This window comes from Beta vulgaris, chromosome 8 (assembly GCF_026745355.1).
Source record: "Beta vulgaris subsp. vulgaris cultivar EL10 chromosome 8, EL10.2, whole genome shotgun sequence".
Lineage (NCBI taxonomy): Eukaryota > Viridiplantae > Streptophyta > Magnoliopsida > Caryophyllales > Amaranthaceae > Beta > Beta vulgaris.
In genome coordinates, this window is record NC_079209.1 from 22270178 (window position 1) to 22342266 (window position 72089).

Sequence of the window (72089 nt, forward strand, 5' to 3'; positions counted from 1 at the left end):
TAAAATAGGGTCATCACAGGGACAAAGCCATAAAACAAAATAAATAAAAGCATGTTAGTAAAAATACTGAGTACATGTATATGTAGAATATTAAACACTTTATTTAATTGAATTTTGAAATATTTAATTTCGAGAAACCTTTCTGGATACTTGATAATACTTGTATAATATAAAGTATATAACGATGATAAAAAAATCTTTTTTTCTTGCCTAGGTACATTTCCTAAAGTGTGCACACCCCTCAAGTTTAGTATTCCTTACTCAGTCTATTACGAGGGGTTACTACCTTATCCACATGACTTATATAAAAAGTACATGGGTAAATAATATAATGGCTACCGTTCTTGCTAATAAACAACAAGCCGTTGCCTGGTTAAATAATATTAATAGCTACCGTTCTTGCTAATAATAAATAACAAGTCGTTGCTTCTTATAATTATGATCGTGAAAGATCATATATCTAATAAAAATAATTCGGAAGTAATCCTCCTTTAAAGAGAATAATAATTCTTATAAAATTAGCCAGTTAAAGGCATAAATAAAATAACTCGCTCAAGGGGTAACTTTTGAAAAATAATAATAGTTCAAAAACACTCATTTTTAAATATTTAAACGTGCATTTACATATCAAACTCCTTGTAAGTTATATGAATATAGATTCAAAGATCAAACTTTATAAATTTTTTGAACTAAAGGCGTGATTCAAGTGCATATAAAATTAAAAAACATTCAAACATGTTCATACAGAACATAACACATGTATATCATAATTAAACTTATAAAAACATAGGCTTTAATCCAAAATATTTTCCTAAAAACATGATACTAAGGTTGCAAAAATAATTATTAAAGATCTACATATATACTCAGCTTAAAAATTAATAACTATTAGGAGATAAGAGAGATGAGAAAAGAGATGTATTTCTCAAATTTGGTGTGTAGAATATGAAGGGTGGAAACCCCTATTTATACTTGTAATAGCCTGAATTATTAAGCTAATATTAGAATCAATAATCCGCAATCAATTAAGTTAATGATGATTAAATTAAATTGTGATCGATACGCTTCGAATTCTAAAAGTGTAAATGAATGTTATGTGAATTTGTTGCTAACGTGTATATTTTGTGTTATTAGCTAACTAATAACATAAGCTATGTGATAACTAAGTAATTTATATATGGGTTATGCATTGAATATCGTCTCAGAATTATGGGATTTATGTTAGTATGTGATATCGATTTATTATTCGAGGAAGTGAGATTAAGGAGTTGAGTAGGTTAAAATACCTTTATTAAGGTATGTGGCATACTTTCGAGAGATTTAGCTAAGAATAATTAAGGATTAGGAAGAAATTAAGAAAGGAAATCCAAGTTGAAGCTTTGGAAAAATCTGGTTAGTACATAAGTATGTGAAAGGACAATTCTAACCCTAATACTAAACCGAAAATTACAATTTTACCCTTACCCATTCTGCATATATGAGAGGGGAAGGTCCTCATTCAGTATCATCAAAATCATCTCACAAAGAAACACAAGAAACCATCTTCTTCACTCTCTCTCTTCACTCGCCACATCTGGCGTCCAACAGGAGGAAATTTGGCAGCTTATTTCTCTTGGTTCTTTGCTCCGATTTTTCGCATGCAAACAATTTTCAAGATTCTTCAAGGTGTTCTTAACACTGGGCAGGCGTTAGTTTTAAGGTTTCATCACTGTAAACCTAAGAAAAGCTAAGGAAGGTGAGACATGGCTTAATTTCAGCATGCATGAGGTATATTGGCTTTAAATTTGATTTCTTTGGGTTTATTACTAACTTTAAGGTAATGAATGTTTCTATTAAGGGCTTAGGAAGGTGCTGGAGGAATAGTAAAGGTTTCTAAGCGAGGTTTAATTTCCTAAACACCAAAATTAAGGTACACAAGAACCACCGTTAAAGCTTATTTTCTCAATTTTTTTCATAATACTTTTTTATGGAGATTATTGAGCTACGAATATGTTTTGTGTTGAGAAACTTACGGTTTTAATAATGAGTTATAAGTATGTGACTTCAATATGTTAATTATACTTTGTGATTGATGAGTTCGAATCAAAAACCGTTGCATGTCAAGTTCCTCTTAAAAACCGATTTGACCGTGTTTCTACCCCGATTGTGTTTTGATATTAAGTGCTTCTATTGTTGTTACCCTTGAATGATAAGCTACTGTAAATACACTTATATTTCTGCTTAATGACCTTGTAACACATCTTTTTCGTAGATTGAATATAACCCCATTTGAGAAGAAAACTACACCTAAAAACTCGACTTTTCGCTTAACCACTTTTGGACTTGCAAACCTTTGTGCCTTCGACCCTTTGAACGTGTTTCTCTTGATGAATACCTACTGTATTTACATATATATGAAGTTAGAATCCTAAACTTTGGCTAACCTCAAGAAGTCCTATTAATTCATCGCATAGAACCATTGTTAATAACACCAAACTGAGAACCATCTAAATGGACCTATGTTCTATTTGTGTGAAGTAATCTTCCATAGGTTAAGTTCACTGTATGAACCTTTTATCTACTTCCATATCTTGTTAAATCATCCTTTGTTCACTCTTACGCCCTTTCGAACCATGGTTGTTAAGTCACCTTTCGAAACATAGCGGAACTTGACATAGCAAGTGTGTTTTCGAAACTTGTTTTGATAATTAAGCTAAGTGGATTATTAAGTTGGTTAATCAAGTATTGGAAAAGAAAGTTTTGGATATAATTAAGTATAAACTAAGGCTATTTTTAAAAAGGGAAGTAGCTGCCTTAGCAGTGATGAATAACAATTGTAGAGCGGGTTTGCTCTTTGAGTCATTAGAACGGGTATTGCTCCGGAGCGGGTATTGCTTTGTTATATAGGGTCATGACCTAAGAATTCTTGCAAGCAGAAGTTAAGAAAAGTAGGGAGACGTCCCTCGAAAGGTTTCCATTTGTGTTCCTTCCCAAATTAAAAGTATTTTGAGTTTTGTATCTATGTATTTAAGTGAGTATTGGAAGAGTATAAGTATTATTCTTGGGAAGTTATTTGTTATGTTGTATGGGTGCCATTATGCTACTTAATTACGAAAGAGGAGCATTATGATATATTTTTTTTAGCGAAGAAATATTGAGATTCATGGATTATGATACTATTTAAAACAAATGAAAATCTACTTTCCGCCACCTTAATATTGTGAACTAGTGGGACTTGTGTACCAGCGTAAGTTGACTGTTTTGTTCGTTTGAACCTGTACTGGTGGGGGCAGATTCAGTTGTTTTGCAGGAGTGAACTGAAGGTCAAGAATTAGCTTAGTCTGGAAAGTTTGTGCTACATGTTTCTGCAGCTACGTTACGTTATTGTATAAATTAATTATGTAATGTAACTTATATTTTTGAACTTAAACTTTTAGTTACTTAGACTATGATGTAATAATTAAGTATCTTAAATGGATTTCGTAAACTAAGCTCAGAGATATGCAGGTTCTTAACCTTCCAATGGCTCGGTGGTTAGGAATCTGTATTAACAGCATCTCTAATTAGTAGCTTAATCCTTTAATTAATTAGAGTTATTCTTAAATAAGCTGCTAACAAGGGAGGGCTGTTACACTTGGTATCAGAGCAAACGATTTGAAAACTTCAAAAACTAAGTATTTTGGATTTTGACATTTATAATATATATGTATGTTTCGAAAAAAAAAATTAAAAGTAATAATAAATTTATGTGATGATCTGAATATGTGATGATGTGAATATGTGATTATGTGCATAGAATATGTATGTGATGATTGTATAAACATTAGAATTTTGTGTAGATGGCTTCAAGATCATCCAGCGAGAGTGTTAATCAGGAGGTACCCTATTTAAAGGAACCTGACACCTATACCGATGTTGGGAAGTGGTGGGATGATGCTATTGATGATACAAATGAGATATTAGGATACATTCGGGAATGGAACGAGTTGATGGGGCCGACTAGCAATAACCATTATTGGCGGACTGGAATACAGGCATACGCTATAATAAAGACCTTACCGACTTGTGAACCGTGGGCTAGTTTTTGTAGAACTTATTGGAGTTTGCTAAGAATGTATGTGGCTACGGGGGATAATCCAAGGGTACGGAGTAACTATGGAAAATATAGACAAGAGCTTGATAAGATGGGAGGGCACAGTGGAGGAAGTTAGGCGAGAAATGGATATCACTCTGGAACGTCAGAGACAGGGGTAAATTTACCCAAATGACCCACATTGGAGAGAAATGTATGATCGTATTACCCATTGAGAGGAAGAGCGGATGGGTGGGATGTATGGAGGTGGGTCGAGTTCATCCAGTGGGACTAGGAGTCGCTCTACCTCAAGGACCCCAACAGTACAAGGTTCAAGTACTACTGATTCAACCCAATCCAGTACCACTTATGGGGATGGTGAAGGATGTAAGATTTGTGGGACTGACTATGTTCCGGAGACCCCGCCAATCAGGAGTGACGACAGTGGTTATTATTATGATCCTTATAAATTGGATTGAGCAAGGGAGTGTACCAAGGAGGAAAGACGAGTGGAAGGGAACTTTTAAAATATGTTATTTCTTTATGTAATGCTCAATTTGTTTAAAGATCAGTATATATGTTGCATGAGAGGTGTAATTAAATAATAAGGAAAATCAGTGTGTTTGTATCAAAACGTATATAAATAAGCAGCAAAGTTGCTATGCTATCGTGGACTATGTATATATATGAAGTAGAGTTGTGAAGTTATTATATTAAGTAAGTGTATAAAAAAATGTATGAATGTTTGACTGAGTATTGCAATTGAATATGTAGGAAATGGCAAGTCAGGAAAGGGCATCTAAATCGCTGGAGGTTGAGAATGATAAAGATAAACAGTTATAGGAACTAAAAGACATGAATGCTCGACTATTGGAGATACTGTAAAGCGGAATCAGAATAAGAATGATGATGAAGGGAAGTTTTATAAGCGGTTGGTTGCTCATAAGCCACGCACCTATGACGGTGAATCTGATCCCGTCAAATTTGAAGATTGGATTACATATATGGGCAAAATTACTTGACGTAATCAATTGTCCTGAAACTATGAAGGTGAAGATGGCTACATTTTATTTGGATGGTCCAGCTGACATATGGTGGAATACCACCAAGGGAATAGCTCAACAATCAGAATTTACTTGCACAGAGTTTGTTGAGAAAATGAAGGATAAGTTCTTTCCTCCGGCCTTACGGAGGATGAAGGAAAATGAATTCTTATTTCTGAAACAAGCAAGAATGTCCGTACTGGAGTATGCAGCAAAATTTCTAGAATTGTCCCGATTTGCACCTGACTTCGTGAGCAATGAAAGGGGTGAAAATGATGCGATTCTTTAAGGGTCTAAATCTAAAGTATCATAAACAAATTGGGGCATATACCACCTTTGAAGAGTTGTATGATCGTGCTCTGGAACAAGAGAGAATTGAGATGAAGGATAAGGAGTTCAGAAAGAAAAGAAATGGAGGAAAATTTAAAGAGGGGGGATTCAAGAAGGCAAAAACAGAAAAAATAGCCCCAACTCAGTTCAGAGGGCTAGCTGGGAATGGCAGAGGTGGTAGGACATAATGGAAGTGCAATCGTTGTGGAAAGAATCGTTATGGCAGAAATTGTTCGGGACAAATGGTATGTTTTAAATGTAAGAATGTTGGGCATCGAATTAATGAGTGTCCTTTGTGGAAGGAATCGGGAAGGTTAGGAGGAAATAATAAACCAGGGAATATGTTGATGTTGACAGCTGGAGAAGGAAGCTCAAGTCAAAGTAGGACCGGAAAAGGGATTCAGCAGGGCAATCAAGGGAAAGCAGCAGGGAAGTTATTTGCTGTTAAAACAGAAGCGAAGGAGATTCCTGAGCTGCAGGAGTTGCCAGGTAATGTAATTTCAGGGAGGTTTCTTGTATGTAATTCGATGGCCAAGGTGTTATTTGATTCTGGAGCTTCACATTCATTTGTTTCAAATATGTTTGTTAGCAATCTGCCGTGTAGACCATGTGTGCAACCTTTAAATATGCATATTTGTATGCCAAATGGGGAGCCGATATGTTGTAAATGGATATTTAGGAATTGTGAAATTAGGATAGCAGGTTCCGAATTGCGGGTAGATCTGATACCCTTTAATTTAGATTATTATGATGTGATTTTAGGAATGAATTGGTTAAGTAAAAATAGGGCGGTGATAGAATGTTACGCTAGAGCCGTCAGATTGAGGTCTCTAGGTGGAGACAACATTGTGTATAAAGAAGGAATGGTGAGACCGATAGAAAAAGCCGAGGTGATAATTGAGAATGATACAGAGATGATATCTGAAGTTATCGGTTATGTGAATCAAATAGAAGGGGGTAAAAAGGAGGAAAGGAAAATTGAAGAAATTCTGGTGGTAAGAGAATTCCAGGATGTCTTTCCAGGAGATTTACTTGGACTGCCACTGTAACAGCCCGTTTTCCCGAGCTGTTAGGAAAGCACACTTAAGATTCACTAATCACAATCAATGCTTAGTAAGCCTCGAATTAAACATTTACTCGCAACGGAAACATAACCTAGAAAACGATCCTGGACTTGTGGGTTATTGGCACACAAAACAAAATCCTTTATATAAGACTTCAATTACACTGATATCTCGACTAATATTCCCAAATATTGTACACAACGAAATATATCAGAAACTATTCCTTAATTGACTATCTAAAATACAAACTCAATCCATAAGCTACGACGACATCTTTATCTTGCTTCACTTCAGAATCCTGAGCTCGCAACACCAAACCTGCAACAATGTTTGACTCTGCCACCCACCAAGTGACAGGCCACAGAAATGACAACACCATCAGCAAAGCTGAGTACACACTGTGTAATAGAAAATACAAGTTTAGGTGTATTTTGAAAACTAACACATAGTTATAGTAACAGATAATCACACTCAACTTAGTTGATATATTTTCACAAAATCAGATCATTTGGCATGAACGCGAGTGGAGAGGGGTACCACGCAGTACCAGCTATCTCCAAACTATTGAGGGTCGTCACCCAGCCTTTTATTGTTATGCTTGCAAGACTTACCCGGACATGTCCTATAACGCCAGGAATTCCCCCCTCCTGGAAGGCAACAACTAGGGACTCTACCCGCCCTAACTCGGGGTGCCTATTCATGCCTCACTTTCATATTTATAAAATAAGATATTTAATTTTACATACTTGAATCCTCAATACTCATAACATAACACCATATTCGACCTTATCTGGTCTTAACTCATATCTGAATCATTACCTCATTATTATCAAATCATATTTTGAGAAATATAGTATTTTCGAACGATTTCGATAATTGAACAAAATGATACTTTATAACAATCCAATAGCAATTCACAACTAACTCACAGAGATGTATCTATAATCATGGCCATTACCACAAACGATATATGATATCCAAAATTCAATATAACGCCCACGGAGCATTTAAATATATTTTGCTGAACCCAAAGGTTACCTCAACTCTATAACAATTATACGAAACCTCCAAGCATCATAACTTGATTTCCCATATAATCTTGAATTATATACGTCTACATAGCCATTCTCCAACAACCATCTCACGATAACATCAATAATCAAAAACCAAACTTAAACTAATTCCCAATTCACAAATTATCAACCTTTAACATTCTAATTTCCTTACTCCTTAATTAATATCTTTAACTTCGATGATATTAGCTACATCGACTTGCATCCCAATTCATAATCATAATTCCAAATTATATAACTAAACAAACTAAACATAACTCACAACTGTACCTAAATCAAGCACCTAATTGTGCTACCAACAATTATATTGAGAATATAAAGCTAGCTCACTCGTAAATAAACTCAATAAACTGATTTCTATTTGCACTCAAATCCTTAACCAATATATCAATTCCAACATTATAATCTCCTTCATAATTCCGAATGATACTCCATTCCAAAATCATCCTCCAATAATCAACAACCAATATTAACTATTCTAATTATCTTCTTCTAACGCAACCATTATGCTAATAAAACTGAATCCGCAAAATAGAAATTAATGAAGTCATTCCCATAACTCATAACTCGACTTCATACATATCAACTCCAACTACAATAATTATAACAGTTTCCCAATTCTAGGATTAGGACTTCCCTCTCATCATCAACAACGACTATCCAATAAGAACGATACAATAACAACAATAGGCAACAGCTTCACAACAACCACAATGATAGAACAACAATAACCCAACAACACTACTACAACAGAGCAACAATAACAATAGCAACTCCACAACAACTTCACCACAACCACCACAACAACTCCACAACAATAACAACATAACAACTCCACCTTAATCATCATAATTACTCCACAAGTCCATGTACTAAACACATTCCATTAAGAATCATAATCGTAATGACTTAGTGTATAAGTGTTGTTTAGGTCAAATGAAACATCTCTAATGAACCTTAGCATGTTATACTATGTAATATACTCAATATACACATAATAAACACATATCATAATAAATTCATTTCATAAACATGCTTTACACAGAAAGAAACAATCACCTAACTATAGAGTGGAAATCTCTAGGTTAAAACCAAACTAATGTGTACCTTAACTAAGGATGCTTAAAGCCGAAATTCCTTAATCCACTTGGTTAACACTCCTACAACTTCCCCTGAATGTATAAAATGCTAAATATTAGTTTCAACAAGCTTATAGATATGAAAAACTAAGCTTAAATACAAGAGGTGTAAACTGTTGAACTTACAGCAACTTATGTGATCTTTCAGCAAGGTTTTCTATATGGTTTAAGGTCTAAAGATTGGAACCAAAGCTTGAACTACTTTTGGATGTCTAGAAGAGTTCTATGTAAAGAAAAGTGGGTGTCCAAGAGGAAGAAATAAGAGAAAAGAGACGAAAATCCAGAACAGGCTTTTATAGTCTGTTCTGGCGGTACCCCCAGGGGAGGGAAACCTCTTCTGGGCAAGGTCGGTTTCTTGGAGTTTTTGGGTGATTTTGCTTGAGGTGTTAGCCTAAGGTGTTGGCTTTCATGCATAAAAAGTTCTTTGAGAGATCGACACTTAAGAAGCCGCTAAGCAGCTTTCTTTGAGGATAGGTCTGAGCTGTAATTTCAGCTGGCCAGGTTTTACTATGTAAGCAATTTACCTTTGAGCCACGTAATTCTTGGGGATAAATGACCATTTTGACCTTAAGACATCCTAAGCATGTCATATATCAAGTTTGGTTAGGTTCTGAGCTCGGATTCAACCCGAAAGGCTCTTTAACTAGAAGTTCATCGCTACCCGATAAAACAATCTCCAAACGATTTTCATAATCTTAATGTTTAAGGCTCTCAAGGACTTTCTAACTTATCTATTGGTTTCCAAAGCCTTATTAGCCAATAAGAATGATGGTTCTTATCCTCTTTGACCTTTCTTAACCATTAAGAAAGATAGTTCTTATCCACAAGCTTTCTTAACCACTAAGAATGATAGTGCTTATCCACAACCTTTCTTAACCACTAAGAATGATAGTACTTATCCACAACCTTGATTTCTTAGCCATTAAGAATGATGATGCTTATCCACAAGCTTTCTTAACCATTAAGAATAATGATATTTATCCACAAGCTTTCTTAACCATTAAGAATGATGATGCTTATCCACAAGCTTTTAAATAAAGGTTCTTAAAAACAGGGCTATTACAGCCACCGCATCGGGTGGTTTATTTTCATATTGATCTAGTGCCGGGGGTAACACCGATATCTAGAGCTCCTTATAGGATGGCTCCTACAGAAATGCCTGAATTGAAAAAGCAATTAGAAGAATTGTTGCAGAAAGGTTATATCCGACCTAGTGTGTCTCCATGGGGCGCACCAGTGTTATTTGTGAAGAAAAAGGATGGTACAATGAGATTGTGTATAGATTATCGAGAAATTAATAAAATCACAATCCGAAATAGATATCCATTGCCCCGAATTGATGATCTGTTCGACCAGTTGAAGGGGGCCGGAATATTCTCAAAGATAGGTTTAAGGTCGGGGTATCATCAATTGCGCATCGTGGAGGAGGATATACCGAAGACAGCATTCAGAACTAGATATGGGCATTATGAGGTCGTGGTGATGCTGTTTGGACTCACTAATGCACTAGCAGCCTTTATGGATTTAATGTAGAGATACTTTAAGCCATTGCTCGATCGGTTTGTGGTAATCTTTATTTAAGATATATTGGTGTACTCTAAAGATCGCAAAGCGCATGGAGAACATTTGAGAGAGGTGTTAGAAATATTGCAAAGAGAGAAACTCTATGCAAAGTTGAGTAAGTGTGACTTTTGGTTGGATCAAGTAATGTTCTTAGGACATGTTGTAACCAAAGAAGGCATAGCAGTGGATCCTGAAAAGATAAAAGCGGTAAAAGAATGGCCTTCACCTACCAATGTTGGGGAAGTTAGAAGTTTTCTTGGGCTTGCTGGATATTATAGAAGATTCGTGGAGAATTTTTCGCGAATAGCTTTGCCGATTATGAATTTAATCAAGAAGAATACAAGATTTTAGTGGACAGAGAAATGTGAGAAGGCCTTTCGGGAGTTAAAAGAAAAATTGACTAGCGCTCCAGTAGTCTTAGCTCTACCTTCTAGGACAGAAGGATTTAAGGTTTATAGTGATGCCTCTCAGGAAGGATTAGGATGTGTGCTAATGCAGAACCAGCGGGTTATAGCTTACGCTTCCAAGCAATTGAAGATTCATGAGAAAAATTATCTAGTGCATGACTTGGAGTTGGCAGCAGTCGTCTTTGCACTGAAATTGTGGAGACATTATTTATATGGAGTTTCTTGCAGGGTTTATACTGATCATAAGAGTTTAAAATATATTTTCACCCAGAAGGAAATGAATATGAGGCAACAGAGATGGTTGGAATTACTTAAAGATTATGATATAGATATTCAATATCATCCGGGAAAGCAAATAAAGTTGCAGATGCTCTGAGTAAGAAGACCTCATTGGGAAGTGAATGCATTGATATCAGTGCCAGAGGAGTTATATAACGAACTGGTACAATTGGATTTGCGAGTGGTTGCAAGAGGTCAATTACAGGGAGAATTAAATGCAATTACGATGAAACCGTCTCTCTTTGAAGAAATTCGGGAAAAGCAGGATAAAGATGATTTCATCAAGGAGTTGAAGTCAAAGATAGAAAAGAATGAGATGACGGACTTCCAAGAATATGCTGATGGAGTATCGTTTAAATGGAAGATGGTGTATTCCTAATGACAGGAACTAAAGAATAAAATTTGAAGGAAGCGCATAGCAGTGCTTATTCAGTTCATCCAGGCAGAGATAAAATGATTCAGGATGTGAAGAAATATTTCTGGTGGAAAGGGTTAAAGAGAGATATCTCACAGTTTGTGGCAAGGTGTTTAATTTGTCAGAAGGTAAAATTTGAGCGGAAGAAAATGTCTGGATTGCTGCAGCCATTGCCAGTACCGGAATGGAAATGGGATTCGATTTCCATGGATTTTGTATCAGGCTTACCTAAATCAAGAAGGGGAAATGACTCTATATGGGTTGTAGTGGACAGCTCGATTTATTTCCATGGGAGTAACTTGGAGCAAGAAACACTGGCGGATGCATATATCAAGGAGATTGTTCGATTGCATGGCGTACCAACCACCATTATTTCTGACCGAGATACCCGGTTTCTGTCACATTTCTGGGAGAAGTTGCAAGAAGCCTTGGGGTCGACTCAGAAATTTAGCACAGCATTCCATCCAGCAACAGATGGGCAAACCGAGCGGATAATCCAAATATTAGAAGACATGTTACGAGCCTGCGTATTGGAATTTAAAGGCTCCTGGGAGGATAAGTTGGCATTAATAGAATTTTCCTATAATAACAGTTCAATCTTAGCATTGGTATGGCTCCATATGAAGCTTTGTATGGGCGTAAATGTCGAACAGCTATTTGTTGGGATGACGTGAGTCCGGGTATACCAGTTGGACCTGAGTTGATTCAAGATACAATGGAGCAGGTTCCGGTAATTCGAGATCGAGAAAATTAAAATCGCGCAAGATCGACAAAAGAAATATGCTGACTTACGAAGAACAAAGCTAGAATTTGCAGAGGGGGATAAAGTGTTTCTCTGTGTTTCACCTACTAAAGGGGTGAAAAGATTTGGGCTGCAAGGAAAATTGAGTCCTAAATTCATAGGACCATTCGAAATTTTGCGAAGAATTGGTGAAGTTTCCTATGAACTAGCCTTACCAATAGAACTGTCTAGGGTGCATAATGTTTTTCATGTCTCGCAACTACGAAAATATATACATGATCCTTCACATGTGTTATCCTACGAACCATTGCAGATAGACGAGTCGTTATGTTATGAGGAGAGACCTATAAGGATTCTGGATAAACGAGAAAAAGTGTTGCGGAACCAAACCATACCTTTAGTTAAAGTATTGTGGACCAATCATGGAACGGAAGAAGCAACTTGGGAAAAAGAAAGAGATATGCAAGAGCGATACCCCCAGTTGTTCCAAGTTGTACGTTTCGGGACGAAACTTCTTTAAGAGTGGTACAGTGTAATAGCCTGAATTATTAAGCTAATATTAGAATCAATAATCTGCAATCAATTAAGTTAATGATGATTAAATTAAATTGTGATCGATACGCTTCGAATTCTAAAAGTGTAAATGAATGTTATGTGAATTTGTTGCTAACGTGTATATTTTGTGTTATTAGCTAACTAATAACATGAGCTATGTGATAACTAAGTAATTTATGGGTTATGCTAGGAACATTGAATATCGTCTCAGAATTATGGGATTTGTGTTAGTATGTGATATCAATTTGTTATTCGAGGAAGTGAGATTAAGGAGTTGATTAGGTTAAAATACCTTTATTAAGGTATGTGGTATACTTTGGAGAGATTTAGCTAAGAATAATTAAGGATTAGGAAGGAATTAAGAAAGGAAATCCAACTTGAAGCTTTGGAAAAATCTGGTTAGTACATAACTATGTGAAAGGACAATTCTAACCCTAATACTAAACCGAAAATAACAATTTTACCCTTACCCATTCTGAATATATGAGAGGGGAAGGTCCTCATTCAGTATCATCAAAATCATCTCACAAACAAACACAAGAAACCATCTTCTTCACTCTCTCTCTTAACTCGCCACATCTGGCGTCCAGCAGGAGGAAATTTGGCAGCTTTTTCTCTTGGTTCTTTGCTCCGATTTTTCGCATGCAAACACTTTTCTAGATTCTTCAAGGTGTTCTTAACACTGGGCAGGCGTTAGTTTTAAGGTTTCATCACTATAAACCTAAGAAAAGCTAAGGAAGGTGAGACATGGCTTAATTTCAGCATGCATGAGGTATATTGGCTTTAAATTTGATTTCTTTGGGTTTATTACTAACTTTAAGGTAATGAATGTTTCTATTAAGGCTTAGGAAGGTTCTGGAGGAATAGTAAAGGTTTATAAGCAAGGTTTAATTTCCTAAACACCAAAATTAAGGTACACAAGAACCACCGTTAAAGCTTATTTTCTCAATTTTTGTCATAATACTTGTTTATGGAGATTATTGAGCTACGAATATGTTTTGTGTGGAGAAACTTACGGTATTAATAATGAGTTATAAGTATGTGACTTCAATATATTAATTATACTTTGTGATTGATGATTTCGAATCAAAAACCGTTGCATGTCAAGTTCCTCTTAAAAACCGATTTGACCGTGTTTCTACCTCGATTGTGTTTTGATATTAAGTGTTTCTATTGTTGCTACCCTTGCATGATAACCTACTGTAAATACACTTATATTGCTACTTAATGACCTTGTAACACATCTTTTTCGTAGATTGAATATAACCCTTTGAGAAGAAAACTACACTAAAAACTCGACTTTTCGCTTAACCACTTTTGGACTTGCAAACCTTTGTGCCTTCGACCCTTTGAATGTGTTTCTCTTGATGAATACCTACTGTATTTACATATATATGAAGTTAGAATCCTAAACTTTGGCTAAACTCAAGAAGTCCTATTAATTCATCGCATAGAACCATTGTTAATAACACCAAACCGAGAACCATCTAAATGGACCTATGTTCTATTTGTGTGAAGTAATCTTCCATAGTTAAGTTCACTTTATGAAACTTTCATCTACTGCCATATCTTGTTAAATCATCCTTTGATCGCCTTTGTTCACTCTTACGCCCTTTCGAACCATGGTTGTTAAGTCACCTTTCCAAACATAGCGGAACTTGACATAGCAAGTGTGTTTTCGAAACTTGTTTTGATAATTAAGCTCAGTTTATTATTAAGTTGGTTAATCAAGTATTGGAAAAGAAAGTTTTGGATATAATTAAGTATAAACTAAGGCTATTTTTAAAAAGGGAAGTAGCTGCATTAGCAGTGATGAACAACAATTGTAGAGCGGGTTTGCTCTTTGAGTCATTAGAGCAGGTATTGCTCCGGAGCGGGTATTGCTTTGTTATATAGGGTCATGACCTAAGAAGTCTTGCAAGAAAAAGTTAAGAAAAGTAGGGAGACGTCCCTCGAAAGTTTCCATTTGTGTTCCTTCCCAAATTAAAAGTATTTTGAGTTTTGTATCTATGTATTTAAGTGAGTATTGGAAGAGTATAAGTATTGTTCTTGGGAAGTTATTTGTTATGCTGTATGGGTGCCATTATGCTACTTAATTACGAAAGAGGAGCATTATGATATTTTTTTTTTAGCGAAGAAATATTGAGATTTATGGATTATGACACTCTTTAAAACAAATGAAAATCTACTTTCCGCCACCTTAATATTGTGAACTAGTGGGACTTGTGTACCAGCGTAAGCTGACTGTTTTGTTCCTTTGAACCTGTCCTGGTGGGGGCAGATTCAGTTGTTTTGCAAGAGTGAACTGAAGGTCAAGAATTAGCTTAGTCTGGAAAGTCCGTGCTACATGTTTTCTGCTGCTACGTTATGTTATTGTATAAATTAATTATGTAATGTAACTTATATTTTTGAACTTAAACTTTTAGTTACTTAGATTATGATGTAATAATTAAGTATCTTAAATGGATTTCGTAAACTAAGCTCAGATATATGCAGGTTCTTAACCTTCCAATGGCTCGGTGGTTAGGAATCTGTATTAACAGCATCTCTAATTAGTAGCTTAATCCTTTAATTAATTAGAGTTAGTCTTAAATAAGCTGCTAACTAGGGTGGGCTGTTACAATACTAGTTTGATAGGTAGAATCGAAATAGGACTAGGAAACTAAAAGATGGATTTACGGAAAAAAGATAAACTAATCTAGCTAATATCTAACTAATATTTATAATTATTAAATTAAGTTTAGGAAAAACTATAAATTATCGCATAATACATAATTATAGAAGGTAAAATAACTAAAAGATAAGAAAAAAAAGAAAAAAAGTAACCTTATATGATAAATCTTGAACTTTTCTTGAAAAGGAAAGTTGGTGCATTAATTAACCAATAGACAAAGTGTCCATGAGAACATAGGATGAAACATCACGGGGACAATGATTAACCCAGCCTTGTTCAAAACTGAATGGCACTACTTTCGCGAGGTGATGGGCAACAAAATTCCCACTCCTCTTGACATGAGAAAAAGAAATAAAATGAAAGCTAGAACATATAGCCAAAATGTCTCCGAGAATAGCATCTAAATCAGCAGAAAAAATAGTAGCTCGAGAGAGGCGAGAGACAATCACTTGGGCATCCGACTCTACTATTATTTCCTTCAAACGAAGATACCAATGAGCCTTTGGTTTCGCATGTAAATCATCTAATTTATGCTCCAGACCCGCACACAGATCACAATTAGCCTGAGATATGGGAGCTTGCTACGCCTTATGAAGAATTGTCTCCATTTTATCGATCTGTTTCGATAAATTACCATAGCCCACCTTACTCCACCCCACTAATTCCCTAGCAACAGCAGCAATACGCAACTGGATAGAGTCACCAGCAGCCTCGTCTCATGCCTTCCTCACCACTCCCTCGCACGCCTCATCCAACAACCACAAAGTCTCGAAGCGGAATCCACGCCCCCACTCAGGCATGCGGTTGCGAGGCTTTTCTTCACCGTGAAGAAAGATTGGTGCATGATCAGACTTGTAACGGACCAGATGTTCAGTATAAGCTTCCGGAAAAATTCACCGCTAATACAAAGTAACTAGAAAATGATCAAGACGTTCCCTAACACGTGTTTCAGGATTGTTGCCTCGTTCCCATGTATACCACTGCCCGACACATCGCAAATCACCCAGACCAATTTCCTCCACAACATCCCGAAATCCCGCCATCTCCCTTCTTTCTCTGTTAGTACCTCCCTCTTTCTTACCATAATCCAAAATTTCATTAAAATCCCCCCCAAAAACAATAGGGAGATTCGTATTTTCACAGGGAGAACGCATAAGTGACCAAGTTTTACGCTTATTAGCTTCCTAGGGCCAACCATAAAAGCCTATAAACCTCCAACACTTGTCTGCTTTGCTTACAACATCACCACAGATGTCATTCTGAGAATAAGAAACCAAAGTGAACAAGATGTTTGTATTATTCCACATCAGACAAAGACCACCTGCTAAACCAACACTAAATACTCCAAGAGCATTCGAAAAATCGATCCTATCCTTCAACTGTTCAGCGAGATCTTTTTTTATTTTCGTTTCCGACAAAAACAGCATGTCGGGGGCGAGAGATGTAAACCATCTCCTTATTTGACGAACTGTCCATGGGTTACCCAAACCCCGAAAGTTGCAGCACATGATATTCATGACGCTGGGCGGGGTTGGTTCAAACCAACCTCCGCCTCGTCACTTACATCCTCACTGCCAGGGACATTCAATGCATCAAGCTTCTGCTTTTTCACAACCAATATATCACCCACCACATCATCATTCACCAACATGGGGTCCGGGAGCTTACGTGTATCACCAATAGGACCATTAGAAATATCCTCCAAATCCTGCACTTTAAGATCACTGATTTTCATACGAACTACTCTAGACTTTATTTTATGTTTTCGATTTTTTGCAATAGAAGCTTTTGGAGTGGAATTAAAAATAAAAGGTTGAGAGTTACAAACTGGGGGGAGCAACCTCCTTGTTTGTCGTGTCCATAACTCCATCCACCATAGCAAGGGCAATAGGCAAACGCTCGACACTCTCTAAGTTAACCACTCCCTTCTCATGACTTCAATAGGGAGAAGTTGCAACTAGCGGTTGGTGGATTGGCTCGACTACATCCACCTTCGATACACCGAAGTCTAAATTACGGGCACAACTGAGAAACACCTTTGCTTCCTTCTCCATTTTCTGTCTACCCCGCCTCGGTGAGGCTCGCAGCCAAGAGCCCCACTGTTTCCCCATCTCCTTCTCATCCTCATTACCCTTCAAACAATCACGTTCAATATGTCCTATCATACCACAAATATACAGAACGTAGGTAAGCATTCATATTTTAACTCCACCATGGCAACATCCCCGTTTTTCAGAGCTATCTTTTGAACCCTACAAAGAGGTTTTATAACGTCTAGCAACACCCGAACCCTAGCCGACGTATTCCATCGAATACCGTCGGAGTCTACCTCCTGCACGTCACCCATACATCCACCAATCAGTTTCACGTGATGCTCCATTCGATACGCAAGGGGGAGATTGTATAGTCGAACCCAAAACGGGCAAAGAGTCAAAGAGAGATTCGAGGGCTGCAAATCTCCCTCTACTTCATTAAGCAAAACCAGGTTTTGATCAAAAGTCCAAGGGCGCCTAGCCGTAACCTTGGATTTATCACGAAGACTTGCGAATTGAGCTACAAAGAAACTGTTTTCAATTGTCCTAAAAAATGCACCATTGGATATAACCCAGATTTGGTTTAGGGTTCGCTCAAAGCATCGAAATTAAAGGAACGAATCATTAACACCTTCCCAACCAACGAGAGACCGATATGATGATTGGTATGGTCCCCCCATCATCATCAAAAACTAGTAAACTATCTTCTGCTTCAGTGATTTTAAGATTCGAAACTTTATGTAGTATGTCGTCAACCATAATAAATGGTTTCAATCCCAAGAAAGGATAAAAACCTCGAACAATCGAGTAGAAATCAATGGAACACCAAGACTCGCACCCTCAAACCCTAGGTTGCCTAAGGAGAGACTTTATTATGCTATTCTAAACTAATTTTGTCTTGATAAATCTTAAACTTGAAAGTCGTGAGCTATGCGCCGACAATTGGCTTTTTTATTTTTTATTTTTTTTCTTTTTATAAATCCTTTTTTTAAAAAAAATCTTTTCTGATTTTCTTTTAAGAAATATCCTCAACTACTATACTAACTACTTGGATTATAATTTGCAAACTTAGGCCCAATATTTATTTTGGGATAGAGTCTATTTGAAAAACCCATAATATGTTATAAAACCCTATTTAAAACCTTTATAGTTAATAATAAATCTTTTTAATAAATAAAACTCTTTTAAAAATTATAATTAATAACTTACTAAAAATACGGAGTATACATATGTTTCATCACCTTGCAATCTGCCCCGTTAGGCTGACGATTTTCCTTTACAAGTTGCATTAAAGAAATTATCATAGTCAAACCCAAACTAATAGCATAATCTTCCTTGAATGTAGCTTACTGCTACCCTTATGTAACTATCTTTAATTAGTCTTCTATTAGATTGTAGATTCCTACGTTATCTTTTTTAATTATCTCTATCTTTTGTAACTATCTTATGTAGCGGTAGGTTGTACTGTATTCTATCCTAGATAGCAATTGTATTATACCACTACTAGCATTTTATTTGGCACGTGATGCGTGTGTGCATAGATTTTTAGCATTTATTTTAGGTAATTAATTGTTTTAATCTTAGCTTGTTTAATATGGAAATAGCTTCTATCTTCCTTCTCTCCTAATATTTTCTTTTTCTTAAAGGTATTTTTGTATTTTCAAAGAGGGACACTATGCCTCCCCTCTTTACTTACTCCCTCCGTTTCCTAAAGATCTTCCCTCTTTCCGTTTAAGTGCGTTTCCAAAATATCTTCCCTCTTTTACTTTATTCCTTATTTGGAATTTTCTTTCCCCTTTTTACCCTCTCATGTCCTCATTATATGGTCTACCATTACATTATTAATTTAATTTTACCCCATTTCTCTCCCCTACTTTAACCCTTTTTTATTTGTTTATTTATCTTAACCCCTTTCTCTCTCCTACTTTACCCACCCCACACCCCACACAAATTGATCCTCCTTGGTATCTATAGGAACAGTAACAAGGAAGATCTTTAGGAAACGGAGGTAGTAAATAATAGAGATATACTATGTGAGCAGCAGGTGGTAATCTAGTTGTATTGGCATCAACTCCGATCCCACAGGTCACGGGGTCGAGTCTCATCCCTTGCAAGGAGGGATCCCCAATTTTCCCCCTTCCTTACAAGGGACTTCATCTTACCTTAGAAAAAAATAGAGATATACTATATGTCAATGTAAATATAATATATCATTCTACAATTATCATTTACAGAAAATTACCCAAGCATTTCTAATGATATAGTTCGTCGTTATTTTTATAAGAATTATATAGTTCATGATTATCTTATGGGAAAAAAATAAAGTCGTTCTATTAGTATCGTAATTTGGTAATTTCATATCTATTAATATTATATAAACATTTTCGTTTTTGTTTGTTTTTGTTTTCAAGCATACAAATGATAGTCACATTACAACTATCCAAGCATACAAAATTGCTTTTTGTTTGTTTTTCTTTTCAGTTGAATTCTAGCCAGCTAACGTGCTACAAGAAAAGAAAAAAAAAAAGGACACCCACGTTTTAAATCATGTTATACTAATTGAAAAAAATCTAGGATTATTGTTCTTTTTAAGTATAATAAAATGATGATAGTCAAAGTTTTTAAAAAAAAGATCACTTCATAATATGTATTTGTTTAACCCGATTGCAACGTTAATTGCTCTTTATTATATATTGATGGGTAAATTTTAGATTGAAAAAAAGAGAATTATAAGGATCTATCATATTTTGATGCATGATCACGGACCATTTTGCAAAAAATAAAATAAAATAAATATAAGACATTTTTCATGCAGCTTGATTTCTTTGCCACATATATGCCATGTCAATTAAATAATATTATCAGGGAACTCTTTTTAAATCTCAACAAGAGAAAAAATAGGCAACTATTAAGTTAAATAAAGTTAGGAGTTAATTTGGTAATCAGTTAAATAAGTATATATTAAGAAAATAATATGAGCGAGTATTATACTTATTATTCGAAATAAGTCATAAGTCAAAATCGTATAACACATTTATTGGTGGATCCATGATTTTACAGCTGGTGAGTCACCACCGTCTACAACAAAACGTCAATCAATAATCAATGCATGAATTTAAACCTTCATAAAAATTTTCACTCTAAAAGTATACTTCGATCCAATTTTCTGAAATTTAAACCGTATTCATAATAAATATGTTTTCATTATAAATACCATAATAAAATTAAAGACGGATTAATACAAGATACTTAAAACACGAGTTTTCAAATATAAAACTAAAGATTAGTTAATTTCAAGTCAATGGGTACATTGATACCACAACTCGAAGTTCTTCACTACACCTATTTAAACTTTTCTAATTTTATCGATTAAAACTCAGTAGGATACAATGATATATTACCTCCTTGCAAATTGACAAAAATCCATCAACAAATTACAAAATCAATAGAAAAAATGTATGCAACGTCAATCGAAAAAAGGTACATGTAGATTATTGCAAATAATGGTGTTCACTGGGTGGCCTAATGCAATGGTGGTGCAAGACAGCAAGATAGGGAGGTGAAAGGGACTGTAGGTAGCGGGAACAAAAGTGGCTGAATGGCTGAGTACGAGATGTGGTCAAATTGTGTGATCTAATCTAATCCTTTAAATGAAGTAGTAGGCAAAGCGAAAAAAATTCAATCAATTTTTAGAAAAAGATTAATAACGGATATCGTAATCCACAATGATATTAACTACGTCAACTGCTAAACACACGGGTATAAGCAATTTTCAAAGTAAATAAATGCATGATTATAGCACTTTAAATCACAAGATACTATTTATAGAATGATTTAGGACAAAAACATAAAATCTTAAGTTTATGGAACAAAATTTCCCGTGCAATTTGCACGGGTCTAATAACAAATTAAAATTTACATTTATATATATACTTTTTTTTTAATCCTAACTTTTATATCATCTATTTGATATCATCTATTTGATATATCATCTATTTGATATAGATGAACGACTTAAATATTTTCACCCTGATTTTAGGGGAAATAACATAAAATCTTAAATTTAAAAAAAAAAAAAAAACTCCCCATGCAGCTGCACGGGTATAAAATTAAAATCATGACTAAGTGGGCAGCTACCAATGGGTGACCAGATATGATGCATCGGTGGTGCAAGAAGGTAGAATAAGACTTCCATAAGTGGTTGCTGAAGCCGACGTATGGTTGAGTGTTATTGTTGGTGCAAATTGTGATTTTATTTGAGACTCTATGGAAGCAACAGACAGGGCAAATACTATTTCTATCAACTTTTAAAAAAGTATAGGTGAGTCATGTGATCCACCATTGCATTAACTACATCAGCTACTGAACACACGGGGTATAAGTTAGTTTCTAAAATAATCTCAATACCTGATTATGAAATCTTAAAGCATGAGTTAATATTCACCGCCATGATTTAGGACAACCTTCTTAAAATCTTCAATTTATAAGACAAAACGTTTCTCGTGCAGTATGCACGATGCACGGGAAGTTACTGTTATTTTCGGAAGCAATGTCGGAGAAAAATATTTATCCCAAGAATGACATTAATCCCGTCTGACTTCACTAAATTTCTTATCAGATTTCAGAGACGGCAATTTCCTTTAATTAATGATTTGTTTTGCTATGACTATAGATAAAAGTCAATGACAAACTCTGTCTCATGTAGGCATGTATCTTTCGATAACTGTTTTCAGCCATGAACAATTTTATATTGTCGTTTCTAGAGTTACGAGCAAAAAAGGTCTCAAGATCCTTCTATCTGATACAGAACATTATTTGCGTGCAAATACACCAAATGTAGTTTACAAGGAAGTGTTCACTGTAGGGATTGGAAGGGGGGTCACAATGACACCCACAATGTCATACACAAGACAATCAACCAATAATTGAATCCAATCAACCCAAAATTTGTCGCGCAACCAATTCACCAAGATAATCGACAATATTGCAATATATAATTAGTAATAAAATAGTAACAAAATGCAACGATAAAAGGAAGAAATAATAACAAACAACGGACACGAATTATACGTGGAAAACCCCTTCGATGTGAAGGATAAAAACCACGGGACCGTTTAAGGAGTCCACCCTATACTTCTCTTATTGATAAATTGAGGTAAAAAGAATCCAAATCAGTCAATAAAGGTTCATACACCCACCAACAATCACCAAGAACAATAAGAGATCAAAGTATAACAATAAAGTGAAAGAATAACACCAAAATAGCAGTTCTGTGCAGAGGCAATTCCCGGTGACCCAAAGCTTGAATTGACGATCTGAACGGACAGAATGTAGCCCCGTGTGTTCCCAACAAGCTAACAAAATTTCAGCAAATTCCAACGGTGGGATCTCTACCGGCGACCAAAACACTGGGAGTGTGTTGAAGAAAAACGAGCAGAACAGCACCCTTGGAACTCTCTAATTTCCTCTTTCTTTTGTGTCTGTGTCTAATCTCAAAAATTGCTGCCCTCTTTTTACCCACTAAGTCTTTACACCAAAAGCCTCTACAAGCTTCTCTTAGAAGCCATAAAAAAAAAACCATGTCAAAATGGACCCAAAAAATAAGACATAATATGTCGATCATAAAACCCACAATACATGTGACCAAAAAAGCAATAAAGATATTACAAGATGGGCTGGACCCATAACAAATCTCCCCCTCCAGCCTAACAAGAGGAAGACGATCATGCATCAATCATCACTTGAAGCTCATTCTCGCAAGCTTACTACAAACTTCAAGCTTGCTTCCTGGAACCACCTTTGTCAACATGTCTGCACCATTCTTATTGGTGTGGACTTTCTTCAGCTTCATTTTCTTCTTCAATTACATTCCGCAACAATGATATCGAACATCATATGCTTGGTGCGAGCGTGATACATAGAGTTCTTACTTAAATCCATAGCACTTTGACTATCACAAAGCACTACATACTCTCCTTGCTTCAAACCCAACTCGTGAAGGAACCTTTTTAACCAAAGCATCTCCTTGCTTGCTTCCACAGCTCTATATACTCTGCCTCAGTAGTTGATAAAACCACACACTTTTTGCAACTTGGATTGCCAAGAAATGGCTCCCCCTGAAAATGTGAACACATAACCTGAGGTAGATTTTCTGCTATCAAGATCACCAGTCATGTCTGCATCTGTATAACCCTCACGAATAGGTTTGCCACCTCCATAACACAAACAAAGTTTAGAGGTGCCACACAAATATCTGAAGATCCACTTCACTGCATCCCAGTGAGCCTTACCCGGATTGGATAAGATATACTCACCAAACCAATAAAATGTGCAATATCTGGCCTAGTACACACCATAGTATACGTCAAAGAACCAACAGCAGAAGAATAAGGAATAGAAGACATACTTGCTTTCTCCTTCTCTGTTGTAGGACAAGTTCTCTTAATTAGCTTAAAGTGAGCTGCTAATGGTGTACTAACAGACTTGGCATGCTTCATATTGAACCTCTCAAGCACACTTTCAATATATTTTTCTTGTGATAACCACAACTTTCCAGCTTTCCTATCACGAGCAATCTCCATGCCTAAGATTTGCTTCGCAGGGCCCAAATCTTTCATGTCAAATGACCTGGACAAGTCTTTCTTCAATTGCTAATCATCCTGCATCTTGTCCAACTATCAGCATATCATCCACATATAAAAGAAGGATAATGAAGTTATCACCGGGGAATTTTCTGAAATACACACAAGGGTCTGCAGAAGTTCGTTTATAACCATGACTAGTCATAAACGAATCAAATTTCTTATACCACTGCCTTGGTGCCTGTTTAAGCCCATAAAGACTCTTCTTCAACTTGCAAACAAGTTTCTCTTTCCCCTTTTCCTCAAAGCCTTCAGGTTGCTCCATGTAGATTTCTTCATGCAAGTCACCATGTAAGAAAGCAGTTTTCACATCAAGCTGCTCCAACTCAAGATCAAGACTTGCAGCTAACCCCAAAACAGTTCTGATAGAAGTCATCTTGACAACCGGAGAGAAGAACTCGTCAAAATCAATGCCCTTTTTCTGGTTGCATCCTTTTACCACCAACCTGGCTTTCCTCTTCACTATCTTCTCACCATCTTTCTTGTTCTTGAAAACCCATCTGTTCTTCAAGACTTTCTTGCCCTTAGGAAGCTTCACCAACTCATAAGTCTGATTCTTCAGCAAAGAATCCATCTCCTCTTTCATAGCCTCGAGCCAAAGATCCTTGTCTTCACTAGACATCACTTCTTGGAAACTCTCGGGCTCCCCCTCATCAGTGATTAAGATGTACTCTGAGTTGAGATACTTAGAAGAAGGTTTTTCGAACTTGTACATCATCCATCGGTGGGGTAGGTTGCTCCCCCTGATCATGAACCTCTTCTCCATCTGGTTGATCATCATCAGGAATCATGAGTATCATTAAATTCTGGTACATCACCACCATCATCAGGTTGTAACTCCTCATTACCATCATGTGTTTCTTCAATATTTTCATGTGTTGGTTGTTTAACATAAATAGAAGTAGGAACAGAAGAATCATCAGTAATCAACAAATGAATCTGAGTTAGTGTGATACCTTGCACTCAGAAGATCTGCACCCTTTTCGTGCTCAAAGAATACCACATCTCTGCTTCTCACTACCTTCTGTTTCTCGAGATCATAGAGCCTAAACCCATACTCTTCATCACCATAACCAACAAACACACATGGAGTAGTTTTACAATCAAGCTTCGATCTCTGTTCTTTCGGCACATGCATGTATGCCTTGCATCCAAAGACTCTAAGATGTGAATATGTGGGATCACATCCCTTCCAAGCTCTCTCGGAATGTCGAGACCCAAAGGAATAGACGGAGAACGGTTGATCAGATAAACTGCAGTTTGCACTGCTTCTGCGCAAAATGACTTTGGTACATCAGACATCTTTAACATACACCTCACTTTCTCCACAATGGTTCTGTTCATCCTCTCTGCAACACCATTATGTTGAGGAGTGCCAGGAACAATCTTCACATGTCGAATACCATGCTGTGAACAATAATTCTTAAACTCATGTGAAGTATACTCACCACCATTATCAGAACGAAGACACTTCAATTTTCTTTCCGTCTCCCTCTCCACCATAGCATGAAATTTCTGGAATGTTTCAAACACTTGGCTCTTAGTCTTCAACATGTAGACCCAAGTTTTCCTAGTAGCATCATCAATGAAAGTGACAAAGTATTTGCTGCCACCATTAGACTCCACCTCAATGGGACCACAAACATCGGAGTGAACAAGCTCAAGCTTCGCTTGCCTCCGAGTAGACTTCCTTGAAAAAGAAGCTCTATGTTGCTTGCCTGGCAAACAATGATCACAAGGGTCAAGTGCAATTGTAGTATCAACAGGAATGAGAGTTTTACCTGCTAGACACTTTAAACCCTTGTCACTCATGTGTCCCAATCTGCGATGCCACAAGTTAGGAGAATTCTTCTCTTCTACTGCATTGAGCTCACCAGAACATACACTCAAATATGTTTTGTACAAAGAGCAACACAACTCGCCACGAGCAACTGTCATCGAACCCTTGGATAATTTCCACTTACCATCACCAAAGGTATGTCGGAACCCTTCTTGATCAAGGACATTTGCAAACAACAGATTAAGGCGTAAATCAGGAATTATGAGGCACATTCTTCAATGTAAGCATGCACCCAACACTTGTCTTCACAAGAATATCACCTAGCCCAAAATGCTAGCTGAGCTCTTGTTCCCATCTTCACACTACCAAAATCACCAGATTGATAGTTTGTGAAATACTCCCTTTTTGGAACACAATGGTATGAACCACCTAAATCTAAAAGCCACTCCGTATCTAAACTTTCTACATGATGACACTCACTAGTTGCACAAATCAAAGTGACCTCATCATGACTCTTAGAAGCGGTTGCTGCAGTATTTTTATCATCTCCCTCCTTTTGTGAATCATGCTTCTTCCTTTGTTCTCTTTTCAAGCGTAAACAATATTTCTTGACATGTCCGGGCTTCTTGCAGTAATCACATGTAGCCACATTTCTGTCATCACTGGATTTGGACCTACTCCTTGAGTTACCACGACCTTTAGGACCCTGACTCTTGCTTCTTCCTCTGTTCTCCATAACAAGAGCATGTGAATTGTCAACTCCCATCTCCTTCCTTCTGATCTCTTCATTAAACATGCTTTCTTTAATCACATCCAAAGATAAAACACCATCAGGAGCAGAGTTACTAATAGTCACAACCAAGGTCTCCCAACTATCTGGCAAAGAACTCAACAAGAACAAAGCCTGCAACTCATCATCAAGAACAATCTTCATAGTAGTAACTTGTTAATAATATCCTGGAAGTCATTAAGATGCTCAAAACAGACTTTCCACCTTTCAGTTTGAATTAACAAGTCTTTTAATCAATGAAGCTTTGTTATGAGCAGTTTTCCTTTCATAAATACCTTCCAACTTCTTCCACAAATCATAAGGGTCGGACTCTTGTGACACATGGTTGAATATGCTAATGTCAACCCATTGCCTAATAGTCGCAAAGTCTTTCTTTTCAACTTTAGCCAATCGTTTTCTTCCATTTTATCGGGTTTAGATGGTTTAGAAACACTACCATCAGAGTTGGTGACAATTTAATTGGGTCATACAAGTCCTTGCAATATAACAAGTCCTCCATCATAGGTTTCCAGATGGAATAATTGGTTGATGTCAATTTAACAATTGAATTACCTCCACTACCACTAGTAGACTCCATAACAATGGGCAAATTTAATATCCGGCTCTAATACCAAGTTGTAGGGATTGGAAGGGGGGTCACAACGACACCCACAATATAATGTCACACATAAGACAATCAACCAATAATGGAATCCAATCAACCCAAAATTTGTCATGCAACCAATTCACCAAGATAACCAACAATATTGCAATATATAATCAGCAATAAAACAGTAACAAAATGCAACGATAAAAGGAAGAAATAATGACAAACAACGCACACGAATTATACGTGGAAAACCCCTTCAATGTGAAGGATAAAAACCATGGGACCGTTTAAGGAGTCCACCCTATACTTCTCTTATTGATAAATTGAGGGAAAAAGAACCCAAATCAGTCTACAAAGGTTCATACACCCACCAACAATCACCAAGAACAATAAGAGATCAAAAGATACACTAGTAGAAAAAACAGCTTTTGCTACTTATTAAATGCTTTGGTTGAATAACCAACCCGAGCTTTTGTGATAATTTTAGTAAAAAAATTCACAAATGCTTGTGTTGATTAATCAACCGGAGCAATTGACGTCAAATGCTCCGGTTGACTAATCAACCTGGAGCATTTGTGATTTGTGAATAAATGGTTCGGTTAGTCAAGTGAGCACTTGGATTGTTAAAGCGCGATTGTTTTTTGTTGAATTTAGTCGACCCTATAGTTCAGTTTCACTCCCTCCCTCTCTTATCAATTTTCCCTCTCCTAAGTCGCCCGCTCTCTCACTCACTCAGCCGTCCTCCGTCGTTCCTCCCTCCTAGTCCTTTGCTTTCTCCCCCACGCAGCTGTCCTCCGTCGTCCATCGCTTCTGTTTGGTAGACATATTAGGGCTCCGTCGTCGTCCTTTGCTTCCTCCCAAGTCTGTCGTATTTGCCTATTTTGTCGACATATTAGGGCTCAAGTCGTCGACATCTCTCCGCCGCATTTGCCGGCTTCGTCGACATATTTTGGGTAAGGCCTAAGGGACACCACTTGAAGATTGTACTTTAGTTCTCCTTTTCCAAATTCTTGAAATTATACATTTTATTTTACTTTTAGTTTCTGCAATTATAAAATATGGGTTTGTCAATTTCTATCCCTAGATTCAATGCAATAATAAGTAATAGCATATGACGGTATGTTATTCTACACAGTGTACTAGCAATAAGATGAGCAAATATTATTTTCAAAATCTAGGTTGCTTGGATGAACTAGGATTTTACATTGCTAGGTTTAAGATTGATATTACTTGTTGGCCTGTTGCTTTATTATATTCATAACTTGTGAAATATGTTGCTAATTAGGTACAATCGATATATGGTAAACTAAGAATTTGATGCTAAGTTGTGATATTACTCCCTCCATCGTTCTATCTCTCTCTTTCCCTCATCAAATTGTTTCTCTGTTCCACTTCACTCTCGATCCACTCCTTGGAATGCATGTCCAGGTAATTTCGTACAAACTTTATTGTTGTGATTTATTTATTGCTGTATTTTTAGGTTCCTTTTTTTGGTTTCCTAGATTTGGGGATTTTTTTAGGGTTTTCCTTGATTTCGTTTACGGTTTTGTTTGGGTCAACAACTTTATCTCTTACCTCGATTCCCATTCCGGCGACCGCGGCAAGCCAATGTTCTAGTGCTGCTGTTCTGGAGCATGCTAAAACACGAAAGTAATTGATCTCCTGCTGACGCTATTAGAGATGCGTTCAAATTGAAATTGTCCTAGAGAAATAAAGTTGATTCATCGTATGTTTTAGTAGTTTTATTTTCTTTTTGTTTGTTTAGTTCTATTCTTCCTAAATCTTCAACTGAACTCCATGCTAGGTCAAAATGCTAGAAGCACTCCAGGACATTGAAATAGCTTCCAGATTGGTGGGTTTTGACGTGGATATTGATGATCCTCTTGATGCAAAGTATAAGAAACTACGCTGTGATATGGCACCCCTACCACATGATAGTGAAGATTATCAATTGATTGAGAAGTATCTTCTCACCACTCATGCCCCCACACATACGGTGGGTTAAGGTTTATATATTCTCAAGTTCTTTTATTCTTTTAAGAAAAGTTCTGAGGCTTTTATCATCATTTTTGCATACATTAGGAATGGAGACTTGAACTGGAAGAAGTTTTCTCACTCGAGAGAGAAGGAGAACATGATAAATTTGCTTCTCAGCGTGAGAAGCTTGGCAATAGAATGCTCCTGTGGCATTGTAATGTTGAATTAGTATTCTTGTATTCCATTATATGTTACTGCTTTAAGTTAATAAATATTCTTTATGGTAAGGAAACATTGACATATGCTTTATGCTAAAGAAAGTTCATGATGTGGTGCTAAACTATTGTCTCAGGTTCCCGATTGACAAATTTTGTGGGTATCCTTAGCCAAGGACTCAGAATTGCTCCTCCTGAGGCTCCTGCTACCGGATACATGGTTTGTCCCACCACTCGTTCACTCCCTTTCTTCATCTGTGGAATATGATGTGTGCACAATTTATGTCGTTAAAAGTTCGAGTTCCTGAACTATGTTCCCTGACCGACTTGAATTGAATATCTCATGCAGTTTGGCAAAGGGGTTTACTTTGCTGATCTTGTCAGCAAGAGTGCACAATATTGCTACACTGACCGTAAAAATCCTGTGGGCTTGATGCTATTGAGTGAAGTTGCTCTTGGGCAAGTCCATGAGCTCAAAAAGGCACAGGTGAGGCTATTATTAGCAAATTTCCATGCATCCAGAGTAAGAAAGGTTGAAATTCTTTTATATTCATGTGTCAAATAGGCATAGGTGAGGCTATTATAAGCGTATTTTCATGCATCCAGAGTAAGAACGCTTGAAATTTTTTTTATGCATGTGTCACGAGCTCTATGGTACTCTTTACTTTTTCTTGCATGATGAACTTGTGCTAATGAAACGTTCTTTCCTTTGTTATTCGGACTGTTTATATCACCTTAAGCACTTGTGCTAGATCGATCTTCGACACTTTGACTTAGGTATGAGTACTTCGTCACTGCTATCTGTGGGCTAAAATCATAAAGTTGTCATAAAATAACTGATTCGGATAATTGGACTTATACCTATGCTGATACCAGTACCAAGTCCAAGTGATATAGGTTCTGCGTACATTCCTTGATAGCATTATCAGAACATGTATTGTTTGTTTGCTTGAATCTTTTGTTTTCTGTATGTATTTCTTTCATGGTTTAAAAATCCTTAATTTTACTAAAACCTATTCAAGTACATGGAAAAACCTCCAAGAGGAAAACACTCCACCAAAGGACTTGGCAAGAAGGTACCTGCTGAGACTTTTGTAATTTACCATCAAGCCTGACATGTTTTTTCTGCTCATCTGTTTTTTGTATGTATTTCTTTCATGGTTTAAAAATCGACTTGAGCCTTTTGTAATTTAGAAAGGGAAGAGGGGCCAAATAGGTATTTCAAAAGAGGACACCATTGCTCCCCCATTCCCATATATATATATATATATATATATATATATATATATATATATATATATATATATATATATATATATATATATATATATATATATATATATATATATATATATATATATATATTGCAAAAGATGTTTTGAGGCTTGTTTAATGAATAGCAGACCAGAAGCACACTCGTGTAACACATCTCCATCCTTGTAGCTCATCCATAAATTGATCGTCTGTTCTTCTTTGGATGTTCTGAGACATATTTTCGTCTACTAAGTCCAGGTAAGGTGGCTGATTTAGCCAAGTTTGCTTTTTTCTGCAATCTTAAAGCAGGCTTGTCTTAAGCTGAAATAGAAAGAATTGTTGGAGATGCCCTAAGGTCTAGCAAGGCAACTGGTCCCTAGGGTTTGAAGGGAAGTTATATTCCGGAGGTGAATGCTCCACTGTTCTACCATCCTCTGTAGTCAGATAGCTGGTTTAGAGTGCTATGACATGTATTTAGCTACTATGCTAGTAGCTCTGCCCTAATAATATCTATCTCAAAAATCTGAGATGTTTACTCAAAATCCTTGTCAGTCCTGGAACCAAAGATGTTCAAAAAGTGGTATCCACACTAGTGGTCATTGTGACTGCATTTGTATGACCTTCCAAGTCTTGTGAATATATTTTTCTGCTTGCCTACACTAATGATGCATAATGTGATGTTGTCAAGTTCAAAAAATTGAGACTCGTAAAAAAGAGTGGCGATATTTTGTCCATTACCTTGTAAGTGCTAATTTCTTACTTTCTTTTGTTGATTTGGCTATCTTGATTAAGCAAAATTGACAGTTTTCTTCAGTTTACATCTAGCATCTGCTGTTTAATCTTTTTCTTGAGCTGTTGATTTTGGCGTATACTAAATACCTAAATTACTGAATTATACTAGCATCTTTCCTCTTTTGCAGGGCTGGAACAAAAAGTAAGTTACCATCAAGCTTTTTGATATGTTTTATAAGTAATGAAAAGCAGGTATGTTTTATAAGAATTATCCTTTTGATTTTGTAATTAAATTAATTATAAGGTATAGTTTTTTTAAGGGTTTTTGGATTTGTGAGATTTTGAGATCTCTTCTTGTATGAATATTCTTACGAGGTTTCATATATAGTGTATTAATTACAAAAGAGCATTTTTAATAAATGTTGCAAATATTAGGGTTCAATTGAAGCCGAATAAAAGGGATTAGATTAGATTAGGGTTGGATTCTTTGAGACTTAAGGTGTTTTTTTACAGTTTTTACCTAAAATGAATGAATGATTCATGACTCATGAGTGAATTTCCGTCTCTCGTCTTAGATCAGAGTTGTTGATGATGACACCTGCTATTTCTCAGCTACCTTTGGCAATTCCCAGCATTGGAGGTAAAGGTAAGTTAGTTGAGTGTTTGAATGAATAGAAATAGTTGTTTTACTTTAGTGCTAAAAGTGATAAAAAGATTCCCCATAGTATAGATGGTTCGATCTTTCCAGTTACACAACGATAAAACCTTAATACAGGATATAGAGATTCGCACATAACTCACATCACTAATTGCTGGACTTTCTGGGCTCAAGTAGAGGAAAATATATATAAACAAGAGTCATGTGAAATGGTTACTCAGGCATGCTCCATAGACATTAGTATCTAATAGGAATAGTTGGCCCCAACAAAGAGTTCATAATTGAACGGTCACAACTCACAACCACCATACTTCATAATTTACAGTAAAAAAATTTCCCTGTTTTCTTTATGTTTTTCCTTCTAATCCCTTTATGACAGGTATTATATGGTGGAAACTTACCAGAAGGGAAATGAAGAGCAGCATGTATGCGACAGATGGAAGGAATTGCAGATGGATCCCTTGCGCCAGCTCTTATAGTCAACAAAGCAGCACTTTTCTGTACAGCAGCAAGGGCCTCAGGTTGCTTATATATTGCTTTGTGCTGCGTTTCTTGCGCTAGGGCTTTGGATATGGTTTCAGAAGACAAAGGACTAGTGAGGATAGGAGTAGGAGGAATAAGTCTATGTATATGGTATTTACTTTACACTTTTAACTAATTGTTGGTCTATAAGATGTATATTCTCACATTAATTGCTACCTGGCTGAAGAAATTAATGTGATTGTTGGCATCAATATTGGTTTGGCTATTTTAGTAAATTTTAGAAGTGTGACATATATTGTATGTCATCTTCTCTATGTAATTGGATGCTTCCTGGGTTTGCACAACTGCTCATAGAAGTTTATTAGAAGCCTTAGAAAGCACAAATAGTATCTCCGAAAGGAGCATAGAGTGGCGGTATGTATGCTCCTCGCTGGCAGTAGCTAGCTGATTTTTTTTTATTATTCAAAAATTACAAATGCTCCGGTTGTTTAGGAAAATCGGAGCATTTGTAGCACCAAATGCTCCGGTTTTGCTTAATAACCGGAGCATTTGTTGATTTTTACCCATATAAAAAGCTCAAATGCTCCGGTTTTATTCACAACCGGAGCATTTGAGAAACTAAATGCTCCGGTTTACAACCGGAGCATTTGTAAAATTCTCAAATGCTCGTATGACATCTGCTACGCGTCAAATACAGAGCATTTAAGGGCTTTTTAACCGGAGCATTTGATGATTTTTCCACTAGTGATAACAATAAAGTGAAAGAATATCACCAAAACAGTAGTTCTGTCCAGAGGCAATTTCCGATGACCCGGAGCTTGAATTGTCGATCCGAACGATCAGAATGTAACCCCCTGTGTTCCCAACAAGCTGACAAAATTTCAGCAAATGCCAACGGTGGGATCTCCACCGGCGACCAAAACACTGGGAGTGTGCTGAAGAAAAACGAGCAGAACAACACCCTTGGAACTCTCTAGTTTCCTTTCTCTTTTGTTTGTTTGTCTAATCTGAAAAATTGCTACCATCTTTTTACCCACTAAGTGTTTACACCAAAAGCCTCTACACGCTTCTCTTAGAAGCCACAAAAAAAAAAAAACCATGTCAAAATGGACCCGAAAAATAAGACATAATATGTCGATCATAAAAGCCCACAATACATGTGACCAAAAAAGCAATAAAGATATTGCAAGATGGGTTGGACCCATAACATTCACAAACATATAAATTGATTTGGAAATTTCATTTGTAACTTTTGTTCATCACTACTCATACTTTTGTGTTTATTTTGTATAATATGAGAAGTTAAGTCAATATTATTATGTGACTTCCTTTAAATATGTAATAAAGTAATAAATACTCTCATGCATTATAAACCGGTCTTAAGTTAGTTACAACATAAATTTTAAGAACTTACGTTTTCGCAAGCTCACAAACAAAGCTTAAGCTTATTTGGTTTGAAAAGTTAATCTCTTGACACAAGCCTATTCATAAGACATCACCGATCCTCAATTCCTATAAAAAAATTTCAAACTTGATCAGGTTGTCTGGTCATCAATGGCAAAAGATATAAAATCATTCGCGTTTGATGAAATCAATTGATAATAATAACCTACTGCCTAATGAGTAATGAGGAAGTCGTACAAAATGTTATGTCTTCATGTTACTGTTAGTAGCTTCTTCCTTCCTTCTATTTCTCAATTTTAAAATCAACCTTTTATTTTGACAGGAAATTTAAAATCAACATTAAATCCTATAATTCATACATTTATAAAACAGATCATTCAAATCTAGAACTCATTAAACTAATCACCACTTCATTATTAATTTCCTGATCAAAATCAAGTACAACTTAACAGTATCTTATTACACTGTATAACACTAACCAAAAAAAAACCCCAACTTCCCTCTCTCTTTCTCTCTCCTCCATCACAGTAAAGTGCAACGAACCGACATCGAAAACAGCACCAACCAACCAACAATCACAAATAAACCCACCACCAAACACACATGATTTTTCTTCCAAAGTAGAGTTGATGAAGACATCAATGGCGGAGTATTAGAGAAGAAAACAACCCAGTTTAAAAAATTAAATAAAAACACCCAATAAAAATTTAGACCAATTTGACATAGACGTTTCTTCCGACATTTCTTCCATTCTTTAAGCAACAGGCGACTCAATTACCCAGATCTCTTTTATTAATTTCAATTTCTGTTTCTAGGGTTTCAATCCGTATTTAATACGGTATACCCAGATTTTACTCTCACTCTTTCTCTCTCTTATCCATCAAATTACACCTCTATTTGAACTGGGTACTTTCTTCTGAGCTTTGATCTGATTGGTTTTTGTATATCTTTTGAAGTTTTGATTGTTTTAATTTATGGGTTTTATTTGTTTTGTGTTTGTTGTTTAGTTTGGGATTAAGTTGATTAGTGGGGAGATTCGATATGGTGAACTCTGGGCCAATTACGCCCGGACAGGTATGTTTTATGATCAGTTCTGATCTTCGTTGCTTCCTTTTATAATGTGAATTTGTTATTCTGTGGACTGCATCTATTTGATTTATAAATGATTGGTACATTTTTATACTATGATGAGAATATTTGTGTGAGTGTGTGGAGGAAAATGAGTGTAGGTGGGAAAAGTAGTGTGAAATTTGAAGGGAATTGGATTTGTTGTACTTTTTTGATTATAATTTTCAGCTTGAAAGGTATTGAAATCTGTTCGGTTGTACGTCACGACACTTGGATCCTTACATCTAAAATTTTAGGAATGTCACGCGGTTGTCCAGAGTAATGCAGGTTGCAGCAAATGCTGTGGTTGATTTTGATTTCTGGATGATTGAACTCTTCATTTTTCTGTAGAGTACTATGATTGACGAGGGTGCTGGAATAGTGTACTGAAAATTGAGAAATGGGATAGCCTAATACGTAAATGGCGTGGAACTGGAATGGTCTTGATCTGGAGATTAATGAATATTTCATTTTTGGAGGGAATATACTCTGTGCCAGGAATATATAATTTGGTAGTCTGTTAAAGCTTGAAACTGGTTATTTCAAGGTTGTGGATTGAGAAATTCAAAATCTAAAGCTTTAACAATTTTAATTTAGTACATTTTCTGGTATGAGTAACTTATAAGAGCTTGCAGATCCACTCAAGCGAGAACCATTTTTAGGTTCTACAATGTTATTTTTTTTTTTGCTTTGACAAGATACAGAGATTTTATTCACCAATGATAACTGTTTATAGAGTAATGCTAGAAAGATTCATTGATGAGGTCTGGTTGCAGAAAGTGAGAAACAGAGATAGGAGTGAGCAGAAGCTTTTTTTGGTCGTAGCAAATTAACTGTAAAGAGTAGATTCCCAATGATAGGTGCTGTTATTTAAATTTATGACTTTGGCCGTTTACAAAAATTCCATCAACTTTAATTGAATCATTAATCTGTCTTGCCAACATTCTCAAACTTAGGCTCTGTTCTTGTCACCTTAGGCAACATATTCTAGGGAAGATAAGATAATTAAGTTGAAGGCTAATAAGTTGAAATTAGTTAAAGATAAACCAAGTTGAGGACAGATTAGTTAAGATAACTAAAAAGTTCAGGGCCAATAAGTTGAGATGAGTTCAGGGTTAATAATTTTTGTTTTAAGGCAAGGAGAACTTCCAATAAGGTCTTCAATAAGCTCAAATGATTTTAAATATATAAACTTCATGGCTAATAAGTTCGGATAAGCTAAATTCAGTTGAAGGATAATACACCCTGGTCTTGGAAAAAATTAGTATTTGAAATCAAAATATTGGCAACTGTACTGAGAGTTGGACTTGTCCCAGATAGTGTTGCTGAATTCCTTGTCCTGTGATATTGTTTTTTTGTTATTCTATTTTAAACTTTTGACTTAGTAAAACGTTGTTTATGTTATTAGTTTAAAAGCATTTGATCTAAACAAATGAGCCTTTTGCATTATGTCAGAAAAGTGATGAAGGGTCTCTTCTTTGCAATTATATACTCACTTTAGAACCAGTTATACCTCTTGTGATGAACCTGTTAGTTGATTCTTGTAGCAGCTTTTATTCATGTTTGGAACTGCATGTAGTCCTTTCCAATATAGGCCCATGTAATAGAATTTCTCTGCAGTATTATGCTCTGTTCTTTTTTTTATTTATAATGTGTTTCCAAATATATGATCTCTTTTCTATTGAATTCCTACGACCTTTTTGGATTAATGGATCAACCCTTTTTTTTGTTGTTGCAGGTATCTTTTCTGCTTGGATTTATTCCAAGTTTGGTCGCTTGGGTCTACTCTGAGATTTTGGAGTACAAGAGGTCTTCATCTCATTCTAAAGTGTGAGTGGCCTCTTCCTTATATATATTTGCTATAAGGAAGTGAAATTTTGAACTGTGTTTACATCTAAGTTTTCCATAGGTGATGCATTTGCAAAAGACTATCAACGATTGAAGAAGTTCGTATAATTAATTCGCCTTTTGGCTTCAAGCATGTGTCAGTATATGAATCTCTAGTTAGTAGAATGGCATTGACAAGATGAGATCTTGCAGGATTAGTGAAACTTTAGATGGGTACCAAAAGTTCATCTTATAAGGATATGTGGGCCATTTTTGGAGATTTTGATCTGTAGAATGGGTGGCATAGATATTTATGATTTAGTAAGTTGTTTTTCAAATTAAACCAATATATATTTACTGGGTTTGAAAGAATATGACACTGCTTATGCAAATTGGAACCAAGATCCACTTGCACCTAGAGTGTGATTAAATGAGCTCTTGTTAACAGCAGGATCATGTAGATTGTAGATTACAACAATTCAAGGTGGTTATTGGGTTTTACTGCCTGAGACTGGCATACTGTAGTGGCTCTTCACGAGGTTTCTCTTGCAGTTGATAGGATCATTTTGGGGGTTACTAGAGGAATCACGCAGGCAAGTTTGAGCAGTTGCGAGTATAATTTGGTGCAAAGGTTTGATGAACAACTAAGGTTAGGACTGTTAATCGGTTTTGAGTTGAACTACCAAGAAATGGCAATATTCTTTTGGGGAAGACATACGCTTGCGCACTTAAAGGAGATTCTGATTGTTTGAACTTATATCTATATTGTGAATTGGATTTGTGATTCTGTATAGTTAGGGAATTAAGGGTGCTTATAGGTCTTTTTGGCAACCATTGTCCCAGAATATCAGTTCCAGTATACCTCTTCTTAATTAGTTATATTATTGTTGTGTCTTAATCAATTTCGATGTTTCATTAAGCGATGTGATCATTTATACCTACTGTCAATCTTTTGTGTCATGCCGGCACGTCCTCTTTGTTTGGTGAATTGGAAGGTCTGTAATAGACTAATAGTACTATGTGCTTAAAACAGTGCTTCTTCTATATGTTGCTTGAGTCTTTAGTATATGATAATGATGATGACTTGTGAAATATCATAAAGTTGGAGATGATTTGTAATTTCCAAGTTATTGATAAAGAGATATATTTGCTGAAATCTAAAAGTATAAGTAGTGTATGCCTAATATATTATGGACCATTAAGTCATCTATAATCATCTGACGTGAACCAACTAACTATTCTCCTATATCTTCTGCTGAGTGTGTGACTTTACCATGGCAGCCATTCAGATAATAATCTTGTTGAGTTGGGAAATGAAGCTGCTAAGGAAGTTGACCGAGCAGTACTCCTGGAAGGGGGACTTTCAAAATCAGCATTGCAAAAGTTCTCTTCTTCATCCATTAAGTCAAACTTGATTAGGTAGCTTTTTCAGTGTTCTACTTTCTTAATCCTAGGTTCAATTTGTCACACTATTGTGTTTCTTAAAATCCCCTCGATGCATGTTAGGTTTGTGACAATGGATGAGTCTTTTTTGCTGGAAAATCGAGCTACATTGAGAGCCATGTAAGCAGCATAGTTTCTTGGAAAGCTATGAATTCATATTCGATTCTTTACATTTATTTCCTTTTTCTCTCAATAATTATATTTTTTTCCTTTCGTCTTATGATTACTTCATTTCTGATAGAGCTGAGCTTGGGGCAATTTTGGTGTACTTTTATATCTGTGACCGGACAGATTTGCTGGGAGATTCAACCAAGGTGCCTTTCTTTTATTTTCTGTAAAATTGACCTGAGTTATTGTGCCAACCCCATCCTTTTATCATTTTACATATTAGGTTAAAAAAACCTTTTGTACTGACTGTGGCTAACATTTGGAAAGTATATTATCTTTTTCCCTACTCCCCCCCCCCCCTACTCCCCCCCCCCCCCCGTACCCTCAGAAAGATTAAAAAAGAAGAAAAATGAAAGTAGATTGAAGTATGGAAAAGCCCACATGGGTTGAAATCTGTAATCTAAGGCCATTTCATATGTAAGCTTTGAACTCTTTAATCTTTCCTCCTTCTACCAAGACTACCTATTACACAAAAGAAAGGTAAAAGAACCTCCTATTTTGATATATGCCATCTCTCAATGTTTCATCTCCCAGAATTGCTTCTGCTAGGTGCGTGATGATACCAGTCATGATTCAATCTGGTCAGTGGAACAAAGATGAGTTTCCTACCACTCAGGATGCTGCTATGAATTAACATAGCTTGAACACATTAATGGCAGAAATTAAGGAAGAAAAGGGGTATTTGATTGAAAAACTGAAATTACAGCAATATAAATGATAGTTAAAGCTTTCGAGAGGCTTGTTTCTCTCCATTGAACTTTTAAAAGCTCACCCAATTTTTCTTAACAATTTTCAAGATACCTTTCTCTCTCTAATTATCCCTATATATAGTGTAATTACCTTAGCACAACTACCTAGCTTATTTCCTAAGCTACTCGTTAGGATAATACCTAAATTACCCTTACCCTAAAATATCAGTTCATAGCAGATGCATAGTATTCTAGGGATTTGCTTGCCATATGAGCTGCTGTTATTTGCATTGTAGCTCAAATCTGATGTGTTTATGAGATGGGTTTGAGAACCTGATGTGATATTGGCATATTGTTACAAACTGAGGAATATCCGAATTCCAGTGGCACATTGTGATATCCAAATTTCTCATGGGAGAGAAATAGGTTCAATGGTCATATTGGGGCAGTAAATTCAAAGAACAACACAGTTTAGGAAGTGCATACTTGCTATGGAAAAATTTCATTGTCGGTGAAGCTCTTGCAATGCCCTAGAAGTAGGCTCATGTTACATATCCAGTTGTTTTGTCACTTTAACGTTCTTGTGAACACCAGGTTTCAGTTAACTGAATACGAGATCAGGATTTGATCAAGATTTCATCCAGCAAATCTTCCATTTGCTCTCCTCCCTCTCTTTTTCTCCATCCCAAGGGCTAGTGATTTTGTCTTTCCTCAAGTCCTGGTCAAATATTCAAATTGAAACAGTATGGAACTATGGAAGATCTCAACCAGCTAACTTGAGTCAGTTGACTGCCTCTTTTTTGTAGGCTGTCTGGTATATTAGAATGCTTGGCTTGCTTCTGTTGTACTTTTTTTTTTTTTTGAGGGATTGCTTTGGTTGCACTTTTAACTGGATTATTTTGTGATTGATCAGATTAAATGTGCAGAACACTGGATTATTGTATGTTGCAAATTTACACATTTTATGAACTAGATAGATTACTTAATGTACTTTTAAATTAACAAATATGCTTTTTTGGACAAAAATGTGAACTTTTGGTTAACCATTGTCATATTTTGTTTTCTATCATAACGCAAGCTGCTGTTACCTAAGGGGTGGTGATATTACCAATTCTTTCATTTGATGTCATGCCCTTATTTTTTCTTTTACTGAACATTGACGTTTTGCTTTCCTTTTGGCAGAATTACAATCGTGATCTTTTTGTGTTTCTGTACTTCATCTTGGTCATTGTTTCAGCAATGACTTCGCTCAAAAAACACCAAGATAAGTCATCATTATCTGGGAAATCAATACTTTACCTGAATCGGCATCAAACTGAGGAATGGAAGGGCTGGATGCAGGCAAGTATTTTCTTGATAGGAATTTTATTTTTTCTGTTGGTAAAAGGAGGATTACTATTTATGGAACCAGATGTGGGCTGTAACTTAGATTGCACTCAACTTGCTGTATGTGGTATATTTCTTTAAAGCTATTGTGCCTACAATTGCTTGCATTATACTTCTAGAAAAGATCTTCACTAAAATCAAAGCTTCTGGGAATTATCGGAACTTTATCAGAATTATTTAGGAACTTACAATAAGCAGGTTCAGGTAGCTTAGTGTATTTACACTGCCCTACGCCCCTAATCTTGTGAAGAGGCTGCTATCTGACAGATCCTCAAGAATTGGTTAATTATGCAAACCTTCAACTTGAAAATATACTTGTAATTTATTTTTAATTGGCTAATGTTGGAAGAGAGCTGAGCAGTAGAAATATTCACTTCTATGAGAACACCCCATGAAGAATTTATGTGAGACCCCACTTTGTACCCTTGACACCCACATGCATTGTTGGCATCACAACCTCTAAGGTATCAAGTTTTGAGGTGTTATTTCACCTGATGTCAAATTATCCACTCGTTCCTTTAGTGAATGGAACTGAGAATTGAGTTAATGCTATGTATTTCTAACTGTTCGATTCCTCTTGTGTGATATTTTTTTTTTGTACATGTGAGTACCTGTCTTTAATGTGATTGTGCAAATTTATTCCTCACTGTTATTAAGTCAATGCTTGCTAAAGACCTATGTTATTGATGTTCAGTATTTTTCAGCTATTCACTAATTACATGCCTTTGGATTCGACAGGTTCTTTTTTTGATGTATCATTATTTTGCCGCCGCGGAGATCTACAATGCTATACGTGTGTTCATTGCTGCATATGTTTGGATGACTGGCTTTGGCAATTTTTCTTACTACTACATACGAAAAGATTTCAGTCTGGCTCGTTTTACCCAGGTAATGTAATGGTCTTGTTTTAAAATTCTTAATCTTATGATTTTCTTTCTGTTCTATGAACTGGAGAGAGGGGAGGGGACATGAACATGTTTTATGAAGACGCTTCTCTGAAATTATTGTTTGCTGACTTTATGCAGATGATGTGGCGGCTGAATTTCTTCGTTGCTTTTTGCTGCATTGTTTTGAATAATGATTATATGCTATACTATATTTGTCCAATGCATACGCTTTTCACTCTTATGGTGTATGGAGCCCTTGGTATATTCAACAAGTACAACGAAATTCCAACTGTAATGGCAGTGAAGATCATGTCATGCTTTCTTGTGGTTATACTTGTTTGGGAGGTCCCTGGAGTCTTCGACTTGATCTGGAGTCCTTTCATGTTTTTTTTAGGTCAGTTACTTCTGGTCCTTTTCTCTTCTTTTTTTGTGTGACTGATAAAAATAGTCATGCAATGCCAAGATACTTATTTTAGATAGCAGAATTCAGGTTTCCTGACTACATTTTTTTTTTGAAAATATAGGGTACTCTGATCCTGCAAAACCAGATGTTCCTCGAGTACATGAATGGCATTTCAGATCCGGGCTGGATCGTTATATATGGATCATTGGAATGATCTACGCCTATTACCACCCAAATGTAACTTTTTAGTGTTCTTTTCTGTTATAGAAAGTAGTGGTTTCTATTTTAGCAGTTAATCAAGATTTAAATATGTGATATCTATGTTGCTATAGGTTGAGAAATACTTGGAAAAGTTGGAGGAAGCTGAACCAAAGAGGAGACATGCAATCAAAACTGCAATAGTTGCTGCTGCAGCATCTGTGAGTTGGATGATCTTTTGGCATGTTGGAAGTTGTACTTCACATATACATATATATAACATCTCTCTTCTTTTTTCTCCTGCAGGTTGGTTACTTGTGGTACGAATACATATATAAATTGGACAAAATCACATACAACAAGTACCATCCATACACGTCATGGATTCCAATAACGTATGCCTACCATCTTTTTGCATACGCACTTAATTTCTATTGCCTGTTATGCTTGGTGAGTGATAAGAATTATGTTTTTCCTATGAAATCTAATCATTGGGCATACTACTTGTGATTGCAGTGTATATATATGCCTACGCAACTTCACCCATCACCTGCGTAGTTATTCCTTGACACTCTTTGCGTAAGTCTTCTCTAAGACATGTGTATTCACCCATTATCGATACATGTATCTTGTAGCTCCATATTGTGATGGTTTACTCTTTTATAGTTAAGATTATGTTGTATCAGTTGATTTTTCTTCCCCCTAATTGATCCTAGGTTCACCTGGTCATGCATCTAGTATTAGTTATGATTGCTGTGTGGCATATTTCAAATCATATGTTTCTCAGTTAGCGTGTGGGAGATGTATCTAGACTAGGCATGCTGGCTTAAGCTTCATAATAAGTTTGAAACTGAGCTGCCGTTTCTAAGATGTTTCCTCTTTATCATCAGATGGCTCGGGAAGATCACCTTGGAGACTTACATATCTCAGTTTCACATATGGCTACGGTATGTACTGTTGTTAAATTCTATAATCTGATATTTAGTATTTGATCTGTATTCCACTAAAGTGCCCCTTTTTCTGTGGGACGGTAGTTATCTATTCTAAACAATTGGAGTTAGGATGAGTTTTCATTCAGGTAGATTGGCATTGTGAAATTGCAGGGGGAGTATAGAAATTATCGTCCTTTTGACTGTCTAAAATTAATGTGCAGAACTAACACGCCCAATGGACAGCCTAAGTGGCTCCTCTCACTTATCCCCGAGTATCCAATGCTGAACTTCATGCTCACGACTGCTATCTATGTTTTGGTAAACAAATCTCTTGTTTCTTGCATGATCTGCCTGCTATTGCGGCTGCCTTCTCTCTAAATACAAGTTGCAACTTTTTTGCTTCTGCAGGTTTCCCACCGGATATTTGAGCTGACTAATGTGCTCAAGACAGTATTCATTCCCACTAAGGATAACCGGCGATTATGGCATAATTTCGTTGCTGGTGTTGCGATTTCCGTATTCTTGTATTTTCTCGCTGTTGTCCTCCTCCTGATCCCTAGTTCACCGGTAAGAAGTCATTTATGGAAATACATCTCCTGCAAAGCATTTGAAAACAAAAATGCAGAAATTATGTGAGGGGGAAAAAGAAACAACAAAATTGATTTGAGTAGTTGAGATATTATTGAGCATGAAATCCGACTTTTTTGTAGGCTTGATTCATGGAATGAAGAATTCACCTTACCTTACAATCACATCGGTGAACATGGAAGATAGTTAGGATCGATGAGAATAAGGGGACTTTGGAACGTGGTCTCCTGTATGCAAAGATTTGAGTCGATCATACTGGTAAAAGGGGATCGAAAGGCATCGGTGTTGGAGATTATGAAGCGAAATATCTAACCATATAATTTTTTCCGCCTCACCTCCGGACTCCGATTGATATTGTGCATTATTATTAATATAGATCATCCTTCTTTTCCTTTTGATCCCTTACCCATATATCATTTTTGCTCATGTTGTGTGTGAGCCATAGCAAAATATAGGTTTTTTCTTCTTCAGATAGTTCTCGGGTGAGATACGAAGTAAATTTGTTATTCAATTGTAATTCAATTTTTTTTTGTTGTATTTCCAAGCATATATAATCGTTTTCCGATTGAAAAGTGAAAACAAATTCAATTACAAACAAATCTTGTATGAGAGGGTAAATATTCAAATTTGGGTGTTGTTTTTCTCTTTCCAAAAATGAAGAAACAAAACCCTAAAAATCAACTTGCTCGCATTGCAAAATTTTTTCAGAATCACAAGAATGTATAAATTTTATAATCTGAGACTGAATGCTGCCTTTCGGCTTAGAATATCCCAATAACTCTGAGATTGAAGCATGTTCTTATGAACAGTTAATTACATGGCAAATCTTGAAAGTTTTTTCCAATGTTTAAAAGTAGCCATATTAATAATACGAGTACAAATGAAAAGATGTATAAATTTTCAACAGAAATATATTAAGAGGTGTTTATGACCTTTAAAATGAAGTGTGAGAGTTTAATCACCAATCCACTGAACTGTGCCCTAATGTTGGAAAAGATGAGAGAGAAAGTTAGAGAAAGAGAAGAAAAAAAAAGAGGGAAGTCCCTAGAAACTTGAATATCAAAAATCTCGAAGTTCTCAGTGAATTTCTAGCAAAATGCTCTTTGGTATTCCAATCCAAAGCTGATTTTTCCTTTTCTCTTAATAATTCTCAGCTTCCTCCACCTGTATTTGTGGCGATTATGATAGTTTTTGTTAAAGTTCAGTCAGATTAGATGCAATGATTTACCTACACCGTTAAAGTGTAGCGTTAGTTCTCATTTCAATCTACCTAATTATAGGCTCAGGCTTAGGTTCCAGCATGTTTTCGGCTTAATTTTCGTAATTAGCCCTACTTTTTTAGGGTTAGTTGAAAATTTTCCCCAATTTCTAGGGTTTTAGTAAAATTGGGGCTTTCCTGTGTGAGGGCTTCTCTCACTTCATTTATTGTGATTCAGTGAGTTTTAGTGAGGAGTGAGGTTTTCTAAAGTGTTAATGAGTGGTCTCGTTGTTGCAGAGGGACTTATGTCCTTCATTAGTAATTGGCGTCCCAAGGTCGCTGATTTGAGAAAATTGGGCTATCAGGTATGGCTCGCATTAAATGCGATGGTAAGTCTCATTTATCAGTCTGAAGGGTTTGTATTTAGGCAGTTGGCTCATGCAAACTCTATATACTATATAAACCCCCTCTGGGGGTGCCTGTTCAATTCATCCTTTTCTCTTATCTCTTTGCTTATTTATCTCCCTAATTGGTTATATGTCTTGAGTGTCCTGCAGCTTTGTTGTTTAATGGCTAAGAATAATTCCTTCAAAGATGCAATTCCTACTCCTCCCTCAGGGGGTGATGACTCTCTGGCTTCGTTGGGCCATGGTAGTGCTGATCATCAAAGTGGCGAGCTTCTCACCCTTGCTACACATTCCCTTTTTCAGAATGTGTCTTCTACTGATCCCCCTCTCACTAGCTTAGGAGCGCGTGTCCGGCTGTGGAGTCGACCAACCTGTCGATCTTGGGCAAAGGGTGGTTGTTTTTTGGTCAGGCCTTGTCCAGTTCTATAAAATCCACGCACATTCTTCATGCTCGATTTTTTGACTAGTACCACATTGGCCAACCATTCCGAAAACTGGTATTCTTGTATGAAGCCTGCCTTGAGCAATCTTTTGACTTTCGTCGCTACTGTGGCATTCCTTGTGGGACCTTGGTGTCTCAGCTTTTGCTTGATTGGTCTGAACCCTTTTCGATGTTTAGTTCAGGACACATGACTTTTTGGTCGACTGCGGGCATCTCCGCAGCCTCATAGGCAGACACATCTTTGTACTCGGTGAGTACATGAATATGATTTCTTCTCTTGTCTGAGGGTCCATGGCTTTGCCAACCCTCACCGTCCGACCGGGCTCTTTGCCGATGACTACTTCTTCATCTTCCTCGGCCGGCTAAGGACGTTCATATTGCTTGGGGTTTTTCCGTGATGTAAACCCCGAGGCCACTTGATGAGTTTCGATCTTCTTCTCGCTTTCCATTTTTCGAGTCCATTTGGGTGTCGACTTTATTCTTCAGACCGTTGACATAACATTCTCTTGCTGCTTGCTAATCCCCTTGGATCTTTCCCACCTTACCGTCATTGGTTTCTAATTGCATGAGGAGTTGGTAGGTGGAAATAGCAGCCTTGGCTTTGTTCAAAGTGGGTCTCCCCATGATTATGTTGTAGGGTAGAGGGATGTCCACTACCAAGAAGTCAATCAGTAGGCTTCTACCTTTTCCTTTTGCTCCCATCTAAGTGGGAAGCTTTATTGATCCGCCTAGATCAACTGAGTTTCCCCCTAAGCCTATGAGTGGCTGATTGAGGGGGGGTGACATCCCGTTCACTATACTTCAATTTCTTGGGGCATTCCAGCATAATGATGTCGGCTGATGACTTGCTGTCCACCAGCACTCTCTTGACCCTTGTGTTGGCCACTTTGAGCTCGATGACCAGGGGGTCATCATGGGGCGTATGCAATGTCCAGTTGGATACCCCAAAGGTCATTAAGGGGAGTCAGGTTGGGGTTGTTGGACGTCAAGCACTTGGTGCTTGAGACTATGGAGGCAGGCTTTTTGCAGGCTCGGCCGGTTAGGCCTCCTGAGGCAAAGCCACCTACTATGACACCGGTGAAGCCCTCGGTATCCCCACTATTCGAGTGACCCACTTTCTACTTGCTTTTACTCGCTCGTATGTTTGTGGTAGCGGTTTAGCTTACCTTGGTCCGCTAGGTTGTCCAAGGACTTTTTGAGCTCCCTGCAGTCGTTTGTGGTGTGCCCACATTCTTTGTGGTATTCACACCACTAACTCTTTTCTCTCCGAGCAAAGGATATCTTGATAGGGGGTGGCAGGGGAGTATAGACTTGTCCTTGATGTCCAGATAGATCTCCCTTCGGTTCTTGCTGAATTGGGGGGGGGGGGTCATGGCCATGGTCGTTAAATCTATCTGACCGACTCCCTGTCTTCTGTTGCTTTGGTTGGTCCTTGTGGTTTCCTTCTTCCTTTCTCTTCTTGCTTCCATCATCCGAGTGGCGACATATGTTTGTCACCTGGATAAACCTCTGGGCTTTCATCATTGCCTCCGAGAAGGTTTTCATTTCGCTTTCTGCCAAGGACCACCTTAGCCGACCGGGCTGAAGTCCCCGGACATTAAGGCGGCGAATGCCACCTTATCTTGTAGGTCCGAGACTTTCGAAGACTCTTCATTGAACCTTTTAATGTAGTCGGCCAGGCTTTCATTCTTTTCTTGTCTGACCCCCATGAGATGGAGGCTTGTATTTTTCTGTCTTTTCTGCGCTACAAATTGATGGATGAATAGGTCCTCGAGCACTGAAAAATCGGTAATGATTCCGGCGGATGCTCTTGAAACAAATTTAGGGAGAGGCCCTTAAGTGTGGTGGGGAAGAATCGACATCAAGTGGCCTCGCAGCTGGTCTGCACGCTCATTTGAGCCTTGTAAGTGGCCATATGGTCATCCGAGTCGGTTAGGCTCGCAAATTATTCGATGAGGGGGGTCTTGATTTTTCCTGGAGTAGGTGCTTCCAAGATCTCCTAGATGAATGGGACAATGAACTTGAGAGCACCACTATTGAGCCGAGGGGGTCTAGAGTGGCTTTCTTGTTGAGGATATGCCGGACATCATATCCTTGGCTGAGGCGCTTCTTGTTAAGAAAGTGTCGGGTGTCCTCAGGCTTACGCCTGGGATCTCCTCTAAGTGATTTGGAGATGTGAGTTTCCTCTCCCTGACGAGCTGACTTTCCTTTGGGTAGGTGGCGCTTGTCTCTATCTCGTACCGATCTTTCCCTATCATGTTGATTGGGCTCCCGGGCCTCGAATCTTTGCCGGTTAGGCTGACCGCGGAATGAGCGTGGGTTATGCTCTTCTCTCTGAGAGCACACTAGGGCGTGGTCCCTCGGCTCGGGGGGAGCAATGGAGGTTAGCTAAGCCTGTCCTTGCTGAATGGCAGTCAACATGTGCATGATGTTGCGTTGCAAAGTTTTCTGAAGCTGAGCCGCTATGAGGGTGATATCCGCTGCGAATAGGGCTTGAGGATCAACATGTTGTATCTGTTGGGACAGGGACTGATTGTCTTCGTGGAAGGTTTCGAGTTGGGGTCCATGGTCTGGAAGCCGGGAGACCGACGGGGAGGTGAGGGTGCCTGTTCGGATCTCCTGTGGTCTGAAGATGATGGTGCCCGCTCAGATCTCTGGGCCAGTACTAAAGGTTGTCTGTTACGGGTGCTCTTGGCTGGGGCCATTGCTGAGTATCAATGAGATGGGTTTTTGCGGAGTAGCAATAGGGCGAACTTTGCTTAGTGGTGGCGAAGTAACTTCTTGTACTATCCCCACAGATGGCGCAAAAGTGTTTCTGTTTAGAAATTAAGGATGCTAAAGTATGCCGTGTAGGAGTGAGCCCCAAGAGCGTTGACCTAAGGTGGTTGTCCGTACACCGAAATCCCGCAAAATAATGTTAGACTACCCCAGGGATTGCTCTGGGATTACCCCTCCGACGCTCAAGTTAGTTGATGACCAAGGTCAAGAGAGAAAGTCTAGAGAGAGATGCTCTAGTTTGTTAGGTGAGAATTCAATACCTTTTCTGTCATGAAGTTAGAGGGTATTTATGGTGTTAAAATCCCTAGATAGGGAGCTTTGGTTGAATGGGCTTTCTTGGAATTAATGGCCATGTTATCTTTTTAGGCTTTGACTCTTTCAGCCCTTTGGTGGATCCTCAAACCTTTGATTAGGTCAACTGGGGTGTACCACCTGTCAAGAAGCCCTTTGTTGTGCTCTAATTGGACTGTTGGACAATTGAGCCAAAACAAGACTAATCTACCAAGATCTTACATGAACTTGTTTTTCATTACAACTAAAAAGTACCTTATGGTCAAACATCTGTAACTTTAACTTGTGTAGTCGAAGTGAAAAAGATGGAAAAACTACAATATTGAATTAAGTGGACAAAAAGGAAGATTTTTAGTGGGAGGCAAGGATTTTAATGGAAAAAAGAAGCTGATACTGAAATACTAAATTAAGGGAAAAAAATAAATTAGTATGATAAGGAAACCAAGGGTTAGAATCAAGAAACCAAAAGTAAAATATAAATATTAACCCTATCGAAGGAGAATACCTTAGCCAGGGCCTTAGCCGGGCCTGGGAGATTGAGCCTGGGGGTAACATGCAAACATACAACATGGCAATGATTATGGGTGACCATGATTAGTGTAAACAACACACTGCCAAATAGGTGAGCACAATCCAAAGTAGAACCACAAGTTCATTCAACGGGGGTCAACAACGATGTCCTAGAGAGATTAGCTGAATATAAAATATCCGTATTTATCTATGTTGCCGCTACAGGGTTGATGTTGAAAGATGAGTTCATTAGTAGCACATCATCGTTGTTCTTGTCTTTTAACAAACAAAAACCTGATTACTCCTACTACCGCGATCTATCAAAGGGTATTGATATCACTAGGGAAATCCACTTCAAGATAAAACTTGTTTCGGGTAAAAACTTGTAAGATGGGGGATGAATCGGAGTCAAGGTAGATGGTTGATGAGGTAACCAGTCACTTGGGGAATGAAGTGAGTCTTGCAAAAACGAGAGTTAGACTACCACGGGGTGTATCCGGGATTGCCCCACCGACGCTCAAGTCAGTTAAATTGTTCAACGGTTAATATAGAGTGGTTTGTCTAGAATTCATTACCTCAATAAATGGGGAATCGTTCCCTATTTATAGGCGTTGGAATATGTGAAATGTAACTTGCCAAGCTGGAGCGAGGTCTGGGCCGGGCTAGGCCTTTTAGCCTGAATGGCCACTTGAGCATAAGGGGTTAATGAGGTATTTGCCATGAGATTAGGGCTCAAGAATATATTGGGCCCAAACATTATCCCCACACGAAATGTGCAAAGGAAGGTCTCCCTGAAGTCGTGTGTTTTGCGGAATGTCGGATCTGCCCTTGGCATCGTCAGGTTCTATTGATGTAGGTAATTAATCTCAGACGCTTCATGTCACGCTCAAGGTGTCTTGGGGGACTACGACCAGATGCGTCTCGAGGGACGTCATCAACCCTACTCGAGATATATTAGGGGTTAATGAGCCCCATGTATCTCGAGGGGTTTTGGACCTTGCTCGAGATATCCCAGGGCCAATGAGCCCTGCGTATGTCGAGGAGTGTTTTGGACCTCGCTCGAGATGTCCCAGGGGCCAATGAGTCCCATGTATCTTGAGGAGTGTTTTGGACCTCGCTTGAGATGTCTCAAGGGCTAATGAGCCCCATGTATCTCGAGGGGTGCTTTTGACCTTGCTCGAGATGTCTCAGGGGAAAATGAGCCCCATGTATCTCGAGCGGTGTTTTGGACTTCGCTCGAGATGTGTTCAGGGGCTAATGAGCCCCATGTAACGTGAGGAGTGTTTTAGACCTCGCTCGAGATGTCTCAGGGGCTAATGAGCCCGATGTATCTCGAGGGGTGCTTTGAACCTCGCTTTAGATGTCTCAGGGGCTAATGAGCCCTATGTATCTCGAGGGGTGCTTTGGACCTCGCTCGAGATGTCTAAGGGCCAATGAGCCCTGTGTATCTCGAGCGGTGTTTTCGACCTCTCTCGAGATGTCTTCAGGGACTATTGAGTCTCATGTAACTCGAGGAATGTTTTGGATCTCGCTCGAGATGTCTCAGGGGCTAATGAGCCCCATGTATCTCGAGGGGTGCTTTGGACCTCGCTCAAGATGTCTCAGGGACCATTGAGCCCCATGTATCTCGAGGGAGGGGGGGTCATGACGCCGTAGCACTTGACGGACGTCGACTCCAGTAGTTGCGGTGACTTGGAGTATCCTTCAGTTGATCTGGGTGAAGTGCCTAGGTGTAGGTCTTTGGGCTTAGCTGGATTCAGTCAACCCAGTCGGCTGGGGTGGACTGAATTGCGACTACAAGAGGCCGCTCCGGTTAGGGGCAATTTTCTCGACGAACATCCTCCATTTGTTCCGGACGCAATGCCTAAGTACAAACCTTGGTGTTCTGTTGAAGTTAGTTGATCCAGCAAGCCAGGGTGGATTGATTTGAGCAGATGATGGAGATCATCCTGGGTGGGGTGATTTGGGCCTGCCATGAGGCCCAATTCAAGACTCGCCTCCTTTGGGAGCCCCTCGTGCCCGTCAGATGTCAACCATCCCCCTAATGTTGCTTATATAAAGAAGAGGGATGGGGGGACCGCTTCATTTGTCTCATTCTTTCATTTTGGTTCTCCGGGAATTGTTGTTGCATGCGAAATTATTGTCTAGAGAGTGTAGAAGTCGACATGCATCCTTCGACAAGTAGAGGATCTCGAGGGCTTCCACCAAAGGTACGACCTACTTCCTTCGCCTCTTTTCTTAATAATAAATGGACCCTTCTGGATAGAGTCCCATATTGATGAATAACGGGGGCTCGTCGTTTAGCTCGGGGACCCCTCCTCCTCCACTCGAAGCAGTGTTTGAGGGGGTTTTAATAAACGGGGTTTCCGTGGTGTTCATGGCATTCGATTTCCCTGATTCCTCTCAGTTGCTCGATGCCTTATCGTGCTCGAGCGACGATATTTCAATAATATCTGATGGAGGGAGGAGTTGAATAACCCCCACATGTTGTCACCATTGCTCGACCCCGAGCCGTTAGGAGTTACTTAGACGATCTTCTCGATAGCCTGTTTGTTCGTATAATGGAGGGGAGCAGTGAAGATCGTTTCCCTGGGTGTGGGCACGAGTGGTAGGGAGGACGAGGTTCAATCTCAGGCGATCGCGAGGGACATCACACATTTCTATGTTCGAGGGCCCTTCATGCCATTTTTGTGAGGCATATGCTTTGTATATCCCTGGGACTGAAGAGATTGTATGTACTCCCCCAACAGGTTGCATAGCCCTGTATAAGGCGTATCTCAAGTTGGTTTTAAAGATTCCCCCTTCGTCCGTTCATAGTCGAGGTGTTTCATACATACAACCTTGCCCTATATCAGTTGATGCCCAATAGCGTGGGTTCGTTGGTGGGCTTTCTTGCGATATGCGAAATCATGGAGGTGGAAACATCCCTAACCCTTTGGCGGAATTTGGTGAAATTGGTCGTAATGTCTGCAACTTCGAATGGGGAGGGATAGTGGAGCTTCCAAGTTCGCTTCCCATATAAGATTGTGGGGACCATGCCTTCAAACAAATAATTTTTCCGCACCAAGTTCATGTGTGTATATCGAGTATTAAGAAGGCTTACCATAAGCTGCAGGGAGAAAATGAGAGGGTTGATTGGAGAAGGATGACGTGCAATAACAATGCTTCCCCAAAGAGTATATTCATACTACGACTCAGCTTGCTTAATAGGCTCTTTACTGCAACTAGGTTGCATCAATGGGATAGCAATGTTAGCCACCTCTGTAGGGTGTGTGATCAGGAACCTGAAATTGTTCAGCATCTCTTTTTCAGCTATAGTTACAACAAAGAGATATAGAAGAGTGTGCTGGAATATATCAACTAGCAACCCCAGGCAGATGCAAAAGAAGAGCTGGTAAAAGCCGTGAAGAAAGCTATGATGTTATGATTTTATATAGAGTTTTTCTCCCCTATCTATATGCTAAAAGTTATGGTTATGGTGCTCTTAGGAGCCAGTTGGTACTAACTCTCTCCATCTAGTTGTGGTTTGCTGTTTTGTATTGGATTGTAGGTTTTGGGGAGCTATTACCTACTTTATATGATTGGACACAGGATTAGAGAGGTTGGATGATGAGTTTCAAGATCCCGAGGATGCTTTCCGGGACTTTAAGCAAAGGAAGAACAAGGAACGAGCTTGAGCTGACCGGCCCGACAGGATCGGGCAGCCCAGCCCGATCGGGCGAAGAAAAACATTTCAGAATTCTGCTGCGGGCCCGATCGGGCGTCGGACGCCCAGTCGTGATTCGGCCTTTCGCTCGATCGGGCGATCTGGCCCCACGTCGGGCGCCCCTGCCAGCTGCTGCCATACTTGCTATGTTAACAGGCCACCCGATCTCATCAGGCGCCTCTGCATTTTGGTCATGTTCTTCTGTTTTGGAGCCCGATTCCATCGGGCATCTCTGGCCCGATCGAGCGACTGACGACACGCGGTTTTTTAATGAATACGGTCCGTTTTTCGAGACTTTTGGCTATTGTTTTAGGGCTTGTATAAATAGAAAAATCAGAATTATTAGCTTTCATCTTGGTTTTTTTATTATTAGTTTTCTCTAGAGAGTGTTGAAGAACCTTGATTTTAGTGCTTTGTGATTTCAATTCAAGATCAAACCTTTTGGTTATTCATAGTCCAATATAATTCGGTAATCTTTCTTCATTATTTCTTTGTTATTTCTTCCATTGTTAATTAGATTATTTTCTTAGTTATTTGCCATGTTTCAAAGTATGAGTTTTTATATGGTTTTTGTTATTGTTTTCATGATTATGAGTGAGTAGTCCTATATCTAGAATTGTGGAGATCTATGTATGCAATGAGGGATTGATAGATTAGTTTGATTATCTTGTATTTCAACTGTTTCCTTTGGTTGATTCTTCACGCTAGAATTATAAGTTAGGCCTGATTTGTATTTCTTTTTTTTGGTAAAATGTAAGAAAATATATTACCAAAATCAGTGAAAACCACCCAGCAACATATAGCCTAAGCCAACTAGAACATGCTCTAGGAGGCAATCTCTACATACATCACACCCAAAGCTCCTGTATCAAACCCCACTTTAACTACAGATAACATTGAACCAGTTTTTTACAGCTTCTGGCCAAGAATCTTTCATTACCATTTTGACTCTACCAATAACATCCTGTTTTATACATTGAGTTGCTATATCAGGGTTAAGCACAACATTTTCCCACAAGGAATGGTTCCTTGCTCTCCATACGTGGTATAATGTAGCTGCCAGCGCACAATAACAAATTTGCTGTTGTTTCTTACTTCTGTATCTTCTCCCCCACTTCTTCCAAGCAGAATATATACACTCAATATGCCCCACATGTATCTGCAACCAGTTCATTATATTCACACATACTGTTATGCTAAAGTAGCATCTAAAAAATAGATGCATACAGCTATCAGTGCCAGTGGTACATAGTAAACATGCCTCTTCTTGACACACTCCAGCAGCCTTCAGTCTCTCCCTTGTCTTGATTTTCCTTAGAGCAACCAGCCAGCTTATAAATGCATGTTTTGGGACATTGAATCCACTCCACACCCAATGATGCCAGCCTACAGCCTCATACTGGCCTTTCAGCCAGTTATACCCCTCCTTAGCAGTATATTTCTTAGTGCCATTACCCCAATTGTTATTGTGGTAGCCATCCTTCATCACCTCCTTTGCTGTACACACTCCTTTCCATATCCAACTAGCACTTGGAGGAGCTTTATACTCCCACCACACCTGGTCCTTGACATATACACTGTGAACCCACTTAATCCAAAGCACATCCTCCTTTTGAGCTATTTGCCAGACTTGTTTTCCCACAGCAGCCATATTTCAAGTTATGCAATCTCTGATACCTAGTCCACCATTTTTCTTTGGGAGACACACCCAAGACCATGCAAAAGGGGGGGGGGGTGTTAGCTAAATATACCTTCCCATCCCAAAGATAAGCCCTGCATATTTGAGTGATCTTATGCAAGACACTCTTAGGGAGCAGGAATATTTGTGCCCAATATGTATGCAGACTAAGAAGAACTGCATTCACAAGAGTTACTCTCCCAGCATAGGAGAGATGTCTAGAGCTCCAAGTTGTAATTCTTCTTAGCATCTTATCAACGAGCAAATCACAATCATTCTTTTTTAGCTTCTTGGATATGATTGGTATCCCAAGATACCTGAAAGGAAACTCACCTCTCTGAAAACCAGTTATCTGTACAATTCTTCTTTGATTCTCTTCATCTACACTCCCAAACCAGCTTCCAACCCTGAGGTGGCTGCAAAGGCCTTCAGTGTTCTATTTAGGAGAAGTGTAGACTGAATGTCTCCTTTACTAAACAGCATCAGATCATCTGCAAAGATGAGGTGATTAAGAGCCAGTGATCTACACCTTGGATGAAATTGTACCTCCTTCCTCCTTCCCATTCTTGTCATCAAAAGTGAGAAGTAATCCATAGCAATCACAAATAACAAGGGTGATATAGGACCCCCTTGCCTTAGACCTTGCTTACCTTCAAAGAAGCCACATAAACCTCCATTAACACTGAAAGAGTAACTAGGTGTTGTGATACAAATCATTATCCAGTGTACAAACTGGGCAGGGAGCTTCATGGCTTGTAAAAGTTCTTTAATGAACTCCCATTGTATAGAATCATAAGCCTTGCGTAGGTCCACTTTTATAGTACATCTCTCAGATTGATTCTTTTGTTTGTAATGTTTCATAATATCTTGGAATAAAAAGATATTATGTATTATCACCCTTCCTTCAATAAAAGCACTTTGATTAGGGATAATCAAAGTAGGAAGAATCTTCTTCAATCTAGCACACAACATTTTTGAAATGATTTTGTACAGCACATTACAACATACTATAGGTCTAAATTGTGAGACATCAACAATCTGTTCACATTTAGGCACAAGACATAGGGTAGTTGCATTGATTTGCTTTAACCTTCTCCCTGTGTGAAAGAATTCCAACACTGCTTCAGTAACATCAGCTCCCACAATCTGCCATGCTTTTTTGTAAAACCAACTGGTATACCCATCTGGACCAGGAGCTTTGTTGTCTTCAATATCCATTAGTGCAGCCTTCGCATCCTCTGCATTTAAACTCCTGCACAACTCAGCATGCTGTTCAGGATTTAGAAGCATCCCCTCTTTCACAATAGTTGAGCTCACCTTAGTCCTCTTATCATCACGGGAACCAAGAAGGCCTTTATAGAAATGCAGAAAAGCCTCTTCAACTTCTTGCTGATTATCCACCCAAACACCTTGCATATTTTTTAACCTATGAACATGATTATGAGATCTCCTTTGCTTCAAACATGCATGGAAATATGCTGTATTAGCATCCCCTCCACCTAGCCACTCCTGCTTTACCTTCAGTTTTAAGTAACTCATCCTAGCCTTATTCAGTCTATCATAATTACCTCAGAACACCTCTTCTTGAGTATGCAGATCAATATCCTGAGGCCTAGCATGTATTTTTGTTTGGATTCTCTTCAGATCACCAGCTGCCCTCTCAGCTTCATTCTCCACATCTGAAAACCTAGCTGTATTCAACTCTTTAAAGGACTGTTTCAGAGCTTTAAGCTTCACAACTAGCATGTACATAGGCACACCATAAACTCTCTTTTGCCACCCACACTCAACAATATCTCCAAAGCTTCCATCCTGACACCACATATTGAAAAACCTAAATGGCCTAGGTTTAGTCAATACTCTATTATCCAACTTAACCACACAAGGGCAGTGATCAGAGATACTCTCAGGGTAGAAGGTGCAAGTGGCTCCTGGAAACATATCTTCCCACATCTCATTCACACAAATTCTATCAATTTTCGAAAACACTCTATCCACACCCTCTTGTTTGTTAGACCAAGTGAAAAAGGGGCCAGAGCACACTGCATCATGAAGCTCACAGTCCCTAAGACATTGTCTAAACGGTCCCACTTCCTCCATTGACATAGCAGACCCTATCCTTTCATCAAGGTTTAACACATTATTAAAATGACCCCTTATCAGCCAAGCACCTTGAATCCCTTTTTTAATGTCCACCAAGTCTTTCCACAACTGTTGTCTCCCAGCAGCATCATTTACACCATAGACTGCAGTGAGCCAAAATTTCTTACCAGAGGTTATATGTATTAGTTCACCATGAATAAATTGATCAGAGACCCTTAAAATGTTCACACCCATCCTATTTGGATCCCACATCATCCAAATCCTCCCCCCTGAATGAAACTGGTAGTTAGTAGTGATACTCCAGTTATTACTGATTTTAGGGAACACCTCAGGAAAATTACATGCTTTTACTCTTGTCTGCAACATAGCTAACAATCCCACAGAATGGTGATGTATCAAACTTCTCACATCTCCATGTTTATTGGGGCTATTTAGCCCTCTCACATTCCAAAATGCTATACTATCCATTTGGTATCAGTTCCTCACTCCCTCCACCATCCTTGTTCACAATTTCACCCTCCTTTTCCAGACTTTCCTCATTTTCGTGTGACTTCTCAACTATCCTGACCAATTCTTGATGTCCACCCCTAGTAACCTCCTCCTTATCACCCTGATTCTGCAGAGGACCAGGAACCTGGATTACTTCCTCCTCTCCCCCCTTGTTCTCCACTATTGTAGGCAATCTAGCTACTGTGGTAGTAGCATTTGCCATCCCATCTTCCCTACCAGCACTAACTTGCTTTTTGGCAACCCACACCTTCCTTGGTATTATCTTCCTTTGAGCTACCTCATACCTTTTTTGCATGCACTGTTCTACAGTATGTCCAATTCCATGGCAATCAGTACAGAAGATTGGTTTGCATTCATAAACCACCTTCTGTGATTGCATCTGGCCCTTCTCATCTTTAAATGATATTACTTCGGTAAACGTTTGATCCAATTTCACCTCTACCAGCATTCTAGCATATGAAAGGATATCTTTCTGAGCTGTGGCTTTATCAGTTCTAAGAGGAACACCAATCAACGAGGCCAACTTATGCAGAGCCCTCTGCACCCAATATTTTAGAGGTAAACCTGGTAGCTGAATCCAGGTGTGCACTACATGAATATTCTCAGCAAAAATATCCAGATCAGGTGTCCATCTCTTCACAATAACTGGTTTCCTATCATAGAGTATGGGCCCTGCCTCTATTGCCTTCTCTCGATCATCCACAGTCCTAAATCGCACCATAAACACCCCCTTGTCAAGCATCACCACTTTATGCACTCCATATGTTCTCCATACCCTGCGAATAAACCCATCCACTATACAAAAAGGAGGTTTCATCCCTAAAATGTAGCACACCACCGCAGACCCCTAGTAGTCAAGTTCAGGCTCACATCCTCCATATTAATATGCACCCCTTCCCCTTCCTTACTACTCCTATCACACCCCTGTTCATCATTTACATGGTCTACTATCCTACTACTTGAAATATCCAACCCCTCCTATGTGATATTATGAAATAATGAATGACGCCAACTAGTGTTACCTGGGTTACTTTCCAACTGCCTCATATGATAAGGAGAAGGATGTATTGGTGCTACTTGAGGAGTCTGAATCGAAGCCACCCAAGAGGAGGTTAGACTTCTAGCTACTTCAAATGCTGCTGCATCCTGCCTCGACGCCACCTGATCAATCTCATGCTCTTCCTGATCATTCTCTTCCTCTGACGTCCAACTTAGAGGAGCAACCTCCTGCAACTCATTTGTATCCTTGGATTTCCTTGCATCAGCTGTTTGAGGACCCTTCCCCAATATTTCCCTCGTAATATCAACCTTTTGTTTCTGCTTCTAGTTATTCTTCTGACCTCCATGGTTTTTTAGTTCCTTTTGCCATAGCATTCAGTAATCTGAGAAGCCAAAAAAGGAAGGAAATCAATCTCGAAAACCGCAAAACCCTAGAGAGAAGGCAGACATTCTCTCTCTAGTTTTTGTTTTATTAAAGTCCAATATTAATAAATGTGTGTTTCCTGATTTGTATTTCTATTGCTGCAATACTGAATCTACTTCGAGAGGAGATATACCGTATAGACTTTCAATTATTAGGCAAAGTGACCCTTGACTATGCGAGAGCGGCTGGGTGATCTTTGAGGGAGGTAATGTTCGAGAGAAATTACATGTGCCCTAGACAGTTGACTTACTAGGTGGTTATTATTTATCCCTGATTTGCTGAATTGTATGCATAGTGATCCATGATTCTAGTGCTTTATTAATATATTTACACCTTCATATTCAGTTCTGCTATTTGTTTAGTTTAGTAACACAACTCCATTCATCTGATTTCGTTAGTGTAATATTAGAGTTCATATACAATAATATAACTTCTCCCCGTGGATTCGATCCTGACTTCCCTGACTACTAGTTAGTGGACCTTAGGTTATTTTTGATTAGGTGATACGACTTTAGCATATCAAATTTTGGCGCCGTTGCCGGGGAGACGGTTTATTTTATTTTGTCTGAATTATAGTATTAAACTAACCTCTACTCTAAAGAACACCTGTTCTTTGGAGAATCTCACGTTTGTTTTAGTGTTTTTGGTGTATGAGCAGGAAATGGAAATCCTCAAATCTCATCCCGTTCGATCCGGAGATTGAAAAGACCGCTCGTAGACTCAGAAAGAAAACTAAAGAAGCTAAGCTGGCTGCAGGGACACCCTATTACTCGACCATCTCCTGATAACGTGCCTACTGGGGTACGGATGCCTACTATTGCTGCTACCAATTTTGAGATCAAGTCTCATCTGAATGTGGTTCAGAATAATCAGTTCGTTGGGTTACCATCTGAAGACCCAAATCAGCACCTGCAGAGATTTTTACAGTGTTGTGCTACTCAGAAGCAAGCTGGTGTTACTCCTGATGAGATGAAACCCTTTCTATTTGGGTTCTCTCTACGCGATAAAGCCTTGTTCTGGTATAATAAGCTGCCTTCCACCATCACAACCTGGCCAGAACTTTCCAAGATTTTTCTTATCAAGTGGTACCCTACTAGAAAACTGCCGATATGAGACATGCTATAGTTACTTTTACCCAAGTTCATGGTGAGTCTCTATATGAAGCTTGGGAGTGGTTCAAGGATCTACAGCGTCTATGTCCTCATCATGGGTTGGACCAGTGGTACTTGTGTCAGATTTTCTACACTAGAGTTGATGCAGATACACGACGGGTAATTGATGGAGCATCTGGTGCGTTCTTCATGGATAAAGCGATTGAGGAAGGGTATGAACTTTTGGAGAAGCTAACATCTAATCAAGCATCTACTATTCGTTCCTCTTTGAAAAAGGGAGGTAAACATGATGTTGAAGCCATTTCCCTACTGTTTGGGTAACTAGTTGCTCTAACTCAAAAGATTGATTCCCTGAAATTAGGTAATGATTCCCCCCATATGAGTGTTAACGCGATGGTTAGTGCTTCTAATTATAATGTGCATATATGTGATGCTTGTGGAATATCTGGGCACAACTCTCAAGAGTGTCCTGCGCTGGGAAATAACTGTGAGCCCGTCAATGCTTTCCTGTCACAACCTAGGAACCAGTTCAACCCATATTCCAACACCAATAATCCTGGGTTAAGACACCATCCAAACCTCTCATATAGGAGTACTAATGTGTTGAACCCTCCACCTCAACAACCATATCCGCCTCAACAACAGGGTCAACAATACCAATCTCCACAACAAGCTCCACCTGGTTTTCAGAGAAATCAAGCACCTCCACAGCCTGCTCCTACTGCTGACCCAGCCATGACAGAGTTGAAGAATATGATGTTCCAGATGCAAAAGGGTTCAATGCTTTTCAAGCTGACACAAAAGCTCAACTGGAAAATTTAGGCACGCATAACAAGATGCTGGAGACTCAACTAGCTCAGTTGGCTAGTTCTTCTGATAGTAGGCCACCTGGGCCTTACCTTCACAATAATGCAACCGAGGGACACTGCCAATGCCATCACTCTTAGGAGTGGAACACATTATGATGGTCCCCCAATGCCTAAGGATGGTTTGGTTGAGCCAGAAAAAAATGCAGACGTCACTGAAACTTCGTCAGCTCCTGAGGCTACCACCAACACAAATGCAGAGAAGCAGATAGTACCTAAAAAAAATTCCTCCACCACTCCTGCGATAAAGGTACCATTCCCCACTCGTCTATCAAAGAATAAGCTGGATCACCAACTTGGTAAGTTTATGGAGGTAGTGAAGAATCTTCAGGTAACTGTCCCATTTACTGAACTCATTACTCAAGTACCTGCATATGCTAAATTTTTGAAGGAAATTTTGACTAGGAAAAGAGCCTTTAATGCAGTAGAAACTGTTGCCTTTACTGAAGAATGTAGTGCTCTTTTGCAAAATCAATCCCCTCCTAAATTGAAAGATCCGGGGAGTTTCTCCATCCCTTGTAATATTGGCACCATATTTATTGACAAAGCCTTATGTGATTTAGGTGCTAGTGTTAGTGTCATGCCCCTGACTGTTTGCAAAAAGCTTGACATGGGAGATTTAAAATGTACCAACATTACTCTTCAAATGTACCATAAATACCCCCTAGGTATCTTAGAGGACGTTCCTGTGAGGGTAGGTAAATTTTATATTCCTGTGGATTTTGTTGTGCTTGACATGGAAGAGGATACTCAAATCCCAATCATTTTAGGGAGACCATTCCTTCATACTGCTGGAGCTGTCATAGATGTTAAAAATGGGAAATTGACTTTGACTGTGGGGATGATAAGGTGACTTTTAGTTTAACCAATGCTTTGAAAAGTCCTATGCTAGAGGAAGCCTGTTATAGAATCGATGTCATTGATGTGCTGGTTAATGATGACATGCCTCAATCCCTTCTGCGGGATCCTTTGGAGGCTTTGCTTTGTTTTACCTCTTCCACAGGTGATGATAGTATCCGGACTATTTACATGGATGCTTGGGAAGTAGCTTTTACCTGTGTCGAGCTTGATGGTATTACCACTCACGAGGACGAACGGTTAGTATGTGCTACTCAACCTGTAGAGGTAAAGAAACCTGAATTGAAACCCCTTCCCCCTTCTCTGCGATATGCTTTTCTGGATGAATTTGAAAATTGCCTTGTGATTGTTAGTGCTGCACTAAATGATGGTCAAATGTCCCAACTTTTGTCTGTTTTGCGACAACATAAAAACGCCATTGGATATAATATTGATGATTTGAAAGGCATAAGCCCTGACTTTTGCATGCATAAAATTCATCTTGAGGATGATCATCGTCCTAGTATACAAGGTCAGCGTTGTTTGAACCCAAATATGCTGGAAGTTGTCAAAAAAGAGGTTATGAAATTGCTTAATACTGGGATTATCTATCCTATTTCTGATTCTAAGTGGGCGAGTCCAGTTCAAGTGGTTCTTATAAAGGGCGGTACTACTGTAGTTAAAAATCAGAAAAATGAATTAATTTCTACAAGAGTAGTTACTGGGTGGCGTATGTGCATTGATTATAGGAAATTAAATGTTGCCACTAAGAAAGACCATTTTCCCCTTCCCTTCATTGATCAAATGTTGGAACGTCTAGCTTGTCACTCTCATTTTTGTTATCTAGATGGCTATTCTGGTTTCTTCTAAATTCCTATCCACCTAGTGTGTCGGGCATCCTCGCCCGATCGGGCCGCAACCGAACTGACTGAACTTAAAAAAAAAAAAAATTCACGCCCGATGGCGTCGGGCAAGTCACGCCCGATCGGGCTGAGGTTCCGGATGGCGAAATTAAAGGGGTTTTTCCCCTTCTTTTCACTCACTTCCTCTCACACTTTCTCTCTCCTCCAAACCCTAACCCCCAAATTATCCAATCTTCTTCTCCAAACCCCCTTTCCACCATTGAAGACCATCACTCACATCTTCAAATTCTCACCAATTTTTCTATCCCATCACTTTCTACTCATCTCTCACTCCACTTTCTTCACTTTTCGCCCACTCTATCTCTCCCCTCCATCTTCTTCTTCATCTTTTCCACCATTAAAGTGAGGATTTGAGTGATACAAGTTTTCCCCTCTCTTTCCCCATTAGAGAGTAAGTTGAACCTTCACCTTTTTGCACATTCAAGAACAAGGTTCACAAGGCGACGAAAAAATACAACGGGCACACAACCACCACCACCACCACAGGAAATCCCCCGAGATGACACCTTCCCGGATGTCATATTCTCCACAGAGGAGCAAAGAGAACGATTTCAGCGCCTCAAGGGGCGCGAGGTAAGTCCTAGAACTTTCCTTGACATCGAATTTTTAGATAAATTGGGTATTGCCACTGAATTTAAAGAATTTATGAAAATTATTGGCATGGAACCCCTTTTTACCGTTCACGTTAACACATATCCCGTGCTTGTATATGAGTTTTACAGTAGTTTAAAAGTGACCCACCCTCGCTCGGGACCAATTTCTCATGTTTCCTATCGGCTCTGAAATCGGGACTTCACCCTTACCCTCCCGGAGTTTGCTCGCATACTCCGTGTCCTCAATCGGGGAGAGATTGGGCACTCCCTGACTATCATCACCGAGATATTTACTATGCTATTACAGGGGATGAAACTGATTTCACCCTTCAACATTGTCATGCTAGGTACATCCACCAACGCATTTTTAAAATTTGGGTTCGTTTTATGTCCAAGACTTTGTTTGGGAGGGTTGAAGGTCAGCTCGTTCGGGGGGATGAGCTTTATCTGATTGGTAGTTACATGTACCGGGGCACTCCGCGCCGCTTTCACTACAATATCCCTCATCATGTTGCGCTCCAAATGGAGCGTATCGCTACCACATACCCTAAGCGGCGCGCCGATGGGACGTTGACCTCTCGTCCCATCGTGAATGGGGGGGCTAGTTACTCTTTTTGCTAGGGTTCTTCCCGACTTCGACGAGACTCGTTATCAGCCGGCCTTAGGTCCTACCTTACTGGACTATGCCTACCTCACCCGCCTTCACTGGTTGGAGCGGGGTGGGGATACCTACCAGTGGCAGGTCAACGGAAGGACCTCCGTTACCACCTTCCCATTGCCGGTTCTGACTTTCCCGCCCCTCGTTTCCCGATACCTGAGCGTACCTACCACCGTTGTCCACCCCATATTGAGGATATCCCCTCATCTTCTGATGCTCCCCCTCCCCCATATTCTACTGCTCCTTCTTCTTTTGACTTTCAGGAGATGATGAGCATGCTCCAGCGGATGGAGACTGGCATTACAGCCAACACAGCGGCCATCCAGGGCATCAGCCAGCAGCTTGATGCCAATGGTGTACTTCTTCAGAATCTTATTCAGCGGGTTGATACATTGGCCAATGATCAGCACCTGGCTCTATATTCGATGTACGTCGAGAACTGCCGCCTTCATCGCATTGCTGAGCATGATGTGCACCCCTCTTGGTACACTTGGAACCCGAGCTACAGTCAGCCAGGGTCCTGTAGCCGAGGCGACGGTGAGGAGGATGGAGATGAGGCTAGTGAGGATATGCACATGGATGACTGATATCCATGTCTCTCCTTCCCCTAGTTGCAATGCGGTCATTGGCACGTTCAGCTTGGGGAGACTTCTGTAAGTACTACTCTCACTGTTATTGCTTTTTAGATAGATTAGTTTTACTGTGTTCTTAAGCTAGATAAGTTAGTTAATTAGTTAATTGTTTCTTTTTCATAAAAACAAAAACAAAAACAAAAAAATGAAATATTGCTGAAAAAAATACCAAAAATATGAGTTGAACATGAATAGACTAATTGCTTCCCTGTGCCCCGAACTTTACCTTGAAAAATGCTTTAACTCATTATATTGGATAGTCGGGCATTCGTGATTGGGATGTTGTGATGTGATCTTTGATTGCCTTGGTCTTGAGTAGATTTTGATGATAAATCACCTACTTTAACTGCATGCTTGAACTGGTTACATTGTAAGGATTCATTCGAGCCTTCGGATGCACATTTACGTCCGAATTATCCTTGTGTGTTAGTTCGTCATATCATTCTTATCTTGACTTTGGCATTGTACTCGTCGATTTCTGATGACTTTGGACATTGTGATGTGATAGAGGCGTTCAATTGTTTGATTTTCGGCCTCAGAATTTTTTTACAAAATCATTTCCCTCCTAGCCCTGCTGAGCCTAATGACTTTTTGGATCTATATCAAGCCACATTACATGCCTTGAGCCTTTTTAATGTTTATTGTCCCAAGCCTAGCTTGGGCGAGCATTCGTTAGGTTAGTACTATATTATGTGGTTGATTTTGCGTGTTGATTGGAAATAATATGCCCAAGTTGACATGAGGTGAAGTGAATAAGAGAAAAGAAAACAAAGAAAAAAAAATAGAAAATAACACATGAAAAGAATCAAGAAGTCACGAGTCATGAAAAGAAAAAAAGAGTAAAAATCAAAACAATACATTTTGCTGAAAACTATCAAGGAGACAATTGTTGGTTAATTCGAAGAATCTAAAGTTGGTCATTATTTTGGGCATGTGATTGAGACCATGGAAGTTGTTTTTACCACACCTAGTTCTACTAGTGTTGGTTCTTCCCTTTTCTAGGCTTTTCCACCACATTCCTCAAATAATTCCCGTGCCTTTACCCGAGCCCCATTACAACCCTCAGAAAGACCTTTTGAGCACTTGTTTGAATGTTTATTGGAATGATACAGCGTCAATGTGCCAAAGTTAAAGTTTAAGTTTGTTATTCGAGTCGACTTGATTAGAATGAGCGATATTTTACCTTTTCTAAACACATGAGAGTGTGAGAGGGAAGCGATATTATGGTTGGGTTGGTGAGCGTTCGGGCACACTTTATGCTCGCCACAAAAATTGAGAGGAGTGACACCCTGGTGAGTCCCTTTTCAAGATGTGCAAGTTATGTATGGCTGCTATTTCGGACAATTTGCTTAAGTGTTTGGTAGTCAAAAGTGATCTGATCAACTGAACTTGAACTTTGCTTCCTTGAAGGTTTTTGAGGTGAAAATGTTTGAGTTTCATACTTTGAGGGGTGAAGCAAATTCTATTCATATTCATGTTGTACTTTGCTTAGGGACAAGCAAAGGTTTAGCTTGGGAGAGTTTGATGTTATGATTTTATATAGAAGTTTTCTCCCCTATTTATATGCTAAAAGTTATGGTTATGGTGCTCTTAGGAGCCATTTTGTACTAACTCTCTCCATCTAGTTGTGGTTTGCTGTTTTGTATTGGATTGTAGGTTTCAGGGAGCTATTACCTACATTATATGATTGCACACTGGATTAGAGAGGTTGGACGCTGAGTTTCAAGATCCCGAGGATGCTTTCCAGGACTTTGAGCAAAGGAAGAACAAGGAACGAGCTTGAGCTGACCGGCCTGACAGGATCGGGCAGCCCAGCCCGATCGGGCGAAGAAACACATTTCAGAATTCTGTTGCGGGCCCAATCGGGCGTCGGACGCCCAGTCGTGATTCGGTCTTTCGCCCGATCGGGCGATCTGTCCCAATGTCGGGCGCCCCTACCAGCTGCTGCCATACTGCTATGTTAACAGGCCGCCCGATGTCATCGGGCGGGTCAGCCCGATCTCATCGGGCGCCTCTGCATTTTGGTCCTGTTCTTCCATCGGGCATCTCTGGCCCGATCGGGCGACTGACGACACGCGGTTTTTTAATGAATACGATCTGTTTTTCGAGACATTTGGCTATTGTTTTAGGGCTTATATAAATAGAAAAATCAGAATTATTAGCTTTCATCTTGGTTTTTTTATTATTAGTTTTCTCTAGAGAGTGTTGAAGAACCTTGATTTTAGTGCTTTGTGATTTCAATTCAAGATCAAACCTTTTGCTTATTCATAGTTCAATATAATTCGGTAATCTTTCTTCATTATATCTTTGTTATTTCTTCCATTGTTAATTAGATTTTTTTTTCTTAGTTATTTGCCATGTTTTAAAGTATGAGTTTTTATATGGTTTTTGTTATTGTTTTCATGATTATGAGTGAGTAGTCCTATATCTAGAATTGTGGAGATCTATGTATGCAATGAGGGATTGATAGATTAGTTTGATTATCTTGTATTTCAACTGTTTCCTTTGATTGATTCTTCACGCTAGAATTATAAGTTAGGCCTGATTTGTATTTCTATTGTTGCAATACTGAATCTACTTCGAGAGGAGAGATACCGTATAGGCTTTCAATTATTAGGCAAAGGGACCCTTGACTATGCGAGAGCGGCTGGGTGATCTTTGAGGGAGGTAATGTTCGAGAGAAATTACATGTGCCATAGACAGTTGACTTACTAGGTGGTTATTATTTATCCCTGATTTCCTGAATTGTATGCATAGTGATCCATGATTCTAGTGCTTTATTAATATATTTACACCTTCATATTCAGTTCTTCTATTTGTTTAGTTTAGTAACACAACTCCATTCATCTGATTTCGCTAGTGTAATATTAGAGTTCAGATACAATAATATAACTTCTCCCTGTGGATTCGATCCTGACTTCCCTGACTACTAGTTAGTGGACCTTAGGTTATTTTTGATTAGGTGATACGACTTTAGCCTATCGAGCTAGAAGTAAGAAAATCAAGGATAACATTTTTGTGATGCTCTAAACAGAGAGCTTGTATGTAGTCTGGATGCAGAGAAACAATAAGGTTTTTAATCATACATTAATGAGTCCTAACATTGTTGCTAAGGACATCATTTATAGAGTGTCTTGTAGATGTAGTAAGCAAGCAAGAGATAAACTGATTAAGTAAGCTAAGAGCTTAAGTCTAGCCTAGTGGTTGGGCTGTTGTATCAGGCAGCATGTTGCCTTAGTGGTGTCTTTGTAAATGTTTTATTTTGGTTATCAATAACTACACTCAATTGCCAAAAAAAAGGATCTTTACGGACTCAACCAAGCGCCACAAGCATTTTATAAAAAGATAAACTCAAATTTATTTGAACAAGGTTTCAAGAAAAGAAAAGATGAGCATACTCTTTATGCGAAGAATCGAGGCGGATATGATTTGTGCATTGTTTCCCTTTATGTAGACGATTTTCTCGTCACTGGAAACAATAAAAAAAAATAAGTCTACTGCAATAGCCCTGTTTTTAAGAACATTTATTTAGAAGTTAATTATAATTATTAAGTTAATTATGTTTCAGATACTTTTATTTTATTTGAGTTGGAGTATGAATTATTTTGTCGTGTTGTAATATATTAATTTGTTTAATTTTATGGGATTATAATAATAATAATTATTATTATTTTATTCTTTGGGTTTTATGTGATTAGTTCAGCGGTATTCGACCCAAATAGGAAACCAAAGTCGGGTTCCCTTCCTTCTTTTATGTTGTCGGATTGGTTTTGAAAGCTAAACCCCAAATATTCTTTTCTCCTTTTTGGTTTTGGTTGGATAAGACCCAAAACCCCAAACCTATTTCTAACTGTTTCTCGTACCTTATAACCCCATGAAAGCTCAAGCCCCAAAACAGAAAACCTTAAACCTCAATTAATGAAAACCCAATTAGAAACCCCTGACATATTCATCCCGTGAAACCCCTAAATCCCCCTTTTTCTCTCTTCTTTCGTTCTTCCCTTGCTTCCCCTGTCACGTTCCTTCGCTGTTGTTGCTCAGCCTTACCGGAACACCCCACTGGCTTCACTGGAGCTCAGCTCCCCTTCCATGCTTACTTTTCGTCCATGCTCAAGTAGAGCAGAGGTATACACCTCTTGCTTGTTTTTCTTTAAATTTCAAAATTATGGAATTAGTAATCCGATCCCCAAGTTGTTGTTGTTTGTTGTTGCTCTGTTGTAGTGGTGTTGTTGGGTTGATGTTGTTTGTTGTTGTTGCTGCGTTGTTCTTATTGTTGTTGTATTTGTGGTGGTTGTGGTGGAGTTGTTATGTTGTTGTTGTTGTGTTAAGGTTGGAGTGGTTATTGTTGAATTGTTATAGTACGTTGTTATTATTGTTGCTACTGTTTGTTGATGTTGTTATTGTTCGTAGTTGTTGGGGTGGTGATGTTGTGGTTGTTATTGTTGTGGTGGTTATTGTTGGGTTGTTGTGGTTATGATTGTTGTTGTATAACTGGTTGTTTAAGGGAAATTATATAAGAGTGAGTTTTGATATCATATAGATAATAATCTGGGTTGTCAAAGTTGTAGAGATTAAAAATCTTATGAGATGCTTATAATGATGTATGGATTATTAGCCTATATCGGCAAGTAATCTAATATGTTTGATTCCTAAGAGAATTTTGGTAAACTAATGAATAGGTTGCTTTTAGGAAGTTCATTAGTTGGTCTATTTAGGTGATGTTTTGGAATAGTTAATAATTAGTGCTATTGTTGGTGAGGTGATTATTGGAGGATGATTATGGAATTGAATCTCATTTGGAGATGAAGATTAATGAAGGAGGTTGTGTTGTTAGAATTGGAATGCGTTCAGGTAACTTTTATGTTTAGTAAAATCATTTACTCATGCCCTTGTGTGTGTGGATCTCTGTGTTCAGTTTTTGATACATAAGTTTGTATTATGGCAATAGTTATGAATGTGATGTTATGAGTTGATTCTAGAAATGTTATTCGACAAATATGAATATGCAAATGTTTTGATGGCTTAGTTTATCAACTGAAAATCAAAGTGGGCAAGGTATGCGTGGAGGATGGTTACTCTTTTGACCTGATACGGTCGGCTACGCTCCATAACGAACCTTGGGGATAGTATTGCTGGGCTCCATAACGAACCTTGGAGGCAGCGTTTGTCCAAAGCCTGTACTAGCCACTGATTTGTTTAAGAGAATGAGCTACGCCAGCGTTATAACGAGATGAAAATGATTTGATATATAAAATGTTTATAACGGGCCGGAGTGAAGGTTACGAGTTTTCCACTCATTTTGGAATTTTGTTTGTTTTGTATTTCCTCCTTGAATTTCCAAGTTTGGTGTTGTGAGCTCGGGATAGGAAGTGGAGCAAGATTTATGATGCCGTCGTAGATTAAGGATTGAGTTTTTATTTTAGATTGTTGATTTAAGAATAGTTGTTAAAGATGTTTCATTGTATATATAATATTTGGGAATTTAGTGGAGCTATTGATGTATTAAAGGATATTTTTCTGATGTGAAGTAATTTATTTAAGAGTTATCTGTTGTCGATTGATGTTGAGTGTGTTACGCTAGCAGCTCGGAAGAGCGGGTTGCTACACTATCGTTTAAGGAGGAGATGAAAAGGAAGTTTGAATACATACTTAGACTTAGTGAAGTACTTTATGAGGATGGAAGTTCATCAAGGAGAAGACATAATTATCTCTCAAAGGAAGTATGCAAGCGATGTTCTTAAGAAGTTCAAGATGCAAAACTACAAGTTGGTTAGTACTCCTCCTTTAGTTAATGAGAAGTTGTCTAAGTCGTGTAACAGAAAAAGGAAAGATAATTCTAGGATATAAGCAAGGAGTAGCAATTCAAGTTCTGGTAGATAAGAAATAGGTAATTGACATCTTGAATAATCCTGTTTGTTTTAGCAAGAAAGAGCATATGAAGATCAAGTTATCTGCACCACACGAAGCTCGAGAGCACAAAGAATTAAACGTAATTCACTGTCCTTATAGTTCCAGCTAGCTGACATTTTAACCAAGGGATTACAAAAACACTACTGCATTAAAGGGCAAAGGCAACTCATGAAAACCGTTGCAATAGGCCCAAAAGTAGTTGCAGTAGACCTATTGCAACGGTTTTGAACGTCGCATTTGGTGGCGTTGCAATAGGCCTAATGCAACGACTTTTAGGACCTATTGCAACGACTTGATGAACCGTTGCTCTAGCCCAATATATTATGCAACGCCTGTGTGAGTCATTTGTTTCATGTACATTATGGATCGATTAGGCTATTGCAAAGCCCATTAGCAAAAGCTATTGTAACGCCCATTAACAAAAGCTATTACAACACCTATTATTCCAAACCATTGCAATACCTAATACTCCAAGCTATTATACGACCTATAATAATATATATATTTGTGACAAAGATTAAAAGTTGCTTCAAAAGCTCAGAATAGTTGTCATTTTCGTTTTGAATTTAGTAATGAATTTATAGGAGTACTACAATCATGACTAAATTCTTATTAATACAAAGTAAATGTTTTAAAACAAACCAAATTAAATAATTTTTTACAATACCACAAGATATTTCTAGCATATAAATTACTAAATTCCTTTTAAATAGTGCCTACAAGCACCATATTGCAATATATTTCTAGCTAGATCCAGCCACCAATAGCTTATATAGCTAGTGAAACATCTATGTTCACTACTACATTTTTAATCAAAGGCAATGGTTAAAATAAGCTAATGCAACAGTTGTTTTTTATACCGTTGCACTAGGATTATCTATTGCAACGACACATTTCAATTTAGATTTATGGATTAAGCTATTGCAACGACTATATAGTAACTGTTGCATTAGATATATCTATTGCAACGGCTTGATGATGGTCGTTGCATTTGATGAAATAATAACAATAATGTAATATAGGTCGTTGCGTTAGCACACAAAAAAAATTCGCTCAACATATTATTATAGTTCCCTTACTTTTTTTGACAAAATTTTAAACGCTACTTTTCACAAGAAAATTCGCATCAGTTTCAAACAACCTTATCTTCCTCAAACAAAGAAACCCATATAATTCCCCTCAAAAAAAAAAACCCTACTCAGGTTACTGACATTGAATCACAAACTGAAAGACCCTATCAATTTTGCCAATTAATTTCAATCTCCCAAATCCTCTCCTATGAACTGAAAGGAGGAACTGAATTCACTAATTGTGATTATATACTAAGAGGAAGAGGGACAATTCACGAGATTTGCTTCTATATTATTCCAAATTTCTTCCTGGATTCATGTATATCTGCAAAATTCAGGTCTTCAACGCAGCGAGTAGGCGAAATTAATCAAGAAAACCTGAGCACAAAGGCGAAACTCAAGAAAAACAAGCAAAAAGAAATTTCGAATACCAGTCGAACTTCAAAGGTGCGTTCCTTTATTTCAGAATTATGGAAATTCTTCAAAAGTCACGAAACCCTGTCGAGCTCCAAAATCAAGGTACTTTCTTGAATTTCGGTAATTTTGTAAATTCTTCAATCGATTTTTGTAAATTCTCTAATATTACAGATATCATTTTAGTCCATGGTAATAGGATATAAATATAGAGTGTAAATTATTCAAGAAAAGACAGCAAAGAGTTGAAATTCAAGAAAACCCAACAAAGAGGGGAAATTTTGGATCATAGTCGAGCTTCATAAGGTATGTTCTTCTTCTCTTCTTCTTGTATAATTGTTACAGATACGTTTCCTCTCTTCTTCTTTTTTCATAGACTGTAGTTTTGAACTTGATCCTCTTTTCCCCTCCTATTTTTTCTACCTTATGTCAACTGCAGTTCTTTATTTTATTTTTAAACAAAGACTTAAACTATAAAGTTAGGTAGTTAGAATTTTAAAAAATCAGAG

The 72089-nt window shown here is 38.3% G+C and overlaps 3 protein-coding genes and 1 non-coding gene across 4 annotated transcripts; 2 read left to right on the forward strand and 2 right to left on the reverse strand.

The window, feature by feature from the left end:
- The first annotated feature begins 28128 nt into the window (after positions 1 to 28128).
- On the forward strand, positions 28129 to 30490 carry LOC109133717 (poly [ADP-ribose] polymerase 1-like). The gene is made up of 6 exons (XM_019247422.3): positions 28129 to 28596; positions 28973 to 29164; positions 29251 to 29359; positions 29498 to 29580; positions 29710 to 29847; positions 30383 to 30490. Exons 1-6 carry the CDS (start codon positions 28486 to 28488, stop codon positions 30473 to 30475), a joined length of 726 nt encoding a protein of 241 aa, XP_019102967.3. The 5' UTR covers positions 28129 to 28485; the 3' UTR covers positions 30476 to 30490.
- Positions 30491 to 34204: 3714 nt separating this feature from the next.
- LOC104883658 (protein REDUCED WALL ACETYLATION 3) lies at positions 34205 to 44145 on the forward strand. The gene is made up of 17 exons (XM_048634667.2): positions 34205 to 34797; positions 34899 to 34965; positions 36737 to 36828; positions 38107 to 38244; positions 38332 to 38388; positions 38510 to 38582; positions 40308 to 40466; positions 41250 to 41399; positions 41537 to 41792; positions 41923 to 42038; positions 42134 to 42220; positions 42306 to 42394; positions 42516 to 42578; positions 42890 to 42946; positions 43153 to 43249; positions 43340 to 43498; positions 43642 to 44145. The coding sequence occupies exons 2-17, from the start codon at positions 34933 to 34935 to the stop codon at positions 43645 to 43647; spliced, it is 1632 nt and encodes a 543-aa protein (XP_048490624.1). The 5' UTR covers positions 34205 to 34797; positions 34899 to 34932; the 3' UTR covers positions 43648 to 44145.
- An 11953-nt stretch (positions 44146 to 56098) lies between these two features.
- On the reverse strand, positions 56099 to 56866 carry LOC104883668 (uncharacterized). Its single transcript, XM_010668216.1, has one exon. The coding sequence runs from the start codon at positions 56864 to 56866 to the stop codon at positions 56099 to 56101; it is 768 nt and encodes a 255-aa protein (XP_010666518.1).
- A 2805-nt stretch (positions 56867 to 59671) lies between these two features.
- LOC125492965 (small nucleolar RNA R71) lies at positions 59672 to 59778 on the reverse strand. The gene has a single exon (XR_007269352.1). It is a non-coding gene; the product is annotated as a small nucleolar RNA R71 (small nucleolar RNA).
- Positions 59779 to 72089: the final 12311 nt, after the last annotated feature.

Coding starts and splice junctions, on each gene's coding strand:
- LOC109133717 (XM_019247422.3), top strand. CDS start 28,486: ATGCTAAGTTGTGATATTACTCCCTCCATCGTTCTATCTCTCTCTTTC. Junction 29,165..29,250: donor CTCATGCCCCCACACATACG/GTGGGTTAAGGT, acceptor TGCATACATTAG/GAATGGAGACTTGAACTGGA. Junction 29,848..30,382: donor ATGAGCTCAAAAAGGCACAG/GTGAGGCTATTA, acceptor AACCTATTCAAG/TACATGGAAAAACCTCCAAG.
- LOC104883658 (XM_048634667.2), top strand. CDS start 34,933: ATGGTGAACTCTGGGCCAATTACGCCCGGACAG. Junction 36,829..38,106: donor TCTTCATCTCATTCTAAAGT/GTGAGTGGCCTC, acceptor TTACCATGGCAG/CCATTCAGATAATAATCTTG. Junction 42,947..43,152: donor CAGTTTCACATATGGCTACG/GTATGTACTGTT, acceptor ATTAATGTGCAG/AACTAACACGCCCAATGGAC.
- LOC104883668 (XM_010668216.1), bottom strand. CDS start 56,866: ATGGGTGTGAACATTTTAAGGGTCTCTGATCAATTTATTCATGGTGAA.